This window comes from Parasteatoda tepidariorum, chromosome 6 (assembly GCF_982258835.1).
Source record: "Parasteatoda tepidariorum strain Cologne lab strain chromosome 6, Ptep-v5.0, whole genome shotgun sequence".
Classification (NCBI taxonomy): Eukaryota; Metazoa; Arthropoda; class Arachnida; order Araneae; family Theridiidae; genus Parasteatoda; species Parasteatoda tepidariorum.
In genome coordinates this window covers 26,900,556-26,972,644 of record NC_141760.1, presented here as the reverse complement: position 1 = coordinate 26,972,644, position 72,089 = coordinate 26,900,556, and the positions used below count along the sequence as shown (strand labels likewise).

The 72,089-nt window shown below is 29.3% G+C and overlaps 2 protein-coding genes and 1 non-coding gene across 6 annotated transcripts; 2 read left to right on the top strand and 1 right to left on the bottom strand.

Moving 5' to 3' along the window:
* Positions 1 to 15,631: 15,631 nt before the first annotated feature.
* TRNAH-GUG (transfer RNA histidin (anticodon GUG)) lies at positions 15,632 to 15,703 on the bottom strand. Its single transcript has one exon. It is a non-coding gene; the product is annotated as a tRNA-His (tRNA).
* A 5,834-nt stretch (positions 15,704 to 21,537) lies between these two features.
* On the top strand, positions 21,538 to 22,968 carry LOC147807717 (acid-sensing ion channel 4-A-like). The gene has a single exon (XM_087166772.1). It carries the CDS (start codon positions 21,538 to 21,540, stop codon positions 22,966 to 22,968), a length of 1,431 nt encoding a protein of 476 aa, XP_087022898.1.
* A 3,924-nt stretch (positions 22,969 to 26,892) lies between these two features.
* On the top strand, positions 26,893 to 51,131 carry LOC110283505 (very long chain fatty acid elongase 4). 4 transcript variants are annotated; one of them, XM_087165573.1, is made up of 8 exons: positions 26,893 to 27,036; positions 34,659 to 34,742; positions 37,294 to 37,484; positions 42,273 to 42,344; positions 44,003 to 44,064; positions 47,579 to 47,687; positions 48,670 to 48,806; positions 50,941 to 51,131. In XM_087165573.1, the coding sequence occupies exons 2-5, from the start codon at positions 34,691 to 34,693 to the stop codon at positions 44,036 to 44,038; spliced, it is 351 nt and encodes a 116-aa protein (XP_087021699.1). In that variant the 5' UTR covers positions 26,893 to 27,036; positions 34,659 to 34,690; the 3' UTR covers positions 44,039 to 44,064; positions 47,579 to 47,687; positions 48,670 to 48,806; positions 50,941 to 51,131. The 4 variants fall into 4 exon arrangements, with proteins under 4 accessions (XP_087021699.1, XP_042911554.2, XP_087021698.1 ...); XM_043055620.3 differs by having other exon boundaries at positions 26,933 to 27,036; XM_087165572.1 differs by having other exon boundaries at positions 26,933 to 27,036; positions 34,659 to 34,781.
* Positions 51,132 to 72,089: the final 20,958 nt, after the last annotated feature.

Genomic DNA, 72,089 nt, shown 5'->3' with positions numbered 1-72,089 from the left:
TGATGCATTGTGACTTAGAAGACAGGAAGAATGTCTGTTGTTTAGACTTTATACAAAATCAATTCTCTGAAAAAAAGTTTGTGTGTGGGTGTCCTCTATCATGTTGTTCGACATTGTTTGATAAGCTTATATCAAGTGCTGTTTGGCCTTCAAAAAATGAATGTTTTATTAACAAAACTAATGTGACTAATGTGAAATACTTGAGGGAAAACTTTGCTCTTTTGAAAATGTATTATTCTAGTTTGATACGAAATATTTACACTCAATTGCACCAGTATGAAATTTCTGAGCTAGTTAGTTATTTTGGAGGGGAAATGTCCCGGTGGCTAGGAATTTCATTATATGCTTTGATTTCGTGCTTCTTACATTAAACTGAAGCTATTGTTCCGAAATTATTTTGTTGTAAATAAAAGTACGAAATATTAGAGACGATAGAATGCGACGCATTTTTTTAAATAAAAGGTAGACTAAATAATAAATAATTATGATCATAATTCTGTTTTTTTTTTTTTTTTTTTTTTTTTTTTTATAGTGAAAAGTCTAGATCTTTCATAAGATTACAAATATCCGGTTTTCTGAATGTTGTTTTCGAATTTTTTGCACGATCCTTTTTTGATTTTACACTATTATTATTTCTCTATTTCCTTACATTTCTCTTAATTAGCATTTTTTGAAGATGAATCTTCATGCTTCCCCTTTTTATGCTATTTTAGATGTCATACGTACTAGTGCCTAAATTTTGAAAATTTTAGCTACTTTGTTGTGAAAAAATGGTTCTGGTTTATATAAAAAGTCCACATGTAGATATCCTTTTAATAAAATATAGTATGAAAAATTGCATTGTATTTTATTCGTTAAACGGAGAATTAAAAAAAATTTATATTAAGCAAATGCAAATCATTGAATTCAATCATTGAATTATTTTCCTATGTATTTCTAATAACATTCTTTAATCATTTCTCAGTGAATTTTTAAAAAAAAATTTTGATTACACTTTACTACTTTTGATATTAAAAGCAAAAACTTATCAAAAGTTTTTATAAGCTTTCATTTTAGTCAACTAAATTAATTTTAAAATTCTAATCAATGCAGGACTTAAACATTGTTTATTAAACTTAAATATCGCAAAACGTAGTTGTCTTTTCGGAAGTCGAAATATTCTTAAATGCTCAATAAATATTCATTACTACTTATATTTAAGAAAAAAGTATGCATTGCCTAAAATGTTTGATCTGAAAAATTAATAGTTTTTTTAAAAAAATAATTAAATCGTGAGATTAAGTAATATTTAAATGTAAGAAATTTTATTTAAACATTACGAATGCACAAAACTAGGAAAAACTTCAGAATTTCCAAAAAGAAAGAAAGTTCTTCAAATAAATATAATTAGTCATTATTTTGACTTGTGTTTTGAAAATTTATGGGGCTCTATAATTTTACATTTTCTTAAATAAATTAAGCTCTGAATACGAATGATTATCTGACTATTGAATTCCTTGTTATTTTCGAAAAAAATATATCATAATAAATGGCATTTGAATCCATTATCTAAATTTAATTAAAGCAATTTATTACACAGTATAAAACGCAAAAGATATATTTTATTGTCTGAAATTTCAAAAAGAATATTCTGTATAACCAAAGTGTTTCTTATGATTTTCATCGATTTCTTTTAGTTTTTTGAAAAATGTTTCATATTCTATAAAAGACACGCAATAAAATAGGTAATGAAGAGAGAAATTTCATTAAAATAATGTTTTTGGTTTTATTGATTTGAAGTTGAATATTTTTAATTGAAAAACGTACAATACAGAAAGAGACAGATAATTTAATGATTTTTTATTTATTTATAATCATTTTTCTGAAAATTTAATGGAATAATTGTTTGCGCGCAAACTATTTCGATTGTATAGTAAAACTATTATAAAATCATATAAAGTTAATTATCAAACACTATTTATAGACCAAAAGGCACGACTGATATTGTTTACAGATGTGTGCTGTATTTTAGGTTTGTCGCAAGCTGAATGTTGCAATGCATCAACTTACAAACTAAAGTTTGTAAAATAATCATAATTTTAATATTACAATGTCTTCTTGATATCTTTGAAGGTATTTGATTTAAAGCATTCTCAGAAATAAGTAAAATTCTCTTTTTTGACAATTCACCAATTCTTGAGTTATATTTCATTCATTTTGAGAATCATTTCGCCACGAAATCACGGGATTTGTCACGAAAGGGAACTCTTAAATATATGACAAAAATGTTTCCTCAACTCGAAACCTCATTGTACTGCATGGTGGGTGATTGTTAACTAGAAAGATGAAGCTCACGTAAAGACTAGACTATTGAAAATAAAGTGACGTACCTAGCAACCAATATGCATGGTGGTCATAGAGTTGCTTTGAATCATGCGGTTCACGGGTTCAAATCACACTTCGGACATGGGCGCAATTTATCTATCTGCCCTCCTGGTGATGTTTAGGCGACATTGATCCCACTGCATGGTGCCCATGGTAAAGTGACCAGAAGGCCTGTATGGTGACCACGGTAAAGTGTATTGGGAAAATTAGTGAAATAATTTAATTTAAAATTAATGAAAAACTGCCATTTTACTTAATAGTAAATACGAGATAACATATTTCCCATATTTCTCCAAGAGCTTTGTTATTTACTTTAGAAGTAAAAATCTGGGACTTTATTTCACAATACGAGTTATTTAAGTTGATAACAACTGTGAAAAAAATAATAACTGTGCAGCGTAACCATAAACCAATCGCATTTCTTTTAGTGTAAGTGATTTATTTAAAAGTGAATAAAAACACTCTTTAAATAATTCGAAATCAGGAATTTAAGGATTATTGTGCGATAAACATATTTCAAAAGTCCTTAAGAGTTGAGTGGCTTGTTAAAATTTGTTAGCAACAACTAATAACTTAAAAAACACGAGGTACTATTTTTTTTAACCACATCTGCTCAATAAACATTTCTCCAGACTCTTTGAAATTATCATATTCTATGAAAAATACATACGTATTATAATTTTGATTTGAAAATAATATACAGTATTGAATTTCGTAATAATTGAGAACTAAGCACTTCTATTAATTTTGACTAAGATGCAGTTAAAAGCAACATTTTTAAATTTATGTAAGAACGTGAGGTGCAAGTAATCTGGATAATAACTTGGAAATTAAATAAATCTAATAATTCTTTTAACCACATATCAAAAACGACATTTTTAGACTATTTTTTTTAACCACATCTGCTCAATAAACATTTCTCCAGACTCTTTGAAATTATCATATTCTATGAAAAATACATACGTATTATAATTTTGATTTGAAAATAATATACAGTATTGAATTTCGTAATAATTGAGAACTAATCACTTCTATTAATTTTGACTAAGATACAGTTAAAAGCAACATTTTTAAATTTATGTAAGAACGTGAGGTGCAAGTAATCTGGATAATAACTTGGAAATTAAATAAATCTAATAATTCTTTTAACCACATATCAAAAACGACATTTTTAGACTATTTTTTTTAACCACATCTGCTCAATAAACATTTCTCCAGACTCTTTGAAATTATCATATTCTATGAAAAATACATACGTATTATAATTTTGATTTGAAAATAATATACAGTATTGAATTTCGTAATAATTGAGAACTAAGCACTTCTATTAATTTTGACTAAGAAACAGTTAAAAGCAACATTTTTAAATTTATGTAAGAACGTGAGGTGCAAGTAATCTGGATAATAACTTGGAAATTAAATAAATCTAATAATTCTTTTAACCACATATCAAAAACGACATTTTTAGACAATAGTGAAAACTGGTAGTCATTATTCCTATATAATATCAATTAATGTTTTCCTATTTACTGGCTGAAAACTAGGTTTATTACCCTTTTTAATTTAATATAATATTAAGTTACTAGAAGAGTTTGTTTCAATAAAGATATTGCCAGAATTCCTATATTTTGTGGATCGGAAGAGAATGTTTACGAACCTGTTTTGAAAAAGTTTGAGTGGTATTGGATACACGAAAAATTACTTCGAGATAATAGAAAGGATGAGAATAATTCGTTTTTTAAATATGGTTTGTTGCCACATTCAAATGAATGTAGTAAAGTAAAGCTTGATGAATTCAAACGGAGTTCTGATTCATCAGATTCTAGTTATTTTTATTACGCTGAAGATGTAATGTTGGCAAGTTTTTGGGACCAAGACGAATCGATGAAATCTGTTTATGATTTGATTGATATATTTCGAATAACTCCTCTAGAAAACAATCCACTCAATTTAAGCACCATAACCACTTTACGGAAAAATTTAAACTTTAAAGAAGGTTTGAAATTGCATTTGAATGTGTTAATGGTATTTAAAATCTTAAAAGATGCTGAATACTCCCTAAAAAAGACATAGAATGATCTGAAATTGGCAAAGCAAAGTAGTTAATATGATTTTAAAAATTATATTCTTTTTAAAAGATTCAAGGTGTCAAAAAACAATAGAATATGTAAAGTTGGAACTTAAATTCTTGCATTTCATTAAATAAAAATTAAATTTTGTAGTTGATCAGTTGAACTAAACTTATATTCAATGATTTTTTACTTATAGTTAGACTAAATATGAGTTTTTCTAAATGAATTAGTGAATATTTCTTAGAAGTGATCACAGTTGGAATTTACTCATGTTTTAAGACATTTTATGAAATGCTACGAAACAACTATTCTTTACCTGTATTTTTAGTGTAACTACTACATACAAACTAACAATACCTCATGAGGAACATTCATATCCTAATTATTTTCATAAATTGTTCTTCATTCGTCATGAATTATATCAGTGGTTCCCATTTTTTTCGGCAACGGAACCCTGAACGATCAAACTTCTTTTGGTGGAACCCCAACTTTATAAAAAAAAGTATATATATGAAGATAATTGTGAACTTTTTCAATAATAGTATTTTAATGTAAAATTTAATTCATTAAAAAAAAGAATAAATTTTTCTCCATAGTTTTATCACTGATAATATTAAATTAGATTTTATGTCCTACAGCTACATTCGCAGTCCTCGAACTTTGTCTTGGCTAGAACTGAATTTGTTTTTAATGTATATACATAAACTGAAAAGGAATAAAATGAACCGCATTATGGTATTCTTTGAAACAAATGCCAAAAATAACTGCTATAAACATTGAAAATGATTATCAGGGAAACAAATTTCTTCTTGGCAAATTATTATAATTACTAAGAGGTTTCACCCCCTGCTCGCTTGCGCTCGCCAACCCCCGGAACTGCTTTCGCAGTTCATTTCGGATTGCTTCGCAATCCAATGCTCGCTTTGCTCGCACATTGGATACGTTCTTAACGTCTAGCTTTTGTGTACTTTTTTTAATACTGAAGTTCCGAAAACTTTTCTCTGTAGAAAATTCTAAACCTGTACATTTCAATATTAATTTGAAATTGCAAACAGTTCATATTTTTTTCTTTATCACACTATTCTAAATTTCAGTCGTTGAGTAAAGTAACTGTTGTAAGTTTTGTTTTAAAGTCTTTCCCACCAGAGGGCTAAAGCCATGTGTTGTAAAACAATATGAAATAGCAGTCTGCCACTGAACGCCGGATGTAAAGCATCGACTTTGATGAAGATAATTTTTTATTTTTATTTCTCTGAAGGGCGCCACCCTAATAATATGGAATTTGCAAAATAAATTTATATATTTTTGATTGTTGATTAAGCCCATCATTTTGGGTTTTCATCAGTGTTCTATAAACTATAAGTTTTTTATTTTATCACAAAAATATAAAAGGTATAAAAAACAAAGAAAAGAGTAAAAAAATGAGTATAGTCATAGAAAAAGTTAAAATTATAATATAGTATTTGTCAGTTAAAATAAAACTTTTTGTTTAAGTCATTGCTAACAATTCAAATTTCTCCGAGGCAATTCTAAAGTGTAAATTAAGATAGTATTGGCAAGTTGAAACACGATATTTTTAGTTTTGATGTCGACAATACAATTCAATTTTTCACTAAAACGATTGTTTCCGTTGTTAAATTCAATGTCAACAATTCAAATTTTTCTGAGGCAACTCTTAACCTCTAAATATTATTTTTTTTTATGTACACATTTCTAAATGTCAGTATTCAACCACAAAACAACTTAAAGTTCTCAAATTTAGCATGAAGTTGTAAAATGTAATGAAAGAGGGTCATAGCAATAATGAAAGTAGAAGTAAAGTTAGTACTGTAAAATTAAAACAATATTTTTGATCAATGAGCCAAGTTCTTCAAGAAGCAATAGTAGAAGTAGGTTGTTTATTTAAAACTTTTTATAGATTTTCTTTAAAAACACAATTGTTAATTTGGGCATTTGGCGATACAACACTTATAGAATTGAAGGATTTGTTACGTCAAGCACTCAAATATCATAATTTTGATCTAGTTGCGCTTCTATGTCATTTTGATTTATGTTGCTAAATTAACTTTCAAAAAATTCTATGGCTGGCAACAGCATTTTTATTTTTTAAGTTTTTTTTATTTTATTTCCAAAGAGCTGCATTATCGGTCGTGCCGATGAGCAGACCTAGCGCGTTCACCAGAGCTGGTATCCACTCTTTCAGGATCACCACAATGGGTGAGATACCGTTGGTCATTTTAATTTGGACGTCTAGTTTCTGCCACATTAGATGGCAGCACCAAGACTCTATTTGGATGCTAAAGTGCACTAGGAATTTTAATTTTGCCGGAAATACCAAGAGTCAATAAGGCACTACAGGGATCATTTACATGCCGCATAATCATACGACATGGCCGCTGAGGATTTTCTGTTATTTTTTAAGTTGTTTATTTTTATTTCTTTTAGAATTCGTTATTTTTTTAGCGAAATGTTTTTTAACCTAACAGAATTCTTGGTTAGACTATATTTGAGGGTGCCCCATGATTCTCGCCAAGTTGTGATTGCGGCTGATCACCAAGCTGAGTGATGTTGAAACCCAATCGTGATTCTGATTGGTTTAGATTTTAGCGTTATTTTTAAATGTTCAACGGTATATGTAATTTCAGAGGTCCGCTAGTTCTACGTTCGACACCGGCTGGTAAGGTTACTTTTGCTTCTGGTCCTAAAAATGACAACAATAAATAAGATAAATCTTAAGTTTCTGCACGATTTGAATAACAATTGAAAAAAAGCAGCGATTGACTGGTGTATGAATAAAGGTTTAATTAGTAATAGATATAAATGTCCTGATTGTGGGAGTTGTTTTTGTCGTTTTCTTTCTGTGCTTACCACTTTAATTTTTGTTTCGATTCAAAATGCATTTTATTTGGTTTATTGATTCTGCTTATATTGGGCTCATTGCAATTTTATAAAGTTTCGGTCGATGTTTTGTTGAAATTTTCCAATGTTTTATTGAAATATCATTATGTTTTGGCCGCCATTCCTGTTGCCACAGTGTTCCATGCAAACAGGAATGGCGCCAAACATAAGTCGCCAATTTTGCCAAGGGGCACCCTCAAGTATATTTTTTCCGAATTCTTTGCCGACTGTTATCTCTATAAATGAAGAAAATAAAGTAAATATTCAAGTGTTGTGAAAAGAATCTTATTTAGTTGTACAAAGTACTTCAGCTAAAATTTAGGAGCCACGTAAGAGAATTATATAAATTAGATCAGAAACACATCATTAAAAGACAGAATGTTTTGGTGTTTTCAAAACGTAAACAAAACGAAGCAAACGTTACCACCGGCGGAAAAGAAATACAGCCAAAATTTGGGAGCCATGTAAGAGAATTATATATATTAGATCAGAAACACATCATTAAAAGACAGAATGTTTTGGTGTTTTCAAAACGTAAACAAAACGAAGCAAACGTTACCCCCGGTGGAAAAGAAATACAGCCAAAATTTGGGAGCCATGTAAGAGAATTATATATATTAGATCAGAAACACATCATTAAAAGACAGAATGTTTTGGTGTTTTCAAAACGTAAACAAAACGAAGCAAACGTTACCACCGGCGGAAAAGAAATACAGCCAAAATTTGGGAGCCATGTAAGAGAATTATATATATTAGATCAGAAACACATCATTAAAAGACAGAATGTTTTGGTGTTTTCAAAACGTAAACAAAACGAAGCAAACGTTACCACCGGCGGAAAAGAAATACAGCCAAAATTTGGGAGCCATGTAAGAGAATTATATATATTAGATCAGAAACACATCATTAAAAGACAGAATGTTTTGGTGTTTTCAAAACGTAAACAAAACGAAGCAAACGTTACCACCGGCGGAAAAGAAATACAGCCAAAATTTGGGAGCCATGTAAGAGAATTATATATATTAGATCAGAAACACATCATTAAAAGACAGAATGTTTTGGTGTTTTCAAAACGTAAACAAAACGAAGCAAACGTTACCACCGGCGGAAAAGAAATACAGCCAAAATTTGGGAGCCATGTAAGAGAATTATATATATTAGATCAGAAACACATCATTAAAAGACAGAATGTTTTGGTGTTTTCAAAACGTAAACAAAACGAAGCACACGTTACCACCGGCGGAAAAGAAATACAGCCAAAATTTGGGAGCCATGTAAGAGAATTATATATACTAGATCAGAAACACATCATTAAAAGACAGAATGTTTTGGTGTTTTCAAAACGTAAACAAAACGAAGCAAACGTTACCACCGGCGGAAAAGAAATACAGCCAAAATTTGGGAGCCATGTAAGAGAATTATATATACTAGATCAGAAACACATCATTAAAAGACAGAATGTTTTGGTGTTTTCAAAACGTAAACAAAACGAAGCAAACGTTACCACCGGCGGAAAAGAAATACAGCCAAAATTTGGGAGCCATGTAAGAGAATTATATATATTAGATCAGAAACACATCATTAAAAGACAGAATGTTTTGGTGTTTTCGAAACGTAAACAAAACGAAGCAAACGTTACCACCGGCGGAAAAGAAATACAGCCAAAATTTGGGAGCCATGTAAGAGAATTATATATATTAGATCAGAAACACATCATTAAAAGACAGAATGTTTTGTTGTTTTCAAAACGTAAACAAAACGAAGCAAACGTTACCACCGGCGGAAAAGAAATACAGCCAAAATTTGGGAGCCATGTAAGAGAATTATATATATTAGATCAGAAACACATCATTAAAAGACAGAATGTTTTGGTGTTTTCAAAACGTAAACAAAACGAAGCAAACGTTACCACCGGCGGAAAAGAAATACAGCCAAAATGTGGGAGCCATGTAAGAGAATTATATATACTAGATCAGAAACACATCATTAAAAGACAGAATGTTTTGGTGTTTTCAAAACGTAAACAAAACGAAGCAAACGTTACCACCGGCGGAAAAGAAATACAGCCAAAATTTGGGAGCCATGTAAGAGAATTATATATACTAGATCAGAAACACATCATTAAAAGACAGAATGTTTTGGTGTTTTCAAAACGTAAACAAAACGAAGCAAACGTTACCACCGGCGGAAAAGAAATACAGCCAAAATTTGGGAGCCATGTAAGAGAATTATATATATTAGATCAGAAACACATCATTAAAAGACAGAATGTTTTGGTGTTTTCAAAACGTAAACAAAACGAAGCAAACGTTACCACCGGCGGAAAAGAAATACAGCCAAAATTTGGGAGCCATGTAAGAGAATTATATATATTAGATCAGAAACACATCATTAAAAGACAGAATGTTTTGGTGTTTTCAAAACGTAAACAAAACGAAGCAAACGTTACCACCGGCGGAAAAGAAATACAGCCAAAATTTGGGAGCCATGTAAGAGAATTATATATACTAGATCAGAAACACATCATTAAAAGACAGAATGTTTTGGTGTTTTCAAAACGTAAACAAAACGAAGCAAACGTTACCACCGGCGGAAAAGAAATACAGCCAAAATTTGGGAGCCATGTAAGAGAATTATATATATTAGATAATAATATTTTTTAAAAAGGCCATTTTTGTCCACACTAACTCCACTACTCGAGGCTTGTCGCCATGCTATGGGTCTAATGTGGGCAAACTTGATAACTTATTAAGTAAAAATTTATTTTAAACACAGTAAGGAATATTTGAAGTTAAAATAAAAATAAAATTTTTTAATCTAAACTTTATTATAGTTTAAATATTGATATAATATACCTATTAATTAAAATACTAATTTATAATAGAGCATTTCACTATAAGATAGACATTTCAAACGTAAATCAATAGATTGAAAAACTATTATTCAATTTGACTTGATAGCGTGGAACCAATTTTAAGTTGAATCAATTTTAATAGCCATAGTTTTAACATGATGATGAAATTGTTCGAATGAACAACAGACGGAGCTCGTAGCTTTGATATATTTCCTCCACTGAAGCAATGAAACCAACTTGTCAGAGAGAAGATGACACTGTTCGTACATATTTTGTTTTGTGTATGGCAAAAATTAATTCAGCAATTTTGAATTATACTCTTTCAACAAGCTTATTAAAGTATTTCCTTTCTCTTAAAACCTTAAAGTGGGAATTAATATGAAGGTTTCGTGTTAAATGTATTAAATGTAATGAAGCCGGTATTTGTTAAGGTATATCACTCTACACAAAACACTCTGATTTAGAAAATAAATAACATTAAATGATTTATATTTGTAACTAATTCATATTTCCTATGTTGGACTAGGGCCGGTATAGCCCGGTTGGTAGAGCGTTTTTCCCATTTTCAAGTTGTCGTGAGTTCGACTTCCGCCGGCCGAAGGCTCCCCGTGTAGTAAATGGTGACCGGTGCACATGAAATTAGTCGGGTCACAAAATCCTCCAAGTTCCTATAACAAATAAAACCTTTGGAGGAACTGAATTAGAGATGGATCGTTCTCTGATTCGGGTCTAACATTACGAGCTATGGATGAATGAATGGATGCGTGAATATGTCCGCCCTGTAAACGGGATGTGACATGTGTGTGGCTGAAGTCGTATTCTTGTCCATAGATGGCTCCACTGAAAAACAAGAAACGCTCCATGTGCCTTACATTCACTTGACTTTACCAAGCAGGCTGGCTGGCATTGGCAAGTGGCATTAGAAACAACAATAAATTGGAAGTTGAAAAGGGTCAATGTGTATACGTGCACACTAGCCCCACGAAGACACGTGTTTGCATAATGACAAATAATGGTTAATTAAAAGTATACAGAGCAAAATTTTATATCAAAATGGGTGGAAAAAAAACATATAATTTACAATATATCACCTTTTATTGAAATTCTGGAAATAAAATATGTTAATAAAAGAATAAAGAGAAAATTTAGAAGCTACTTTTTCTCCTAAAACCTTCTTTAACAAATTTCTACTAAATTATTCACAGTCTGATTATGCAACAGCACATGGAAGTGAACATCAATACTACCAATCTATGATACCTCATAGATGAAATTTGACAAAAAAATAAAAAAATTATTCAAGATGTACCCCATGTTCACACTAGCCCCCTTCTCTCCCAACAGCAAAGTAGAATAAAGAATATAAATATTAAAAGGAATGTAATTATAAATATCTCTAGAATATAATTATAAATATGTCTAAATAAGGGATCCAAAAATATTTTTTAAGAAAACAACACTTGACTTTTATTAATTTTATGCTGACGACAACCAAAGAAATAAAGAAATTGAAAGGAAAAACTGGATCCTACTATGTGATTTTTCAGGCAATGAAAACGGAGTGACAAAAATTGAAAACTGTGTGAGACCATTATGTTTTTATGTTATTTAGAGATAATTAAATGCATGGTTTTACTTTATTCCTATATTTATTTCGTTTGAATTCTTTGAAATTTTTCATGTAGATTGATTTTAAATACTATTATCTATGTTTTGAACAAAAAGCCAGAGCCTAGGTGTGAGTTCATTATTTTTATCATGCTTTAAATAAGAATGATTAAAAGTTTTCTGTCAATAAATCAATATTGAACAATATATTTAGTTCTATTTCAATATATATATATACTTAAAACTTTTTAAAGATTTCAGTTCAAAACAGAGCTAACCACATAATTCAACTAGAGAAAAAATTATTTTGATATTTATGCATTATAATTTGCAATAGAACTGATAGCATAGCATAAAAAATTTGTATTTCTATTGATATTGAATGCTTCAGAACGATAATAATATCCGCCCTTTTCCAGTTACCTTTGGTGAACTAGTTTTAGAATGGTTGTAGGTTTTATGCTCCAAACCTTTGGTGAACAAAAAAAGATGTCATGAGTTTATACGTGTTTACTGTGCATTTATAATTTCATGAATATAAACAGTGTATAAAAATAGTCAATAAAGTATTAGATTCTGGTGTCGGTCTTAGAAAATTGACCCTGAAACTATGATTTAGCAATTGAAATATCGGAAATTAAATATTTATAAAGGATTCTACTCCCAACAACCAGTTCACTAATATCCTAATTGACAAAATGTTCTAAAATTTTGAGTACAAGAGAAATAATATAAAAATGATGAATGATTATTTATAAAAAGAAGAATAAGGAAAAGCTTTCAATTTGTCAATAAATGAGAAATATTTAAAAATATGAGAAAAGGAGTTTAGCATTTTGTTTCATATTGATTTTTAGAAAACTTAATCCACAGTAAAAATATGTTGCGTTTTTCACAACAAAAATCAATTATAAAACATAAAATATTTTGATGAAAACTATTACGTGATAATAACTTTATAAAAAGAGCTGTTTTTCGTGTTAAGTTTATTGAATACCTAATCAATGAAAACATAAAACCAAGTATTATAATTTCATGAATATAAACAGTGTATAAAAATGGTCAATAAAGTATTAGATTCTGGTGTCGATCTTTAACCTTAGAAAATTGACCCTGAAACTATGATTTAGCAATTGAAATATCGGAAATTAAATATTTATAAAGGATTCCACTCCCAACAACCAGTTCAATAATATCCTAATTGACAAAATGTTCTAAAATTTTGAGTACAAGAGAAATAATGCAAAAATGATGAATGATTATTTATAAAAAGAAGAATAAAGAAAAGCTTTCAATTTGTCAATAAATGAGAAATATTTAAAAATATGAGAAAAGGAGTTTAGCATTTTGTTTCATATTGATTTTTAGAAAACTTAATCCATAGTAAAAATATGTTGCGTTTTTCACAACAAAAATCAATTATAAAACATAAAATATTTTGATGAAAACTATTACGTGATAATAACTTTATAAAAAGAGCTGTTTTTCGTGTTAAGTTTATTGAATACCTAATCAATGAAAACATAAAAGCATGTTAATCTTTTTCATAACAATCTACATTGTTTAAACTATTATATTTAAAGTAGTTCATTTTAAGAATTTTGGGAAATTAACATTTGTGATACACTTTTCTAATGCATTAGATTGCGGTGAGACACAATAACTTCTCCAAATTTAAATGGACAGCATTTTAAATTGATTTAGTTGCCACATTTTAAAATTTATTTTTATGAACTTAATTTTAAAAATGGTTGCTTATTTAAAAAGCAAATGTCTTAGAATATCGCATTTAAATTTTAAAAAAAAGGCTAAGGAAAAATATCTCATGTACAGTGCGCAAAATGAAAAACGGACCACCCTGAATAACTTTTGATCTAATGAACTCTTTCAACTTTTTATCTTCACGTTCTTGAACTCAATCTTAATGGCTTGAGAGGGTGACCTCAAATATGCTAAGTAATAAGTGCAGATGATATTTTAATTTACGAAATCAGACGCAAAAACGTAATTTCTCTGAATAAACACCTGTTTTTCGATGGATTCAGATTTCTGACCCCCAAAATATAGGGGTTAACCGCAATCTAGGAAATATGATCCCCAAAGTTTGATCAAGAGAGCTGTTCGAAGTTTGGATCCCTTAATGTTAATTTTACTTTTTGCGTATTTCCCCATATCACGAGAACTTTTAAAGTTATAAAAAGATAAATCTGCGCGAACAATAAACTTTAGCGTACTTTCATTATCTTTTATTATTTTATTAAATAAAAGTGGAATAAATCTTGAGTCGTAAGGTACAAAATTTTTTATGTCATTTTAAAGAATGAAATTTTACATGGCAGAATAAAAAATTATACGAAATTGGATGAATAGTTTTTGAGAAATCAAATTTTAAATATGCGACTTTTTCAAAATGCGATTTTTCAGGAACTATTCAACCGACATTTTGCTAAACTTTTATATTTTTCCATGTAAAATTACATACTTTAAGATGATGTAAAAAAAATTTTAAACCTTGCGTTCCAATATTTTTCAGCTATTATTTAATAAAATGATAAAAAAATAATAAATATTTATTAAAATTTAATTTCTGCATTTAATTATCTTTGGATAAACGAATTTTGGATAAACGTGTGCAAGTATTTTTCAATTGGCTTTAAAATTTCTCGAGATATGACTAAACACGCAGAAAGTAAACATAACATTAAGGGGTCCAAACTTTGGACGACTCTCCTGACCAAACTGTTGGAACCATATTTCCTAGATCGCGGCTACCTCATATATTTTGGGGTCAGGAACCCGAATCCGTCAAAGAGAGGGTATGTTTATTCAGAGAAAACACGTTTTTGTTCCTGATTTCGTAATTTGAAATATCGTCTGCTCTAATTAATTAGTATATTTGAGGTTACCCCTTCGTATCATTAAGACTGAGTCCTAGACCGTGAAGATCCAATCCATAAAATAGAAACTTATTGAGAGTCATTCGTTTTTTTATTTTGCGCACTGTACGACGAAGCATTTATATTTTAGATGTAGTTATAACTGGTCTGGTTTTTATTCTTTTTTTAAAATAAAATCATTGTTTTAAAATAATGTTCTTGTCTTATTTGAAGATTTGTTTGGTTTTAACACTTACCGTTACGTTCGACACGTGGTTAGTTACCAGGTAACAGTGTAAAGTTGATTTCAACGTCAGCAACAACCCCTTATCACAAAGCCCAGTAAGGTTTATAAACGATTAACAAATGAACCATGCAAGCTTGAAATAATTTTGAATTTAACTAAGCTAGCTTAGGTGCTATTAGGTTCACATTATACTTGTCTAAATAAATATGGTTCATAAATAAATACACTTCATAAATAAATATGGCACTTTCAGCTTTGCAATTGGACTTCTGTGGGGTGCAGAGTGACTCGTACGGTGTTTTTTTACAATAAGTTTTACAGTTAAAAAGAATTCGAAAATTATTCTTTTTTTTAAATATATTTCAGTATACTCCCAGCACAAAATTCTATACATCATCGTAATACCAAATTTCTCAGTTTTGTAGTTTTTGCGCAGCAAAATAAAACATAACATGAATTTTAACACCCAGAACAGCAGCACCGTTGGATACGGTTTTTCAGTATAGAAATAAATAAATAGTAAGAAACAAAACAAATGAAGGAGATTTTTGCACGATGTCTTAGGTATACACCTTGTATATATCCCTAAAAAAAAATTTTGATATTAAGTGGAGAAATATTAAAATACTGACATAAAAATATTAAGCTAATAAGTTCGAAACTTCATTAAATTTGGAGAATTTTAACCTGTATGGAATTGAGAAAAAAAAACTGCCGTGACCAGGATTCGAACCTGGGTTATTGCGGCCACAACGCAATGTACTAACCACTATACGATCACGGCGATGCAAGTGCTTCATTATAAAGTTTTTAAAACAGCATTAGTTACTTTTTAGACCCAATTACTGGAGCATAAAGGAAGTTTAGAAAGAAAAAAAAACTGATTGGCGAAATCTTTTTCCTATTATTTGATCAGCGTCTTAGATACGGATGATGGAACCTTGACTTTCTCTCTCCTTCGCTCCCTCTCTCCCTCCCTTTTTCTAAAAATTTTTTTTCTAAACAAACTAAAAAGTAATGTTTATAGAGAAATTTTTTATAAGTTAATCTGGAGACATTAAAGATGAAGTCTTCCAAACAATAATTTTTCAAATTTGTATTTATTTGCAGTTACTTAGATCTAAGAGAAACAGATTCTTATGATTGAAATTTTTTTAATTTGCAAAATTAATTATTGATAAATTTTGGAATATGAATGAAAAAAATATTTTTCAAACTCCTTTTTTTATTTTACATTTTAGTACTAATATGATTCTGATAATCAAACGGAATTTTTTAAAAACTTTTTTCATGATTAAAAACACCAAAATATGTTTCTACTTGTAATTAGAGTGTCAGAAAAAGAATGTATAAGATAGACACCGATGTCTAATTTACGTCAAAGGGTTAAGTCTACAGGTGATGTAAATTCTTCTATATCTACAAAACGTCTAATTGAACATCTTCTGTGTCTACGATTTTCTGAGATAACACCGTATTGGTTTTTTTTTAAGTCAATTTTGTATGCTTTGACTGAATACATATTGAAAAGAAGAAATGACAAAGAGTAAGAAACAAGCACTTTGTTTCTACGAGTACAATGCGCTAAAAAACATGTAATGAAAATAAATAAATAAATAAAAAAAAGCGGACCACCCTCAATAACTTTTGATCTAATGATCGGATCTTCACAATCTAGCGATCAATCTTAACGTTGCGTGAGGATGACTTCAAGTATGCGAATTAATATTATTAAATGCTAATTAATTTTAAGTTACGAAATCAGACACAAAAACTTACTTTCTTTAAAAAAAAAAATTTCCGACGGATTCTAAATTTCTGAAATCCTATACCTCCTAGTCTGATTACATAACTTAAAATATTGCTTTTACATATTAATTAGCATATTTGCTGTCACTCTCTCAAGCCATTAAGATTGAATCCTAGAAAGCGAAAATTTGATCATTAAATCAAAAGTTATTCAGGGTGGCCCATTTTTTTTGTGCTCTGTACATATAGATGTAACACGCTTTCGTTGTTATCACGTTAATATAGTCAATTTTTATCGCTTTTAACTAAAATATAATAGTACGCATATTACTCATGTGCTTTCCATTGCACATAATATATATTTATCGAATTTGAAATTATTGGTTAACATAAAATAATAACACCTATATAGTGAAAATGATACTAAAACACAGAATCTTTCTTTTTATAAGCCACAATTTCGTTAAAAATATTTTTTAAAGTAAAACTCTAACTTGTAACCGAAGTGGATAATTAATTTAGATGCTGATAAACTTTTAAATAAACCAGCTGAAAATTAAAAATTGAATGGGAAAAGAAGATAGCAAATATTTGCAAAGCGTAGTTTTACTTCAACTCTTGTTTTATCCTTCAAAATTTACTTTCTTTAATATTTTTAATATATTACTCCCCAAACATAGTTAGGGAAAATATATATATATTTTTTAACTATACAGCTAATACTTTTTCTGAGAAACAAGTTTTTCTAGATCATCTAGTTTTTCTTTGTACCCCTCCACTGAGCAACAGATGCCACATATTAATTTTGCATGCAGATACTTAAAACATTTTAACAGCTAATAAATTATAAATTTGTTCCATTGTGCTTTTGTTTTGATGAAAGGAAATGTAATGATTTCCATAACAACAAACCAACAAGACAAATAATTAAATACGATATCAGATTTCTCAAAAATGTGAAGTTTATATTGATACATTTAAAAGGCTAGTTTCAGTTAAATTTTCCGTTTTAGAAAAGTTTGAATACCAGACACATGAAACAATATGTTTTGTTTCAACCATTTTACAATATTTGTGCCACCATATTACGTGTCAAGATTTGTTTTTATTTATTCGTATAATTCTTTCAAATCTTATTTTGACAACATGGTATTGATTTAATGATTCTTGCCATTTTATGCATGAAATAAAAGGAACGTTTACAGCAAAATATATTTAAAAGTATTTAAAATATGAGAAATGTTGTAGTTGCACGAAATTTGTGAAAATTGTTATATCGTGATTTAGTTATTTTGTAAGTATTTTATGCTACTCTGGTTATGTCTATAGTATCTTTATTTATGTATAATTTATGAATATAGTATTTAATAATACCAATGAGAAAAATATTAAGAATATTTTTCCCATTGAGAAAATGAGTGTCGTTCTAGGTTTTTCATGTTAGCACACTTTCCGGCAAGATCAATTTCAACGCCATAATCATAAATAAAGAAATTACGAGAGTCGTAAAAATAAAGCTAACACGAGAATTAATATAAAAATGTAGTACAAGATTAAGTTAAAAAGGCAGGCCATAGTTTTGCAACCTCTTGGAGTTGATTGTTTTCTGCGCTGTGATTTTTCTTTTAAATTTCACAAGCGTGCACTTTTAATGTTTTCACATAAAATTAATTTAAAGTATTTTTATGTTCTTTTTATAATTAGCTTTTTCAAAACTACTGCCGTGGTGATAATTTTAATATGTATAAATATATATATATATATATATATATATATATATATATAAGGGCTAGATAATCCAAGAGACTTTGGCTAATTCTAATAAATAGGCGTCTTATTAAATTTATATAAGTATATAAGTTTATTTAACAGATTACATTGGATTTTTGCATATATCACAATGATGGGTTTCCATAGCAGGAATGTAGAGATTTAGCACAAATTTATCTAGCCATGAAAATATAAAAAGACATGTGTTTTCGAAGACTCCTGATATTTAAACAGCGATTCTGAAAAGTAATTCGTTATCTATTTCATAATTCACATCATACATCTTTTGAATAATGCTATACGAACAACTAAAAGTTGGAGTGAGTTTTCTAGTGTTAGGATATTTAAACTCTTCATACATGACTGTGTCACCAGGTGAAAAGCTTATATGGGTCATTCTCACGAAAACTGTCATTTTTCAGTTCATAAAATCCCAAAAAAGTAAAGTGAATAAAAAGCTCTGAAACTTTTTATATTAATAGAAACATGTAATGGCATTATAAAGAAAGTATATATCCTATAAATTATACTTAATATTTAAATTAATTAATTTTTAAATAATTAATTTATAATTAATTAATTAATAATTAATTAATTTATAATAATTAATAATTAATTTATTAATTTAATAAATTAATTTATTAATTTTTAAATTTATTTTTCAAATTAATTAATAAGTAAATTAATTATTTTCACTATTTAAAAAGTGAGGGAATGACACTAATAGTGAGGGAATGATATTTTATTTTAATACATGTTTTTATCTAAGTTACATCTACCTAAAGTTTGAAAATGATAACATACTAAGTATATCTAATATTTATTATAATTTAGTCTTATATATTTAATAGTTTTTACAGGTTTGGGAAATAAAATTGGCTTTCACGATTGAACAAAAAAAATTTATAATCTTGAATCATTCCCTCACTTCAGCGTCATTCCCTCACTTTATACACTAGTGAGAGAACGACGAATTCAATAAAATTTAAAAATAACAGTTAGGCCTAATTAATTTCTGAAGTCAATCACATACAATTATATTCATACAAGAAAGCAACATATAATTATCCACTTTCTCGATGAAGTTGTATTTTATTTTACTCTAAAAAATGACATGAGGGAATGACAAATGTAAAAAATTTTACCTGGTTTGATTCATTCAAATTTATTGCACAGCAAAGCTTCTTTAAGTTGAAGATGGAAACTTACTGCAATTTTGTTCTATGATGCCAGTTGTTACTTTCTGAAGTTTTTATTAAAATATTTTTATTCTAAGAAGATTGCAGGTGATAAGAACATTGTTGTGAGGGAATGACGCGAAACACTGGGGACAAAGTTTGAAATAGTGCTGTGTTAATATTTTTATCAGAAATTAAATTTAAAATTGATTTTCTGAATTCTATATTTCAGTATTCTGAAATAAAAAACACGAATTTGTAAGAAAAAAATTCATTGCAGAAACAATTCTTTTCTTTTTTTAAATCAGCAGTGGGGACAAGTGAGGGAATGACATATTGGTATATTTTAATTAAATAAAATAAATAAAAAATAAAAATTGATAATTTTTATTTTATTCTTTTGTTAGATTGCATTCTGAAGGACACTTTCCCTGAATTTTTTTTTCGTAAGCTGTAAAACAAACATAAAATATACTGGGGACATGAAAATGATTGTTTTTGTGAGAATGACCCATATATACAAATCTAGAATCGTCATGAACTTTATTTTTCTCGTCGTATCCTTTCGTATTTTGGACAGCAATTTTCCTAGATTCTCCGACAGGAGGATAAATATCGTCTTTTAAAGGATTTTCAAATGAAACTATGCCATTTAATAAGTAATACGGAAATCCCTTTCTTTCACGTAACCCATTTATTATTGATTTAGTGACAAATTAATATTAGTTGATTATTTCTTGTCCATTTCTAAGAATAAAAAGAGACTAGTGTTTAGAAAATAACATGTAAGCACAAATAATAATATTGAACATAAGTCACAATGTAACTGCTCGTTTCTTGTTTTATGATAAAAATGTTTGTGCATATCTTTAATTGAAAATATTTTTTTTACATTTTCAGAAAAGCATTATTTCATCCTCATTCTAAGAAAAACAAAACCTAGAGCTATTCATGAAAAACATTCTCGTAAAAAAGAAAGATTTTAAGAAAATGTCAAACAGTATGTGGGAATGAACACAAATAAAGCTATTATTATGTCTCAATGACTAATGAATGTGACAAAGAATAAAATCATCCCTTATGCTATGACCCGGAAGTTCATAATAAAACCACGAAAGTTCTAGAACATTCATGATGACGTCTTAAGTGAGGAGCAAAGATACTTTTAAAACATATATTTAAAAATAAAACCAACAGTCTCAAGTAAATTTTTAAAAGAATCTTCAAATTATGTTAGTTCAAAAAATGTTTGACATTGAATTTAAAATCCATAAGGTAGTTTAACTCTCGATTTTATTCCACAATTTTATAGCAATTGCATCACAGGCATGATTAAAAAAAAAGTATAAGAAGAAATTATTTATAAAAAATAGTTTCCAATCTGAACTAATTCAAGAACACGAGATAAAGAGTTTAAAATAATACAAAAGTATGACTTTGGTTCTTCTCATTCATTTTTTGTGGTGGCTGAATTAAAAAATTTTGAGACAAATTAATTCTGAACACACAAAAGGAAACTGAAATGCAGTTCTTGAAACTTTTTGAAGGAATCTTGAATCTGAACAAGTTCAATAACGCTAGAAATGAATTTCAATTATTAAAAATGTTCATTCTTTCTTACTAAGCCTTGTGACAACTAAATTTCAAAGCCTGTGAGGTAATTCAGTTGAAAGAAAGCCGGCTAATAAAAAGTAACAGAAACGCAGTTTCTAACAACATTTTGAAATATTTTCACTCCAAACTAGACCAAGATTGGGACACCTGTAATTTGAAACTATTAAAAATGCTTAATTCGGGTAATTAAACCTAATTGGAGTTGTTTTCCTACTAAGCCCTGTGCTAACCAATTTTTTAAAAAAAATATTGTTGTAATTCAGTTGAGACGAATCTGGAATAACAAAATATATAAAACGCACAAGATATGAAAGAAAATTCTAGACCAGATAGTTTCTTGAAAGAATCATCGATTTATGCCATAACCAGAATAGGCGACGCGGTTTCTAAAATTCATAAAATAGTTTGGCTCTTGATCTTTTTATTGAGCCTTGCAGCTTGTGTATACCAATCAAGAAAATTTCTCTTGATTTATTTGGCATATCCAGTAGATACATCATTTCAAGAAGAGCTGACTCAATCACTTGACTTTCCAGCCATAACCATTTGCAACCTTAATCGGATGAAAAAAAGATATGAATTATGCGTTAACACAGATATCGTGGAACGAAGATGCGTGCACAAAATATTGGGAGGAAAAGATCCCTCTGAAAGCAAAATAGGAATATCCGAAAGGCGTAGCACACTTTCATGCAAAACTTTACTAAATAAGGAAATGAATAATGGAACGCGGAAGAAACTGGAATTTTTGAGAAAGTACACAAGCATGAATGATGCAAATAGAGCTTTTGTTGGTCATCAGGCTACAGAAATGATCAAATTTTGTTCTTTCGGTAACCAACAATGTTCTGTAGATGACTTTAAATTATTTCAAAGTCTACGCTATGGTAATTGTTTCACGCTCAATGGAGCTTCTGGAAACGAGACAAATCCATTGAAATCTTCAGTTGGATGGACTAGTGGCTTAGATCTTCTTCTGGATTTGAATTTGATACAGTATTCGGAACACACCTCAAAACCAGGAGTGAGGGTATCCATACATGATGCATTTTCAGTACCTAATCCCGAAGAGAATGGTATAGATATCAGTTCTGGTTATGAGACAGTCATAGCACTGAAGCAGATAGTGTACACCCGTTTACCAGCGCCCTACCCCGACGAATGTAAGAACTACTCTCCGGACATTAAACAAAGAAATAAAGAAGAATGCATGAAAACGTGCCTTCAGAAGCTGAGCTTAAAGTTATGTGGCTGCATTGATCCAACGTTAATTTTTGTAGCTGGTTTGAGAAGTTGCAATATAACAGACGCAAAAGATGTATGTTGTTTGGATGATGCACAGGATCATGCTAGCAAATATGGATTTTCTTGTGATTGTCCCTTACCATGTTATACAGTTTCTTACCATACAGATCTATCGTGGTCTTTATTACCTTTGAAAATGAACTGTAATAATAAAACAAATACTCGTGAAGTAAGAAGACAATGTATACTCACTGAGGATTTTAAGAGAGAGTATAAGTTAAGAAGCAACTTCGTTCGACTGAAAGTGTTTTATTCAACTTTGAAGAGAGAAATTTATAGCCAACTACCGATGTTCGAAAACTCAGAAATTTTCAGTCATTTAGGTGGGGAATTAGCCTTGTGGTTAGGGCTTTCATTATTTGCTTTATTTGAAGCAATAGAGGCTGTAATTTATGCATGGAACTTAACAAAAACTTTCTTGTTTAAAAAATAAAAATATTTTAACTGTTTAAATAAAATGCCTTTTTGTTAAATCAGTTTGTTCATCACGTACTTCATCACTTTCATTGAAAATAATTTACAAAGTGTTGTACATTGAAAATAAATTGCAACGATTGCACTTTCGTTTTTCAAAACTTCATGACAGTAAATTGGTTAGGATTAAAAAATGGGACTCTTGCAGTAAATTTATGCGTCAAAGCATAATTTTTTCCTCTCAAAAATGCAGGTTTTACCTCAAAAGTGTTTAGACAGATTAGCAGTCAGTAAACGAAGTTAATTAATTAAAAATCACATCCCAAGTTTTCGAAGTCTTTTTATGAATAAAATAGCGATATCAAACCTGTTAAGTTGCCCACTTTTTTTAGTTAATTACCAGTCTAAAAATTTATAGAAGAGGATAAAGCCAATGTAAAACTGACCACCTGTCTATCTTGCATGTTGACCACTGAAAAAGTCAAATTTGCGTAGGAGAGTTATTGACTGCTGTTTAAAACTTTGCAAAATTTGACTAGAAAAGTAAACTTTCTCGAAAACTTTTATTTGTTGCTATCTCATATGATGAAATAATAATTTAAGCTGAACTAAACATCTCTGCAAGTTAAGCATTTGGAAAAATTACTACTGGCTTTCATAAAAAAAGCAAAGTAGTTTTCTAAAAGTAACAAAATGAATTTTTTAAATGCTGAAATAAATATAACTTTAAGCTTTCTAATTGCATATTATGTTCTAGTGTTTGAGCACTGATATTTCATAAAGCTATTTATAATAAATACTGGCATACATCAATAAGAGAAATATGTACATTTATTTTTTTATAACTAAGTAGTTTAATACAAATTTATATCAGAACTAATTCCAAAATTATGTTACAGTTACAAGTTAATCATTTTATTAAATAATCTTCTTGCTTTAGATGCATGGGATGCTAATGTTTTAAAGTCATGTTAAAAAAATATCAAATGTTTGCTTTCAATTGTAGTATATTTTATATAAATGATTTAAGTACTGATAAAAAAAACTATGAGTCATACAGCTCTATATGTTGACCACCTGTCAAAGTTTACTACTTAAGCAATGCACGTAAGTCGTTAACTTTCACACAGATTGCAATGTACGACAACTTCTAAAAATCTATATGGTTCGAAAAGTTCAGGCCATATATGTTTACTTAATTTCTTACGTATTTTACCATATCTCTTATGCTATTTACGCTAAGCAAAAGTTTCAAACACGCAATTATGAAATTAGTTTAACCAATTTCACAATTTCGTGTTACGTTAAAAAATTCGTTGCTATGTTAATTCTACATTAAAAAATGTTTTTTTCTATAATTACTTATTGTTTTATTATTCTTATTAGCATTAGTCAAAAGTGCACTACATTATAAATTATTTGAAAATTTTACACCGTTCTAAAATACACATTCACATTTTCACTGTTCTAAAAAGTTCCATGCACGCAATTATAAAATAAGTTTTTAAAAAAATAATTTTACGTAAAAAAATTTTTTCTTCCAAAAACTTGGGGAGAGTCGGGTAACCCCGCCCACTTAAGGAGTATTGCTTATATTTCCATATGATCTTGAGTAATAATCAATATTTTTGTATGTTTCTATTGCTTTATCATCTAATTAAATAAAACAAAGAGAATAAACCAAAAAAAGAATAGTTTAACTTTGAAAAATCGAAATTTAAAAAAACATGTTTTTCAGCTCTTTTCAAAATGTGTCGGGTAGCTCCACCCAGTTAGAAAAATTATGTTTTTTGACTGTTTTTTCAGGTGAAAATGAAAATTACCAATGTATTGACAATAGATAAGCCTCATTTATCATTTTTATCACAAAATTATTTTATTCATTACATATTTATATACTTTTAGTGAATTCTATCATTTAATAACAATCATTTAATAACAACAATATTTGCTGTTAAAAATGCATATAACATTCAAATTTGACGCAATACAATAATAATCTTTGTGCAAATTAAACTTAAGACTACTTACTTTAATGCTGTATGTATAGAGAAAATTATTTTTTTACTATCAAAATGAAGTTTAATCGAAACATTCAACCAATTTTTCTTAACTTCATGACTACTGTATTCAACATATTTTGAAAACTATTGCTTACCATGCTACCAGCTACGTAAATACTTGAAACTTTGAAAATAATATTTTTTTAATATAACAATTAATGTCCGATGTACCATTAACTTGAAAAAATATTCTATACATATGAAATTGACAGTGGGCGGGGGTACCCAACACTCTCTTACTTATTTTTTAATTATTCTTATTAATATTACTCGAAAGAGTGCAAGGTTGTAGGTTACTTGAAAATTTCACATCGTTCTAAAAAGTTCTGTATTATAAAATAAAATTTAACCAAAAATAATTCCATGCAAAAAAATATTTTTTTATAATTACATATTATTATTTTTTTATTAGTAGTAGTAGTCGAAAGAGTATTAGATTTCAAGTCATTTGAAAATTTTACACCGTTAAGTTTTACTCCGTTCTAAAAAGTTCCATGCACGTAATTATAAAGCTAGCTTAACCGAAAATTATTCAACGTAACAAATCTTTTTTGTCATTACGTATTATTATACTATTCTTTTCAGTATTAGTCGAAAGAGTACTGGATTATAAATTATTTGAAATTTTTACACCGTTAAAAATCAAAATCCAAAAATTTTCAACTACATCAATATCAAATTTCTCGAAAAAAAAGTGAATATTTAACAATCCAGCTTTTCTAAAAATTGACTCTCAGACGCTATTTGTTCGACCTAAATCACATTTCGTAGTTTTATTATCAAAAATATAAAAATTGACCCGTATTTTAAATAATATAGTTTTCAATAGGGGGGAGGAATTTCTAAAATTTCTAATTCAAACAGTTTATCACAATTATCAAATTCAATAATAAAAAATAATATTAAAAATTATATTTTACTTGAAATTGTTTAAGAATAAATAAGTTTCTAATTCAGCTGAAAAAGTTTTTTGATTATGTTAAAATGCGGGAAATACGAGAAAAAATTAAATGCAGCATTATGGTGTCCAAACTTTTAACAGCTCTTTGAACGAAAATATGGAATCCGTATTTTCCATATTGCGGCTACCTAATATATTGATGAGCGTCAAGAGTTCAAATCTTCTTCAAATCTTAGAGCCCAATTTTATATTTATCTGAAGAAGTACGTTTGTGTGTCTGAACTAGTAACTGTAACTTAAAATATTTTCTGTTCAATTAATTGGCGTATTTGAGATTAGACCTTTGAACCATTAATATGGCATTTCAATAACAGAAAATCCGATCGTTTGATCAAAAGTGATGCAGATCTTATATTTTATATTCTGAGTGCTATAAAAACAATATTTTGAGGGGAACGTTTAATTTGCGTTTGAAATTAGCAATTTTAAACTTCATTTTTTTATGAAGAATAAAGAACTTGAACATTAGTATGACTACGCAAAACAAAAAGCAAAATTCACGTAATTTTTAATGCATGCTTGCTAGATTGTGACGAGGCCCATTTATAGAAAAAAATCAAACTTTCTAGTTCGTCTGATATTTAAAAATGAAGCAAGTGTGTAACTATTCCGTTCTAATTTTGCCTTAATTACAAGATATTTTGCGTTCGAAGACTTTAAAATATCAAGGTTATTTTGCATTAAAATTCTTTCATGCATTAGTGAATCATTAGTAGGATTTTACAGCTTGATACAGACTTTGAAGGTAATCCCGATTTTTCATTGGTTGTCTGCATTTTCAAATATAAGTAGAATTATAGTGTTTTTTTTAATACCTTAGAAACACTGAGAACTAAAATAAGATTAAGTAGAGGTAAACGATGACGATTTTGGACACGAATGGATTGAAAATGTCTAGGATAAAAAGTAATCTGAAGTTACTTAAAATACTCGTGACCGTAGGATTATTATTCTCAATAATGCAAAAAATTCATATCAGGAACTTAGATGGAAATTTTCTTTTAAATAGCACCCAAGTATTATTACTTTCGTTTAAAGAAAATTGTGAAATAATAAACAGGAGGTAAGTAAATTATGTATGCTTTTATATTTTCTTGTTTATAATTACATATTGTTGTTTATTCTGTTGGTGATTTATTCATTCTTATGTTTTGAACAATCAGTTCGAAATATTAGTTCGAACAATCGATTTTTTTGATAACCCTGAATAACGTCGACCACTTATCATCCGTCGCATTGACGCGGTTCCAAAAAGGGACCGTTGTTAAGATGTTAAACTGTACAATTCCGTAAAGCCTTGATGGCAGCTTTTATTAGCATCTTAGTTTTGAAATATAAATTTTTACTTTTAAAATTATAGAGATTGAAAATGCTGCTCAACTACTAAATACTTTTATCGCAAACTTTAAAAAGTATCTTAATTTTAAAATGTAAACTTTTACTTTAAAATTGTTAGAATTAAAAATGCTGATTGCTGAAAAAATTTTATCAAAACTTTTTTTAAGTATCTCAATTTTGGAAACATAAACTCTTGCTTTAAAATTGTAGAGATTGAAATTACTGCTCTTTTTAGATAATCTTTAGTCACAGTCTTTCAAAGTATCTTAATTTTAACTATAGCTGTAAAGTTATAGGAATTGAAAGAGCTGTTCTCCTGTAAAAATCTTTGATCTTGATAACAATATCTTAATTTTCTTATCGATTAATATGTAGTTTAACTGATCACAAACCTATAATTTGTAAACTCAAAATTGAATATATGCATAGTATTGATGCAAGAAGTCAGTTAAGTCCTAAGTTAAATAACAAGCACAAATTTATCTATCCTAACTGTCACCTTTAAAACTTCCTCTGATACCCGGATCGCGCGCTTGATCCCGAAAAAAGAATTTTCGTAGGATTTTATATATTTTTTACAATGTGGTTTTCCTCTCCATGTAACACAAATGAGAGTTATTTCCATCAAAAAGTCCTCCACAAAGGCAATTTTCTCCCAATATTTAATCCAGGAGTTCCCTTGTCTTCACAATTGGTTTTAAAATTAGACGGCTACACATTCATAGTAGTAGATAGTTAATAGGTAGTTGCACATTGGTAGTTGTAAACTCAAAATTGGGTCGGCTGTTCAGTCGCGGTTATAAAATAAAATATATTTTATAATTAGCTGTGGTGGCTCAGGGGATAGAGCATTCGCCTTCTCATGAGGTGACACCGGGTTAGAATCCCAGCGATGACTGGTCTATACGAATTCAGCAGCCGGCTCGAACCAACACCTCCTAGAATAATGAAGGCCTCAGCACGGATCAAATTAGTAGTCCGATGTGACGAAGTTAACTGCGCAGTTGATGAAAAATAAGAAAGATGTCATTACGTTCGGGGTACTAAGCTGCGCAGTGGCTGAAATTACGAAATCTGTCATTACGTTTGGACTACTAAAGGATATTTATGGTAAACCGTGCAGAGGCCTACTCTTTTCTAGGAGGTGTTGCTGGAACCAACCACAGTTCTGACGCAAAATATTCTCAATAGTGGTCTAAACGAATCATCGGTTAGAGTCTCCTTGCCGTCAGACTAACCGTAAGAGCTTTTCGTGGTTTTAATCTCCATGTAAGGCAAATGCATGTTAGTTCCCTCAACAAAGTCCACCATGAAGACAATTTTCTCCCAATATTTAATCCAGGAGTTTATTTATCTTCTGGATAGGGTTCAAAATTACAAGGCTGCAGAGTTGAACATTTGCAGTCGCAAACCCAAAATTTGCTCGGTTGTTCAACGACGGTTATGAAATTGGAAAATATATTTTATAATATCATTGATTTGCTAGCTTGCAGCTCTAATCATTCAAAAATAATTCTTGTGAATTATTTATCTTGGGTTTCCTATGTTAGATTCAAAATCAGTGTTAATAATTTGGTTACTTACAGGAATAACGCCCAAGATAACCACGCCCATCCAAGCTCCATTCGAATACAGTTTAAATTTGAATTTAAAATTACAAGTATATTTATTATATTAATACTCTTTTCAATTAAGCCATGGAAAAATTATGGTTAAATTATTATGCTGTTGTTGTTAATTTACGTCACACTAGAGCTGCACAATGGGCAATTGGCGACGGTTTGGGAAACATCCCTGAGGGTGTTCCGAAGACATGTCATGACAATTTTGATCCTCTGCAGAGGGTATGGCACCCCCATTTCGGTAGCCCGACGACCTGCACGCAACGTCGAGCATTTTACGGTAGAACAGTTTAACGAGGACCAATACCGCACACCCTCGGTCCCTAAGCAGACTGATCCAAGTGGTCATCTACCCACACACTGACAGCAGCCAGTGGTGCTTGACATCTGTGATCTGCTGGGAACCGTGTCTTAACGATCAGTCCACTGCGGGGGGTTGGCGAGCGCCAGCGAGCAGGGGGCGAAGCCTCCTAGTTTATTTTATTTCATTTTATAATCGTCGGTGAACAACTGATGAGATTTTGGGTTAACGACTGCTAATGTTCAACTCCGTACCCTTGTAATTTTAAATCAAATCTAGAAGACAAGATAACTCTTGGAATAAATATTGGAAGAAATTTTGCCTTAGTGGAGGACTTTTCGATGCAACTAACAGCGTTAGATGGAAAGGAAAACCGCAAAAGCCTCCCACTGTTTCCCCGACTGTAATGGTACTCTAACCCATGATCCGTCTACCACTGACAAGGGAAACTAGGGAAGTGTAACTCGCCAATTTTGAAATAAACTAGTAGGATGTATGCCTTATGAGGAATAATTTTAGGGGGCAATATTCGTTTCGGCCCATAGAAGGCTCTGTGAGAGATAAAAAATAATTCAATGTATAGAAAAATCGGTATTTTATTACTTCAATGCAGACTTATTGTAATTGTGTCATACTTCAATTAATTTGTAATTAATTGGTTAATTAATTATTTGCAAAGTAATAAATTAATTAACAAATAAATTAATTATTCATTAATTATTAATTACTTACTTATTTAATTAATTATTAATTAATAAATTGGTTTGCAATTACATACACCAATTAATTTGGAAAATTTTTTGAAAAAAGAAATTTAAAAAATTTAATGTCAATTTTTTTTTTTAAATTAACCTAACAGATTTTTCTGAAAAACTACAGATATATAAAATTTCCGAAATCAATTTTGGCAATAAATATGCATTATATTGTACGTGAAGTACCACAAAATTAATTGGAGTATGAGATAATTACAATAACTAATAGTCTACATTGAAGTAATAAAATACCGATTTTTCTATATATTGAATTATTTTTTATCTCTCACAGAACCTTCTATGGGCCGGAACGAATGTTGCGCCCTAAAATTATTCCTCATAAGGCATACATCCCACTAGTTTACTTCAAAATTGGCGAGTCACACTTCCCTAGTTTTCCTTGTGAGTATATTTTACGTCAGCAAAATTGTCGGTGTGCCTGCATTAATTATTTTTTTAACATTATACATTTATTTTTTGACAATTATTGTATTCAATTAATTGTTGTGCGTCTGTAACCTACTTAAAAAAATTATAACAAATTCGAATGAATGCAGAATTATCACTGGTTTTAAGCGCAGCTGCCCTTCTGAAATGGTGTGTTTTGAGGTTGACTTGCAGTCTCTCCTCATCGGAAGACAGGCTATTCTTGTCAAAGATTATAACAAACTCTCCAGCATTGGTCAACAAAACAATGCATTAAAATACCTCAATAACTGGACTTTCTTCCGAAGACTGAATAAAAACATCCCGTTTAGTGAAAGTGCCGCTCATCTTCTCCTCATTGCTAATGTTAAGCCATATATTCCCTACAATGTTGCATGAATCCTTCTGAGGATTTTTCTGGTATCTTCTTTCACTACAATCTTCCTGTTTCTGTTAATAAAATAGATTTTCGGCCAGAACATTTTCGACTATTGTCCTTGAAGGTTATTAATAAAATCCCCAAACGGGTTATCAAAATTTATACTGATGGCAATAAAATTAGTAATCAGGCGGGAAGTAGAATCTTCATTGAAACTCCGGAAAATACAGATTCTCTATGTCAACGTAACCCTGTCTCCTGTTCTGTTTTCAGTAGTGAGCTTTTTGCAATAGATAAGGGTCTTGAAACTATTGTGAGAAAAAAACAATTGCAATAAATTTTGGATACTGACTGATAGCGGTAGCTTAATGCAACATCTTAATAACTGGACTCACTTTGAGGACATTACTAGTATCTTTATCATGCATAACTTAAATCTCATTTCCCTTCAGCGTAATACACGTATCCAATGGATTCCTTCCCACGTGAATTTACATGGAAATGACTTGGCAGATAGTCTTGCAAGAGCAAGATTTTGTCTCACTCCGCGTCTGCTTCAGAGCTAAGATATCTTGCGAACTTTTCTTAACGAAACAATTAAGAAGGATTAGTTGATACCTCCTACTCACAATTTGTATCGGAAAAGAAGGCAAGGCCTAGCTTTGACTTTTTTTTATAATAGGAAAATCTGTACCATCATCTCGCTCTTCGCCAGCGGCCACTTAAAGTGTTTACGTTTTTATGAGGATATAAAAACACACCCACTTTGCTCCAAGTGCCACCAATACCAGGCTTTACCTGAAAGCATGTTGGACTTTTTGGGACTCTTATGGGAGGAAATTCATTCATCTCCTCTTGTTGTATCCGATTTTTTTCAATGTCAACGGATTCTTAGATCTAGTCTGATGAGTCAGACCAGATGTGAGATTAACAACAATAACAGAACTGGAATAGATTTAGAATTGCTTTTAAACATGAACAATAAGAAAAATAATTTTACATCATTAATATAATGCATGCAATTCAATCGTAATATAATAATTTTTATTGAATGGAAGCAACAAAAAAAAACTCAACTAAGAGCCATAAATCGCAGAATAATTAATTATTCATGCTATAAATGTAACTGTACTGAAGTAAACAGAAATATGTCAGAAAAATTAAATTATGAATTGTATGTGTTAACTATTACAATCCACAATATTGCCATAGCAATATAGCCATTCTAAGCATACAGTATTGTGATATAGGCATTTTTTACTAAAGTATTGTCATACTATTACATGAATTAATAATCTAGAGAAGGGGTCTTGCTTAAAGATCAATTTGAAAAGCGCCTTCAACAATTTAATATCATCGATCCTTTGATAACCTTTTTTGTTAATCATTTTACCAACCAAATAAACGTAACAGTAATAGCAACATACATTTCAGAATTTCTTCAAGTAAAGCGAGAAGAAGTGGAGATAGAAATTGTGGAACTTCAGAATGACATTATCCTCAAAACTATTATATCAGATGAGAAATTCTGGAATATAGTTGAAGGAACAAATTCCATTCTTAAAAAGAGCAGCACATGAAATGAAGTCGTTTTTTCGTTCCATATTGACTGTATTTTATAAATAATTTTTATACTTCGTATGTTTTGAAAGCAATTTAGTAATCATTTATTTTGCACAAGAATATTAATATTAATTATATTCATATGTTAAATTTATTCTTTCAATTAAATTTTTTGTACATTATATGTAGTGTGTATTATTACCTTTGTCTATCAACTATAAATTTATCTTGAAAAAATAAATGGTGCCCGCCATTCGACAGATATTCTGGTATTTGCTCTTAGGTACGAAAGGGAGTATCTAGAGTATTGTCATGTCATTATGGGCATTATTTCTTAAATTCAAATTCATATCTAATAAATATTATTCCTTTTCTTAATGTTTAAAACAGCTAGTTATTTTTTTTTTTATTTTATTTTCACTCTATAAGCGAGTGTCAAGTTTTTCTTTCGATAATAGTTAACCTTATATTTTAGAAGTGTGTAACCAACTATTATAGAAGGTCACTATAGCGTATATAAAAAATCGATTTTAATCTTTTTTTCTTCAAGAGCTTTAACGATAGCGAAATACGTTATTGGGTTGCTTTTATTCTCTAACGAATTTTTGTTTTTTTTTCGTCTTTAGTAAAATTATTTAAATATAAACGTTAGGTATCGTGGGGTTAATCCGATTGGCTTGATTTTTGGCAAGGCTCCAAGAATTGATTTCACTCTAGATTGCGAAGCATCGGTTAATATAATAACTTTACTTCCTTCATTTTTGATTTTCAGTTGAGAAATTGGGGGTTGGGCTCTTATCTTTGATTTTTAGACTGACCAGTTGAAATGTTAAATCTTTGAATTTAAATATTTGAATGTGGATTATCACAGCATATTCATGTATAAGATAGCAAGACAAATGACGTAGTTATACGCCTCTTATGCATAAACTCAGAAGATTAAAAAAAATTGCTTTTTCTAATTTCTATCTGTAAGTTGAAATGGATTTTAGTTTAATTCTGATAACTACAATAAACTACAACTCATGACGTCACAGAACAATTGCGCAGCAGCACTTTGAGTTATACTTTCTACAACTTCAACAATTTCCTTGGTACATATCAATGTCTGTAGAAAGTACTGCGGAGGCTTGCAGGAAGGAAATTTTGAGTAAAGTGTTATGATGACGCCATAGAGCAGTGTTTCCCAAAGTGTGGTACTCGTACCCCAGGGGTACGGGAAAAGTTTAGCTGGGGTACGTGCTTTTATGCGAAATATCTTGCAACAAACAAAAATTTCAAAATTTTTTATTTAAAAACAAAGCTAGTCATGAAAATTTACGATTACGTATTTTTCTATTGGCTATTTTTTGCAGAGTTAACAGTTAATAATTAGTGGTATCAACAACCAGTTATGATTTTTAACTTTTGTGCAATTTTTTTAATAGTAAAATATACATTCATTTTTTTTATTAGTGGTGCACAGCGTTACAAAAAATTTAGAAAGGGTACACAAAGGTCATAAGTTTGAGAAACACTACCCTAGAGGTATGGGAACAGTTTAGAGGGGCTACGCGTTCTTCTGTGAAATATCTTGCAACAAAAGAAAATTTCAAAACGTTTTATTTAAAAACAAAGCTAGTCAAGAAAATTTATGATTGCGTATTTTTCTATTGACTATTTTTTGCAGAGTTAACAGTTAATAATTAGTGGTGTCAACAGCCAGTTGTGATTTTTAACTTATGTGCAATTTTTCACAGTAAAAATAAACATTCATTCATACATAAAATTCATTCATTCATTCGAATTAAACATACAAATACATTCATTTTTTAATTAGTGGTACACAGCGTTGCAAAAAATTTAGAAAGGGTACACAAAAGTCATAAGTTTGGGAAACACTGCCTAGAGGATCGTTCTCAAGTATTATCGTTCATGAAAAAATCACAAACATCAATGAATGCTTATTCAAGTGAGATTAAAAGTATCAAATCTAGTTTGTGTATAGAATATCAAAGACCTAATAGACTTTCATCGATCAGTCTTACATTGTCAACCAACTATTACATTGGTTCTGATGCTTCCAGTAATCGACATCCATGATGGCTCCTTAACTATTTATATAATTTAAAGATTCTTACTTCATTTTTGAGAAGTTTTACAGAATATTTAATAAAGACATCTAAAAGTATCTTTATTAGAATATTTAAATGTCAAAGTCAGTAAGGTCAGACTAATTATTGTCTAATTTTGTTGATGTTTGATAAAGAGCAACTAAACTTTAAAAATAGTGATATTTTTTCATTCATATATATATTGCAGGTTCCTAAAACACGCTGTTTTTAAGAAATTTTATGATTCAGAATATGTTCCTTACCGACATTTACAACTTCTTCAAAGCGGACGGTAAGAATTAACCAAGCGTTTCAATAAATTCAGTAAAAAGTAAAGTATATATTTTTGAATATTAGTATGTTTTGAATATATATTAGTTATTCAACAGAAACTTGTTTAAGTAACGCTTACTTATCTCTCTATAGACCGTTACATTTTTTCTTGAAAAGCAGAACAAAACATTAGAGGGTGCCAAATTAAATTTTAAAAAATCTCAGAATTGTGGGTTTAAAAATACATCATGTTCAGCTGTTTGTGTTTAGGAATTAGTATTTTTTTCTTAAGAGTCATTAGGTAAGATAACTTTTAATGGGAAAATATGATTCGTTAGCCTCTTTCTCTGCTTAAATTGTTTTCGCTGCAATTAAATAATTACTTATGTTAAAAATTACGGTATGAATTTTCACGGTAAAACAGATTTTACAGATGCTACACTTAAGGTGTCGGTACTTTTTAAAGCAATTTGAACAGGAATTTTTTATGATGCAGACAGCAAACATTTAGAAATATGAGATGTGAAAAAAATTATTCAATAGATAAATATGTTTGTTATCAAGAATACGATAAATGATCAATTTCTGCACATTGGTGGAGCCTTGGGTATAAATTCAACTTTGACAATGCCAAAATTATTTCTATCCCAGTCACATCAGCTCATCTTGATACCCTGGAATCTTGTTTCGTTTACGTAATTGCTGATTCCTTGTTAACGACATTAGTTCCTCACTTCCTCTCCTTAGCGCGGGGAAATACATTTTACCTTGATTTGCATTTCTCGGCCACAGTGGTTTTTTTGTTTTGTTTTATCATCTTTTTGCTTCACTGTAAGCCACTGCATTTTTCCTGAGTTTGTTTCTCACCTTTATTTACAAATGTATGTTTCATACTTCAAATTACTTTCGTTTCTTTTCATTCACGTGTGGCAAATTTTGAAATTTGGCGCCTATTTTTGAGCGCTTGAAACATGTCAACTTTTTTTTCCATCTGCATACTTTTGAATTTAATGTTAATTCTGTTTCTTGAGATTATTTATTCAGTAGTTTCCAAGTTTGGATAAATCTAAAGTCAACAGTTGATTTCTTTTAACATCATGAATATATGAGAAAACTACCCAAGACAGCCACAAAAGTTTGGTTATAATAGATGGAAATATTCGGAGTTTTGAACCGAAACGTCAAGTTATGTGGCAAACAGTTTAAAAACGTCCAAATATGTGGCAGTAACTAAGATAATTAAAACTCCATAGCTACCATCATCATCATCCCCTAACCATGACCAGGATCCATTTTTAGGGTGCTATCTTTTAAAAGCTATAAAAGGTACGCCGCTTAATTTTGAACCTGGTCAGACGACGTGGACACTACACGAGCTGGTACTCCTCTCACCAAACTTATCATAAGCAACGAGACGACTATCAGCCTCGACAGTTTTAACGTGCACCTTTCTGAATGTACACACAAATTTTTTCTCTCTTTTATTTTTACTCTCAGGATCGAACTAATTACCCCCAGCTCCCCAACCTATAGTGTGAGCAACGCCTTAGCCGTCTGCGATTCCGGAGCAACCTGTTATGGTGACTTAGAGTCACCCCTACACACTGATATTCAACTTATAAAAAGTAATAAGGAGATACTGACTCAAATTTTATGCAAATGGTCTGGTATAAATACAAAAAAGAGCAGTTTTGTGAATGAGCATCCGTCAATTATGATGAAATCCGTCAATTATGATGATGAGTCAATTATGACGAAAATATACTAAAAGTGCTAGATTTCCACCCAAGCCCAAAATGCTGTCTAACATACTAAACATTCCTGAAAAAACCCTCCTTACTTAAACTTTTCAACTGGACTGCAGTCAGTCCACTTCGAGAAACTAGCTAGTCATTCTAGATCACTGGGAGCTTATCTCATGATTAAGAGACAGTACGTCAGATGTCTATTTTGTTCTTGTAGTACCTAGTACAGCTCAGGGAACAGAGCACTCACTTCCAAATGACGTGAGTCGGTTTCGAATCCCTGCTATGGCTGGTCGATACGAATTCCGCACCCGGCTTTCGCTGAACACAGTACTGACCTTAAATATATCCTCAAAGACGGAACATGGGTTAGAGTCCCTTACAACAGGCTAACTGTAGGAGGTTTTCGTGTGAAAATCCTCTCCATGAAGAGAAATGCAGGTTAGTTCCATCAAACAGTCCTACACGGAAGCAAATTTCCCCCAATACTTGATCCAGGAATTCCCTTGTATTCTGGATTGTGTTCAAAATTACAAGACTGCGGAGTTGAACGCTGGCACTCTTAAAATCAAAATTGGGTCGGTTGTTCTACGACGGATTTAGTATAAAATACCTAGCACAAAAAAAAACTTAAAATAACCATTTAAACCAAAATTTTTTTTTCTATTAACTATTAAATTTATTTTAAAATGTAAAATACATGCAAAACTGTAATTTTCTTTATAAATTTTGCCACTTACACGTTTTACGCGAAATTATTAGATATATTTTTGTTATTATACAGATATTATGTTTGATTACACAGATATTATGTATTGTTTTTAGGAGATATATATGAAACTAAAGCACTTGCCAGAAATCCAAAAATTACAGTCTTTATAACATTTACATATATTCTACTAACAAAATGGTTGATACCATGGATACTGGAAAAACGGAAACCATTGGAGATCAAAAGAACCATATTGATATATAATTTTTTGGTCGGCTTATTGAATGGCATTTTGGCTTGCATGGTGAGAAAGGATTTTTTACCATAACTACTATTCTTTTAGCCTTTTGACGCAGATGGAACACCAGCTCCCTTTTTATATATTTTTTTCTGACGATCCTTGAAGTGAAAATATATTTTGGTATTTTTTAATCATAAAAAATTGTCTAATACTTGCTAAAAACAATCTGTTAGATTATTGATTTATATTTGCACTAAAATATAAAATATACAATAAGTAGTATGAAAATTGATTTTTTAAAAATTTATATTTTTAAAAAATCAATTTTCATACTACTTATTGTATATTTATTGTATATTATATAAAAAGATTTATATGTGGCTGGCTGGGTGGGGCAGTTGGTTTTTCGTCGGCCTTCTGAGCCCAAGTCTGAGGGTTCGATCCCCGGCCCAGACACCGGATTTTCGGGATGCTGAAAATCCTCAGCGGCCATGTCGTATGATTATGCGGCATGAGAAAGATTCCTGGATGCCTTATTGGCTCTTGGCATTTCCGGCAAAATTAAATTCCTAGTGCACTTTAGCATTCAGAGTCTCGGTGCTGCCACCTAGTGTGGCAGAAACTGGACGTCCAAATTAACATGACCAACAGTATCTCACCCATTGTGGTGGTCCTGAAAGAGTGGATACCACCTCTGGAGAACACACTAGGTCTGCTTATCGGCAAGACCGATTGTGCAGCTCATTGAACAGGTAAAGAATTTATATTTAAAAATTTATCAATAATTAATATTGTAAATTAAAGAAATTTTAATGATGAATTGTTCTGTCCCTTAGATTTAAATAATTGAAAATAAGCGCAAATTTGATAAATTCTTTTGAAGTGAGCCGTGTTTGGAAGATTTCACTACTACATCACTATGTGTGGGAAGGGAAAATTTTGGAAAATTGCTGAAAATTTTGCTTTTAAACAAGTTATTTTTTGATTTTCTTTATTTCAAATTAATAAATTCATTATTGATTTTATTACAGACTCAAAATATCTAACTACATTTATTTTCAAATGTGTTTTTTACTCTAATTTTTCAACAAAAAAAAACAAATTTAAATAGAATAAAGGGTTGTTTAATAGAAAACTATAGAACTACATGTTGAAAGGGAAGATTTTTGAAAGTAACTGAAAATTTCGCTCTTAAAAAAAATTTTTTTTATATTCTTTATTTCAAATTAATAAATTCATTATTGATCCTTTTACTGACTCAAAATATCTAGCTACATTAATTCTCAAATGTGTTTTTTACTCTAATTTTTCAAAAAATAATTAATTTAAATAGAATAAATGGCTGTTTAATAAAAAACAATAGAACTACGTGAGGAAAGGGAAGATTTTTGAAAATAACTGAAAATTTCGCTTTTAAAAAAGTTATTTTTTGATTTTCCTTATTTGAAATTAATAAATTCATTATTTATTTTATTACAGACTCAAAATATCCAACTACATTAATTTTCAAATTTGTCTTTTTCCCTAATATTTCTAAAAAAAAGTAATTTGAATAGAAGAAATGTATGTTTAATAGAAAACAATAATGCAATTAACTGAATTTTAAAAAGTCACTGAAGGCAAGAGAAACAGTAACATTACTAATGGGGTTAAGTTTTTATAAGACCTGATATATAATTATTATAAATACTGGGACTGCAGGGAATATTTTGTTTTGTTTCTCTTACAAATGTTTAGAATATATAATGTATACCACTAAATAAATATTTCCTTTAATTATTTAAAGTCTGTAAACGAAATACTATTAACAATTTATACAATTTTGTGATAATTTCTATTACAGTCAAAAGTCATGGAAATAAAACTTAATACTAATAATAAATAAACATTTTCAAGAATGAAATGTGTCCAGAGGTCACGGGAAAAAGAAATTTGTAGAGACCTGTTTATACGATTTTTCTTGAACCAGGATTGGTTGAAATTGATGGAAACCTGTTTTGCTTGGAGCTTAATCACGTTAATGATCATCCAAGCTCTCGGTTTTAAAGGCCTGTTTACACGGTCCAATTTCTTGAATCCGAGAAATTGGATGGATTTCTCTGTTCAAGAAATTGGATGATTCGTCGCCACTATCCAAGTTCTTGAATTTCACTAATTCGTTTAAAGAAAAACTTGCGCATGCGCATTGTTTATGTTCAACATTATAAAATAATACTTACATAAGTTTAAAATTACTAAATAAATTCAAATAAAATCAAAATAACACAAATAAACACCAACAGATCAATTTATTTGGACTAAAATATATGAAAACTGACAACAAAATGACATAATGCAGCCTGCTTGTTGACGTCACAAAATGTAAGACGCTGATTGGTTAAGGGAGAAAAAAACTTGGATGGGAAGAAGAACATGAACTATCGTCCAGACCAGACCAAGAACTATCGTCCAAGAAGTTGGATCAAGCCCTTAGATGATTGGTTACACGATCCAAGCTCAAAGCAAAACAAGCTTCCATCAATATCAATCAATCTCTGTCCAAGAAATTGGATCGTCTAAACAGGCCTTATGGCCTGTTTAAACGATCCAAGTTCTTAGACCAAGATCGATTGAAATCGATGGAAATTTATTCTGCTTGGATCGTGTAAGCTATCATCCAAGTTTTTGGTCCACGCATTTGGATGATAATAGATCATGTTCTATTTTCCCCCGAAGTTTTTCCGTCTCTGTCAAGTTTTTCCATTCCAATTTTTTCTACAATTTCATGACGTCAATAAACAGGCATCTGATTATGTCCTTTTGTTATCCGTTTTCATATATTTTAATCCAAATAAATTAAAATGTTAGGATCCTTTTTTGTGTTATTACGATTTTATTCGAATTTATTTTGTAAGTTTGAATTCAAGTAAATATGATTTTATAATGTTGAATACAAACAATGCACATGAGCAGGTTATTCATCCGACCAATCAGGCACATTCAAGAACTTGGATAGTGTCGTCGAATCATCCGATTTCTTGGAGAGAGAAATTCCTCCGAGTTCTTGGATCCAAGAACTTGGACCATATAAAATAGGCCTTAAGCCCTTGGATGATAGTAGAGCATGTTTTACTTTCCATCCAGATGTTTCCTTCCTTAACCAATCAGCTCCTAACTTTTTATGACGCCAACAAGCAGGCATCTGATTAAGTCATTTTGCTGTTCTTTTTCATATATTTTAAACCAAATAAATTAATCTGTTAGGATCGATTTGTTTTATTATGATTTTATTTGAATTTATTTTGTAATTTTGAATTCATGTAAATATGATTTTATGATGTTGAATATAAACAATGCGAATGTTCAAGTTTTTCATCCGACCAATCAGTGACATTCAAGAACTTGGACAGTGTCGACGAGTCATCTAATTTCTTGGAGAGAGAAATTCCTTCAAGTTCTCGAATTCAAGAACTAGACCATATAAACAGGTCTGAAACAAACGCCAGCCAATACCAGGGCCACCTAGAAAGGTAGCCCATTCTCCCACATATCCCTTCCCACACGTAGTGATGTCATTTTCGACCAATAATGTGACACTTTATGAGCAGAATTAATTTCAGATTTAAAGTCCTCAATGCCAAATTAGGCAAGATCAAGTGTTTGTATACATGTACTAAAAAAATTTGTCCCTAGTGTAATTTTGAAATATATATATATGAGCAATTCTACAAATAAGCGCAAACTAGGCGGCCAAAAAAAAATTATTTCTCTTTTGGCAGCCTAATTGACGTTTATTTGTAGAATCGCTCATATAGCGGGAGGGGCAAATAACCTAAATACAAGCGAGCACCTGTGTTCGATGTAATAAACAAGCATCAGCCACAAATTTTGCACTATTAGTTATCAGGTCAATCACTTTCAAATGTCAATCATTTTCTTCTCCAATTGTTGCAATTTAAGGAGATAGTTCAGCGAAACTATCTAACAGCGAACTATTCAGCGAAACTCTCTCTCTCTCTCTCTCTCTCTCTCTCTCTCTCTCTCTCTCTCTCTCTCTCTCTCTCTCTCTCTCTCTCTCTCTCTCTCTCTCTCTCTCTCCCTCTCTCTCTCTCTCTCTCTCTCTCTCTCTCTCTCTCTCTCTCTCTCTCTCTCTCTCTCTCTCTCTCCTCTCTCTCTCTCTCTCTCTCTCTCTCTCTCTCTCTCTCTCTCTCTCTCTCCCTCTCTCTCTCTCTCCCTCTCTCCCTCTCTCTCTCTCCCTCTCTCCCTCTCTCTCTCTCTCTCTCTCTCTCTCTCTCTCTCTCTCTCTCCCTCTCTCCCTCCCTCTCTCCCTCCCTCTCTCTCTCTCTCTCTCTCTCTCTCTCTCTTGCAATTTGCAATAACTTTCGAAACAAGAATTTCGAAAAAAAATTCTGTGTTTAACTAATAAACAAATATGGCACTTTCAATTTTTAAGTTGAATTCCTATGGCTTGTAGAGCAAGAGAAGCTCATATGGTGTTTTTTTTTCTACATGTTTAGCAGTAATAACTGTTATAAACTCTCTCGAACTAATAATAGAGTGTTACATATTTCTTTATTCATTGTACTTCCTGCTGTATTTTTCTAACAACCCATGCATTATCAATTTTATTAAATTTTATTGTTTTTGTTCAATAAAACAATATGTAGCGTTAAGTTGCATATTACTTTGGAGCACAAAGCTGCTAAGCCGATGGCTCTTTCGTCTTTTTAATATAGAGAAACTGTTTAGACTATTGCAATCATTATGAAATTCATGTTCATTAATTTCAATTTGCTTTATTATTGAAGTTAAGATTCCTTGTCAAATCAATCCTTTTGAGATAAGTGCTTTTATTTTTTTTTCTATTTGCAGGCAATAATTGCGACTGCCGAAAATTGGAAGAATAGATGTACAGTTGAAACAATTGCGAAACAGCAAATACACGTAATTTTTATCTTTCTATTGTATATTTTTATTCCTCTTTTATTATTTTTTTCTGCAATTAAATTGCATAGTTCATTTTCTGATATTATTACAATTTATTAAGTCGCCAAATGCGCACAAAATATTTTACTATTAATTAATAAAATAATAAAAAATTATAAAAATTTACTAGAAATTATTTTTTACTGGAATTATCTTTGGATAAACAAATTTTATAATTGAGTGCAAAAGTTTTTCATTTCGCTTAAAATGTTCTGGGGATATGGCGAAATACGCAAAAAGGGGTCCAAACTTTTCACCGTTCTCCTTATTCACTCAATCATGACCATATTTCCCAGATTAGGGCAACTCCCTATATTTTTGAGGTCAGTAATCCAAATCAGTCAAAAAAGCTGTGAGCCATTCAGAGAAAGTAAGTTTTTGTGTTTGATTTCGTAATTAATATCGTCTGCACAAATTAATTAGCATATTTATTAGTCTATATAACCCTCTCACCATTAAGATTGAGTCGTAGACCTGTGAAGGTCCAATCATTATATCAAAAGTTATGCAGAGTGCTCCGTTTATTTTTTGCGCTCTGTACATACATTGGTTAACAACATTTGTCAATGTGAGAACCATAATTCGTAACCTTATTAGTGTAACACCTTGATCAAAAAGTTCCCGGAATTTATTAAGAAAATTAAAAATGCAAGTTTATTCATCTAAATCTATATTGTCCCCTTCAAAGTAATCCCTATCGACTGCAACACACTTATACCAGCGCTTGATCCAATCCGCGAAACATTTTTTACATTCGGTTTTCGGTATGTCCATCAGTGCTTCCTGCGATTTTTACTTGATGAACACCATTACCATTTGATGAACGCCATTCACTTGCCTGATGTCTGGATTGCGTGTCGTACTCATAAACCCATGTCTCGTCTCCAGTAATGATTCTTTTGATGAATGTAGGATCGGATTCAGTCTCGCAAATCATGTCTTTTGCGACGTCAACATGGTCTCTTTTTTATGTGAAATTGAGGTCTTCTATTTGAGGGAGAAGCAAAAGCACCTACTTTGCTGCTACACGACGGAAATCCAAATTATTAACCAAATGTCTTGGACGGATCCATATGCAATGTTCAAGCCCTCCGCTATCTTTCTGATGGTTAATTTGCGGTTATTGACCAACATTTCTTTTACTTTATCAATGCTTTCGTCGGTTTTCAATGTCGATGATCTGCCACTGCGTTCATCATCTTCGATTGACTCACGACCACTTTTGAACCGCTCGTGCCTCTGGTAAACGACCGTTTTCTTTAAAAAAAATCGTTGCCGAAACACTTTCCCAACGTTCGCGCACTATTAAAACCGTTTTTTACGCAAAATTTCGAATCGGAACGAGAATCGGAACGATGGTAGTTCCACCACCCGGGGGTTATTCCGGGAACTTTTTGATCAAGGTGTATGTTGATTGTCAACACACGGTTATATAAGTGAAAAAGAATGATATTCAAGAAATATTTCTGATTTCTACCAAAGCATCTACGTGATTTTCGACACTAATCGAACAACGTCATCAGTTATAAAATTCGTCTTTTTTTTTTTACAATAATATTTATCGAAATAGTGCTATTGCTTTATATTCATTTCCATCCATTTCTTTTATTTAACAGAGAGGCTTGCACATAATGTGGTATATGTTTGGATGACTAAGTATTTGGAGTTGTTGGATACGGTAAAAAAAAACAAATATTATGCTATTTTGTTTGACTATTTACAATTTTATAATCATGAATGTTTTTACAAAAAAAAATTTTAATCGTCTTATTTCAGGTTACAATTTTTTTTAAGTTTTTCAAGAGATAAGAAGCAAAAATTAATTTCTAAAGTTATAATCTATAATTTTATTGTTAATCTGTGATATAATATTTAATAGCCAAGTATAAGGGTTTCGTATGACCTTTTGTTAATACTTGGAGCAAATATTGATTAACAAAATTGACAATGAATGATTTATTTTTTGATTGAAATATAACTGCAAGAGTAGTTTTGTAAAGAAAATACTATTCTAATGAATGAAATAGAATAATATGTCAAAGATATATAAAAATGCATGAAAATTATATAATTACTATTACAATGCTAAAAACTAATTGGATAACTGACACAATCAAATTACTGTTGCCTTTCGTTTGGTATGAGAGCACCGCATGTGTGAAAGTATATTATAGATCAGAACCCTGCTGATAGATGGAAGTACCACTTATGCGTTTGTGCATTTCCTAAATTTAGACATGGATCTGAAGGAGAAAGAAATTCTCCCCAGATATTTGTACCCATGATATTGCTCAGTGACCTATAACTTTCAATTCCACAGGTTTCAAGAGCACGTATTACATTACGAGCATTTATTCCATTGTGAGCAACCACGTCACTTCCGGACCGGAGTCCGATTCTCTAACCACTGGGCTACCACGGTTCTTAAGAAATTATTTTCTCACTAATGCCATTTTCAAATTCTATTGTTTATATTCTAAACAAATAATACAAACATTTTTCATTTACAAAATGATTCAAATGATTCAAACTGCTTACTGTTTCCAGGTTGTTTTTTTACACACTTATTTTTTCCCCTTTTTTTAAGTATCAATACTTGTTTTAATTCATGATACCTCGTGAAAAAATATTGGGGTGTACAAATTAGTTCGGTCCGTTTTTAAAAAATGACTCTGCTGTTTTGAATGTTATATAGTGACAGCTGGTTTCGGTGGTTTCAGAGAGGTTAAGCATCTGTCAATAATATTCAGTTTACATCACTTTGAGTTTCATACAAAAACCCTGTTTTTTACTTTGTTGAATATGTCAAATTTTGCGGTAATGAAGCCCCATTTGCGGGAAGTTTTATGTTTCTGCTTTAATTGAAAGAAAAGTGCAGCTGAAACGCATTGAATGCTTGTAGAAGTTTATCTTGACAATGCTCTAACTGATAAATCATGTAGGGAATGGTTTCGACGTTTCAAGAATGGTTAATGGGGAATAAAGAATGGTAAATGGTGAATGATAAAGGGGTGAATAGTTTTGTATACTATGAGCTGCTACAAACTAGTGATTCCATTACGGGCGATTGGTATAGACTACAATTGATTCATTTGAAGCCGTGCATTACGAGAAAAAAGAGTGGAATCGAGCAAAGACATGACAAAGTTATTTTTCTGCGTAATAACGGTTGGACTGATGTCTCAAAAGTCGTAAAAAACTATTTGGAAACGCTCAAATGGAATATTTTATCACACCCGCTGTATTCATTGGACATTGCTCCTTCTGATTACTGGTTGTTCCGACGGATGCAGCATGATTTTGCAGGTCACCAGTTCACTAACTTCGAAAATTGGCTCCTAACTTGGATCGCCTCAAAAAAAGAGACATTTTTTCGAGATGGAATTCGAAAATTACCTGAGAGGTGGGAAAAAGTAGTAGCCAGCAATAGACAATACTTTGATTAATCTGTTCATTCATTTTGTTCTGAAATAAATGACCATTTTTGACCACAAATAAACGGACTGAACTAATTTGTACTCCCAATAACTGAATTTCAAATGAAATAGATAACAAAAATGAGAAGGAGTGACGTCAGACAAATGAAAACAAGTCATTACAAGTCACCAAGTAACACTCCAAAGTCAGAATGTGAGGAGGAGCATGGCATATGCGAAGGTGAAGCAAGTAGACATAAACGATATATTGGCAAATATTGATATTTTTGGCTAATCATGGTAACGATATTAAATAGATTCTTATGATATATCAAAAATACAATAAATATCAATATTAACAGCTACAATAATATCGATACAATATTAATTTCAGAAAATAACTACATTGATAAATATCAGTATGCGATAAATATCGAAAAATATTAATAACGAAAAAACGAGAAAAGAACTTTTCCTTTACTACAGTGTTTTTACTGTTCAAGAACCTAGGTGCCGAGCTCTATTTTCCTTAGAACTATTTGGCATGTAACTATATAACAACTTATATGGAATTTTGGACTTATATTTTACTTATACAGAACTTATATGAAATTTATATTGTTTTATATGGAACTTATATGGAACTTACATGGAATTTTAATGAACTTATATAGAACTTATATGTAACTTATATGGATTTATATTGAACTTATATGTAACTTATATGGACTTATACGAAACTCATATAGAACATATATGCAGCTTACATACAACTATTAGCTATATAACAAGTGTATTGGTGGATATATCTATATGTAACTCCTTTCTTAAAATAATGATTTTATGAAAAGTAATCTTCTTTAAAGTCGGAGTCAAGCTTTCAAGAAAGTCTGGAGTCGGAGTTGGATTCGAGAATTTTAGCTACAAAGCTCTAATCAACTCAACGAAATCTGCACGAAACTGAAAGAAATACACTGAAATAATTAATAAAGCTAAATCATTTCATTTTTTTTTTCCTTTCAGGTAGGTTTATTATAAGAAACTTTATTATGTCTATCCAATAAAAGTAAATATTAACTATAATCAGTATCATTTGACATGATGCTGTTGCTCAAGGCTAACTCATGCTAGTCAAAAATTATATATCGATTATATTATCAATCGATCCATTTTCTTCTTGTCCCTTTCGGTGGACAGTAAAAAAGCACAGAGCTTACAGTAACGCCTATATTAGTACATTTAGTACCAATTAGAAACAGCACCAATTTTCCTAATACCAATAATATAATAATTACCAAAATTAATTAAGTTCATTGGCGTCAATAATAGTATGACGATAGTTTTTGCGGTTGGTATCGAATAAGTACCTTTTTTTTCATTAACATTGCTTTTTAAAACATAATTTATTTTTCTTTATTTCATTTACCGTTGATTTTAATTTGTTTAGTTTTAATAAAAACGCGTTTTAAAAGGAAAAATAAACATTTGCTTTCGGATAACTTTAGAAATGCTAACTCGATAGCTCAGATGTCTGCTACAATGATCACTGAGCTTGCAGAAAAACTTTAAAAACTTATTACTTATATAAAAACTATTAATATAACCTTCAAAATTAGAGTGCTTTGATTTTTCAAAGAGGTTCAGACCCAATTCCTTCAGATTACCGAGGTCCTATTGCAGTTCAATAAAGTACTTAACTTTAAACCTTTTTTCTTAGACAATTTTATTTTCTATTTATTCTATAATATTCATCATTGCGCATTCTATTCTTATTAGGTATTTTTTGTTCTTCGAAAGAAGAAGAATCAACTAACTTTCCTTCATTTGTTTCATCACTCAGCAAATGTTCTCTTATTTGGGCTTGGTTTTTACATGAGAATTACTGGTAAGAAAATAAATTAGATTGGAACCTCTTCTATATTTTTTTCTTCTGGCCCTCTAACTACAAGCAAAATATATTTTGGCATTTTTTAATTATAAAAACTGTCTAAAAGTTACTAAGAAAATGTGTTAGATTATTGTTATTATGTGTTAGATTCTATATTTGTACAAAAATATAAAATCCTAAAAAAAAAAAAGTTGAAAAGTTTCTACGTCTGTTCAGCGTTTGTGGGTTAACTACTTTTGTAAAAACCAAATCATACCCTACCTCCCTTTAATAAACCTAATCCTATCTCTCTTTGATAAAACGCATCTCTCTCTCTCTTGCGTTAATGGCTTAACGCTGTTTTTCGAAGTTCTTCCCCAAGGAAAATAAAAAAAATTGGCATTTTTATGAGCCCAAGTAATGCAGTGTGGGATTAAGTTTATAAATATTAAAAAACAAGACTACAAACGCTTTTTATTTTTCACAAAACTGTGGCTTTTCTCCATATTGACGTTTTGCGCCATTTTCAAAATAAGCGATGGCATTAGATAGGCTAAACTTGACATAAGAGTCATGATTAACTGTTGCAAACTTAGAGCAGTTATAAGAATAGCATATTATTCGCAAAAAAGCATCATTTCATATTACGATGGAGCTTTCGAAAACATAGTACATATATGTTACTCGGCGGATTTTTGGCCTTCGTTAATTCTTGGCAACATCGTAAAAACGTCACTTCGGTGTTGAGCGACAAGGCGCCATTTCAACGTAGGCGATATTTTTCTAAATCGCCCCAAGCATTGTAAGGAATACTAGAATTTTACCGCGTAAATTATCAATGCATTATTAAAGCTAAAGTATATTTATAAACTGTAATGTTACTTGCGCAAATTACTAGTCATAGTCAAAACCAATTGATTTTCTTTCCGCCCAACTTGTAGCTCTGTTTCAGTTTTGCATTAATTATTGCATGAGTCATTAATTATTTATTGCTTTTTAGATTTCGTATGCTTGTTTGGTACAGCAATAAATACATCCATTCATGTGGTAATGTATTCGTATTATGCACTAGCATCTATTGGACCACATATGCAAAAGTATTTATGGTGGAAAAAATATTTAACACTACTCCAAATAGTAAGCATTTACATTATTACCCTTTTTGTTTTTACTTATTTCAGTTTCAAACTTTTCTAAAAAAATCATTCGTTTTTTGTCCCCACAAATAAAAGATGTTCCTCAACTATCGCCCTTATTGTCTCGTTGTAGTTAAAAATTAAAACAGAAAACTAACGAGAGTATCTTAAAATAAAAGAATTTAAAAAGTACAATGGAAACTTCGTTGGAACATTAATTGACGTTGACCACACTTTGAAGTAATTTTTTGTAAATCGGCCATTGACTAAAATTTAGGATAGTAAAATTGGTTGCATAATGCTTTTCAGATTATTATTTCTTCACAAATGTGGGTTTTTAGTTTGTGAATGACATCTTGATTTAAATTTTTTCCATTGTTATAAACGTCCCTAAAACGTTAGATCACTGCTTGGGGCTACTGTGATGTATAGTGTGGGGGGAGGGGCTTTTTTTTTTTTTTTTTTTTTTAGCTAGAGATCCATCACCTGACTCTTTAAAGTAATACATTTCTTTTGAATGTTTGGCTGCTAACTAAAATTTATAAACATAATTAACTGTTTAATTCTTAAAATGTGCTGCTATTTAAGTCATATTTAAATAGAATTTTAAGGATATTAAACTTCAAAAACTGAGTAATTTAAGAATTCACGGGAAAAAATAAACTTCGTTAGGCAATAGACTAACAAAAAAATAAAAAAAATAAAAAATAAAAAGTTTGTTCCTCAGCTTAAAATGAAATTTAGCTTTTACTTTACACTTTATCATAAAAGTTTACGATGACTTTGTTTCAAGTTTTCTGCAAAATAATCTTAATAGATTTACTTGAGCCGTGGTGGCTCTAGGGATAGAGCACTCGCCTCCCAATGAAGACCTGGGTTCGAATCCCAGCGATGGCTAATTGATACGAATTCCGCACCCGGCTCACACCGACCACGTGCTGAAGTAAAATTTCCTTATTAGTAGATGGATCATAAGTTAGAGTCCCCTTGCCATGAGGCTAAACGTGGGAGGTTTTCGATGTTTTCCTCTCCATGTAACGCGAATGAGAATTAGTTCCATTGAAAAGTCCTCCACAAAGGCAAAATTTCTCCCAAGTTCTCAACTTCCTTATCATATCCAGGAGTTCTCTTGTCTTCTGGATTGGATTCAAAATTCCAAGACTATGGAATTGAACATTACTAGTCGTCAACTCAAATGTGAGTCTTCTGTTCAACGACGGTTATAAAATAAAAATATATTTACTCTTTATTTTTTCATTTCGCACTTACATATAACACTCGCTAAAGTTTATAATTTGTACTTATACTCTTTACTCATTGCTCTTCGGAGAATATGCCTTTTTTTATTTCAAAATCGTTTATATGAGGAACAGAATTTTGGACAATATAGCGACAAATTAAATTTTTTTCAAGCGTAAATCAAACTGTTGTTTAGTATTTTTTCGAGATATGTTCCTTACAATATACCCTAGATAAATATCCATTAGATAACTGCTTAATATAACCAAATACCTTATGACCAACGCAAAATTCTTGGTCTCATTCCCCCCAAAACGTTCTCTTCAACCTTCTGAAAGTGCGATTGGTCATTATATTTCCTCAAGCATTTCAGTTTCATTTGTTTGTTTTTACTCATTTATTTCTAAAAATAAATTTTTAATGTACATCTTGATTTCCTGGTGTTCAAAACACTAAGATTTTTAATATGCTTACACGGAGAAAACAAATGGTAATGTCATTTCTGGTAAGGAAAGAAGACACTAATTTACTAAATTTTATCATTATTAAAAATTATTTACTAACTATCACAATTAAAAATTATTTACTATTATCATTATTAAAAATTATTAAAAATTATTTACTAACTATCACTACTAAAAATTATTTACTATTATCATTATTAAAAATTATTAAAAATTATTTAATGAATATATTTTTAAAAATAAAATATGGTTTTAAGTATAAAACCATATTTTATTTTTAATTTTACCAAAGTATCAAAGTGCCTCGGTTAGAATTACCGAGCTTCTTGGAGTTTCCGCAAAAGCACGGTAAATTTTACAATATTCTGGTAGTTTTGAAAATGCTTTTCTTCACAATGTATTATCATTAACTATTTTTGTTTTTGTTTCTAGATACAGTTCGTTGTCATTCTATCATATTCTCTTTATGGATTTGTGACTGGTTGTGAAAATTTTGGAAGATTTAAAATAACTTTTTACATTTTTGTTACGCTAATTTTAGTTTTGTTTATTAATTTCTATACAAAATCGTATCATGCAAAAAATACTCCTTCTAATTATAAAGTATACTGATTATATGTGCGTCTAACTCAATGGTTAAATTGTATTTATTGTATTCCTTTTGAAATTTGTTCTAACCCACTTTGCTTTAACCAATTTTTTTTAACCCTCTTGTGTCATCTCTTTAAAATGATTTTTTTTCTTTTTGGTTGCACAGACATTTTATTATTAGGACTTATTTTCAGAAACAAGATAGTTCCTTACGCCATAACTACATCGATGATATAAAAATTTGTATATTAATTTGAAGTCAAAGTGGAGTGTTGTTAAGATTAAAGACTAGAAAGAGAAATATCCCCTTAATATAAACAAATATGAGCGGCAACTTTTTTTACACAGACGTTTTTGTATATCAAGACCACTAATTGTGAATGGGAAAAAATGATTTAAAGGATAATGTACGAGAATCCTTAAATACTGCATCTTTTCTTTTTACTAATTCTGTTTTATAGGTATAAATGGGTCAAAAGAGTGACAAAACTATCGTAGCATCATGCTTTAACACTCATTTAACCCATTTATACTTATAAAATAGATATCATATACAAATATAAATAGTTGCTGACAGAACTACTTTGTTTCAGACAAAAATAATCCTAATCACGTAAATGTTTTATTACTAGAATTACTGTTTGATTACTAAGGTAGTTCTGTCACTAAATATTTATACATTTGGATCCAATTTTATTTTTAAATGTAAATATGTATCTGAAGTAAGAGAATAGTGCTTTCATAGAGCAAGAAAAAGAACGATCTTTAGAGATTATTAAGAAAATAGATTGGTAGCAGAAAAAAAAATTTCCACCAATATAAACGAAAAAAACAAGTATTTTGTAAGCAAAACAAAAATGCTACCCCGGCCTGTGTAGGGGCAGGGAACTGTACTTGCATCAGAAAGGTCCTGGGTTCGTATCCCGGGCAAGGCATGGATGTTTCTTTCTCTCTGTGTGTGTTCTATGTCCTTTCTCCTTTGTGTGTGAATGTGACCCGCCCTATCTATTCGCCAAGCGCCCTATAAACGGGTTGTGGAATGGCGTGGCAGAAGTCGAATTCCTGGCCATAGATGGCGCCTCTGACAAAAAAATGCTACCCCTTTATTCTTATGAGTATTTTTATTTGAGCCGGTCACAGCACAAATTGATTAAATAGCCCATTTTGAAATATCTTAAATTTAAAATAATTTTTATTTTTCAATAAAGATATGGATCTGAAGTCAAAGAATAGTGCTTTTATAAAACTAGAGAAAGTTAGATCTACTTAAAAGAAATATAAAAGAAATACATAGGTAATAGGAAAAATATCCACCAATTTTAAAAAAGTGAATATAAGCAAAAAAATACTACTCCTTTATTCTTATGAATATTTGTATATGAGCCGTTCACGGCACAAATTGATAAAATCACCTATTTAGAAATATCTTCGATTTAAGTTAGCCTCCTAACATTCTGATTTTTTTTTGTAGCTTTTTTTATTTAAGATAAATCTTACAAAGTTTAATAAATAACACCTCTAAGCAACTAAAATTTTTGTTAACAATTAATATTTCTAGGAGTCTTCGCCCCCCTGATCGCTTTGCTTTTCGACTCTGCTAATTGCTTCGCATTCCTCGTTGTTTATTTCTTCTTTAACGTAAATATTTCCCACAAAACAAATAAACATTTCGGTTTCAAAATATACAATTATTGCAGCTTTGTGTAAGAACATTTTGTTAATAACGAAATAGAGGATTCCTTAAATTTAAAAAAAATAATAATCTTTACTCGAAAAAAAAAAACTAATCTAAGAGTTCCGATTGTGATACACAATAAGATGAAATAAATTCAAAGTCACCGACCTGGTGGCCGAGCGGTCAGCGTGCCTGACTGCGGAGCCGCTGATCGCAGGTTCGAATCCTGCTCAATGCATGAGTGTTTCTTTCTTTCTGTGTGTGATTATGTGAATGTGACCCGCCCTACAAACTGGTTTGTGGTTGCGTGACGTGGGCGACGCTGCTCCACCGCCGTAACTTCGCCACAAGTGCCCACTGGGTAACGAGAAGAGAGTAGGCCAATACATCCGAAGTGCCCGCCATTAAAAAAAATATTCAAAGTAATTTTGCTTGTTGAAAAGACTTTTCGCAATTCAAATAGGGAGAGGATTTTATTCCTAAGGTTTTTTTTCCAAAAGAAATTCTACTATGAATGTCAATATTTATATCTGACTGCATGCTCTCTCTCTCTCTCTCTCTCTCTCTCTCTCTCTCTCTCTCTCTCTCTCTCTCTCTCTCTCTCTCTCTCTCTCTCTCTCTCTCTCTCTCACTCTCTCACTCTCACTCTCACTCTCACTCTCTCTCTCTCCTTTTGATTGGTGTCCACTCAAGCGCGAGATTATAATTAAATCTTTTATTTTTTTCTCATGAAAATTTATTTTTATCTCATGAGTTAAAAATAAATTTTCTTCAACAATGGATACATAGTCAATATTAAAAGCAAAAAAACATATTAAAAAACCCGCGAAAATACACTTAAATTTACACTAATCTTCGAACAAATAGGAATTTCAAAAAACAATTTCGTTACAACTGTTATAAAAAACTGTCTCATCAGCACGTCAAATTTCCAACTTCCAACAGTGTAGTTTTATTTCAGCTGACGGAATATTGATCAATTCAATGATAATTTTATTTTTACTACATACTTACAGTTAGTATTTTCCGAACTAATTGTCAAATATGATTTTTTTTTTTTTTTTTTGTCGAACTTTCCTTCAACACTCCCTCGTAATTTCATGCCTTAAAGTCTTATAGATTTTAAACATAAATGCAAATTATAATATAGAGTAAAAAAATTTTGAAAATATTCGTTAAAAAAGCACTTTAAATTGCAATAACTTTTGAACAAATAGAAATTTCGAAAAAAGTTTTTCTTTAGAACTACAATACAAAATGGTCTTATCACCATGTCAAATTTCAACTCTGTAGTTTCAATTCAATGGACAGATTATTGAATTTTTTTTCTGTTGTACTCAGTATAATTTTTTCTTACACACCTTTGTATTTTGAAATTTTTATCTTTCATATAATATGAAATAATTAAAATTTTTTCATGTAATTATTGTAATTACTTCGGGTAATTATTGGAGAATTATTAGTTGTTACAAGTTATTATTAAATGATTGCAGGTCGTAACCCAACTCTGGATATTTTCATAATCTTTAAACATTTCATAATCTCTAAACATTTGTTCCAGTCAGAAACAAGGGTCTTTGAGAAGATGTGCTCAGCCTAAAATTTTAATTTCAAAAAGGTTTAGTGCTGACTTTAATTAAATATTTATGACAGAGAAATCACGCCAAAAATGTCAGCGTCTATGGAAACCTCTAAGCATGCAGATTTCCTGAAAATCAACGCATCTCAAATTTTAACTCTTATTCTTACTAGTAAACTAATAATCTTTGAATAATCTTCAAATTATCTTTTTTTTGTTCTTGTTAATTCAATTTTTTTTATTTAAAAGAAATGGATTTTATTAGAGATTTTTGATAAAATGAATTATTATAAGAATTGTTTATCGCACGTCACTGGATTAATTAAATATTTACGATTGAGAAATCACTCCAAAAATGTCAGCGTCTATGGAAACCTCTAAGCATGCAGGTTTCCTGAAAATCAACGCATCTCAAATTTTAACTCTTATTCTTACTAGTAAACTAATAATCTTTGAATAATCTTCAAATTATCTTTTTTTTTGTTCTTGTTAATTCAATTTTTTTTATTTAAAAGAAATGGATTTTATTAGAGATTTTTGATAAAATGAATTATTATAAGGATTGTTTATCGCACGTCACTGGATTAATTAAATATTTATGATTGAGAAATCACTCCAAAAATGTCAGCGTCTGTGGAAACCTCTAAGCATGCAGGTTTCCTGAAAATCAACGCGTCTCAAATTATAACTCTTTACCCGAAATTTTTCTTTTTTGAAAAAAAAGAAAAAATATCAGTCTTATCAATTTTATCGCAATGACGTTGATTTTTTCCCATTTAAAAAATATGTCTGAGTCTTATTAGTAAGCTTCGAATTGAGTCTGAGTCTTATTAATAAACTAATAATCTTTGTATTGAGTCTGAGTCTTATTAGTAAACAAATAATCTTCAAATTATCTTTTTTTTTGTTCTTGATAATTCCATTTTTTTATTAAAAAGAAATGGATTTTATATGAGATTTTTGATAAAATGAATTATTATAAGGATTGTTTATCGCACGTCACTGGATTAATTAAATATTTATGATTGAGAAATCACTCCAAAAATGTCAGCGTCTGTGGAAACCTCTAAGCATGCAGGTTTCCTGAAAATCAACGCATCTCAAATTTTAACTCTTATTCTTACTAGTAAACTAATAATCTTTGAATAATCTTCAAATTATCTTTTTTTTGTTCTTGATAATTCAATTTTTTTTATTTAAAAGAAATGGATTTTATTAGAGATTTTTGATAAAATGAATTATTATAAGGATTGTTTATCGCACGTCACTGGATTAATTAAATATTTACGATTGAGAAATCACTCCAAAAATGTCAGCGTCTATGGAAACCTCTAAGCATGGAGGTTTCCTGAAAATCAACGCATCTCAAATTTTAACTCTTATTCTTACTAGTAAACTAATAATCTTTGAATAATCTTCAAATTATCTTTTTTTTGTTCTTGTTAATTCAATTTTTTTTATTTAAAAGAAATGGATTTTATTAGAGATTTTTGATAAAATGAATTATTATAAGGATTGTTTATCGCACGTCACTGGATTAATTAAATATTTACGATTGAGAAATCACTCCAAAAATGTCAGCGTCTATGGAAACCTCTAAGCATGGAGGTTTCCTGAAAATCAACGCATCTCAAATTTTAACTCTTATTCTTACTAGTAAACTAATAATCTTTGAATAATCTTCAAATTATCTTTTTTTTGTTCTTGTTAATTCAATTTTTTTTATTTAAAAGAAATGGATTTTATTAGAGATTTTTGATAAAATGAATTATTATAAGAATTGTTTATCGCACGTCACTGGATTAATTAAATATTTACGATTGAGAAATCACTCCAAAAATGTCAGCGTCTATGGAAACCTCTAAGCATGCAGGTTTCCTGAAAATCAACGCATCTCAAATTTTAACTCTTATTCTTACTAGTAAACTAATAATCTTTGAATAATCTTCAAATTATCTTTTTTTTTGTTCTTGTTAATTCAATTTTTTTTATTTAAAAGAAATGGATTTTATTAGAGATTTTTGATAAAATGAATTATTATAAGGATTGTTTATCGCACGTCACTGGATTAATTAAATATTTATGATTGAGAAATCACTCCAAAAATGTCAGCGTCTGTGGAAACCTCTAAGCATGCAGGTTTCCTGAAAATCAACGCGTCTCAAATTATAACTCTTTACCCGAAATTTTTCTTTTTTGAAAAAAAAGAAAAAATATCAGTCTTATCAATTTTATCGCAATGACGTTGATTTTTTCCCATTTAAAAAATATGTCTGAGTCTTATTAGTAAGCTTCGAATTGAGTCTGAGTCTTAGTAATAAACTAATAATCTTTGTATTGAGTCTGAGTCTTATTAGTAAACAAATAATCTTCAAATTATCTTTTTTTTTGTTCTTGATAATTCCATTTTTTTATTAAAAAGAAATGGATTTTATATGAGATTTTTGATAAAATGAATTATTATAAGGATTGTTTATCGCACGTCACTGGATTAATTAAATATTTATGATTGAGAAATCACTCCAAAAATGTCAGCGTCTGTGGAAACCTCTAAGCATGCAGGTTTCCTGAAAATCAACGCATCTCAAATTTTAACTCTTATTCTTACTAGTAAACTAATAATCTTTGAATAATCTTCAAATTATCTTTTTTTTGTTCTTGATAATTCAATTTTTTTTATTTAAAAGAAATGGATTTTATTAGAGATTTTTGATAAAATGAATTATTATAAGGATTGTTTATCGCACGTCACTGGATTAATTAAATATTTACGATTGAGAAATCACTCCAAAAATGTCAGCGTCTATGGAAACCTCTAAGCATGGAGATTTCCTGAAAATCAACGCATCTCAAATTTTAACTCTTATTCTTACTAGTAAACTAATAATCTTTGAATAATCTTCAAATTATCTTTTTTTTTTGTTCTTGTTAATTCAATTTTTTTTATTTAAAAGAAATGGATTTTATTAGAGATTTTTGATAAAATGAATTATTATAAGGATTGTTTATCGCACGTCACTGGATTAATTAAATATTTATGATTGAGAAATCACTCCAAAAATGTCAGCGTCTGTGGAAACCTCTAAGCATGCAGGTTTCCTGAAAATCAACGCATCTCAAATTTTAACTCTTATTCTTACTAGTAAACTAATAATCTTTGAATAATCTTCAAATTATCTTTTTTTTGTTCTTGTTAATACAATTTTTTTTATTTAAAAGAAATGGATTTTATTAGAGATTTTTGATAAAATGAATTATTATAAGGATTGTTTATCGCACGTCACTGGATTAATTAAATATTTATGATTGAGAAATCACTCCAAAAATGTCAGCGTCTGTGGAAACCTCTAAGCATGCAGGTTTCCTGAAAATCAACGCGTCTCAAATTATAACTCTTTACCCGAAATTTTTCTTTTTTGAAAAAAAAGAAAAAATATCAGTCTTATCAATTTTATCGCAAGGACGTTGATTTTTTCCCATTTAAAAAATATGTCTGAGTCTTATTAGTAAGCTTCGAATTGAGTCTGAGTCTTATTAATAAACTAATAATCTTTGTATTGAGTCTGAGTCTTATTAGTAAACAAATAATCTTCAAATTATCTTTTTTTTTGTTCTTGATAATTCCATTTTTTTTATTAAAAAGAAATGGATTTTATATGAGATTTTTGATAAAATGAATTATTATAAGGATTGTTTATCGCACGTCACTGGATAAATTAAATATTTATGATTGAGAAATCACTCCAAAAATGTCAGCGTCTGTGGAAACCTCTAAGCATGGAGGTTTCCTGAAAATCAACGCATCTCAAATTTTAACTCTTATTCTTACTAGTAAACTAATAATCTTTGAATAATCTTCAAATTATCTTTTTTTTGTTCTTGTTAATTCAATTTTTTTTATTTAAAAGAAGTGGATTTTATTAGAGATTTTTGATAAAATGAATTATTATAAGGATTGTTTATCGCACGTCACTGGATTAATTAAATATTTACGATTGAGAAATCACTCCAAAAATGTCAGCGTCTACGGAAACCTCTAAGCATGGAGGTTTCCTGAAAATCAACGCATCTCAAATTTTAACTCTTATTCTTACTAGTAAACTAATAATCTTTGATTAATCTTCAAATTATCTTTTTTTTGTTCTTGTTAATTCAATTTTTTTTATTTAAAAGAAATGGATTTCATTAGAGATTTTTGATAAAATGAATTATTATAAGGATTGTTTATCGCACGTCACTGGATTAATTAAATATTTACGATTGAGAAATCACTCCAAAAATGTCAGCGTCTATGGAAACCTCTAAGCATGCAGGTTTCCTGAAAATCAACGCATCTCAAATTTTAACTCTTATTCTTACTAGTAAACTAATAATCTTTGAATAATCTTCAAATTATCTTTTTTTTGTTCTTGTTAATACAATTTTTTTTATTTAAAAGAAATGGATTTTATTAGAGATTTTTGATAAAATGAATTATTATAAGGATTGTTTATCGCACGTCACTGGATTAATTAAATATTTATGATTGAGAAATCACTCCAAAAATGTCAGCGTCTGTGGAAACCTCTAAGCATGCAGGTTTCCTGAAAATCAACGCGTCTCAAATTATAACTCTTTACCCGAAATTTTTCTTTTTTGAAAAAAAAGAAAAAATATCAGTCTTATCAATTTTATCGCAAGGACGTTGATTTTTTCCCATTTAAAAAATATGTCTGAGTCTTATTAGTAAGCTTCGAATTGAGTCTGAGTCTTATTAATAAACTAATAATCTTTGTATTGAGTCTGAGTCTTATTAGTAAACAAATAATCTTCAAATTATCTTTTTTTTTGTTCTTGATAATTCCATTTTTTTTATTAAAAAGAAATGGATTTTATATGAGATTTTTGATAAAATGAATTATTATAAGGATTGTTTATCGCACGTCACTGGATTAATTAAATATTTATGATTGAGAAATCACTCCAAAAATGTCAGCGTCTGTGGAAACCTCTAAGCATGCAGGTTTCCTGAAAATCAACGCATCTCAAATTTTAATTCTTATTCTTACTAGTAAACTAATAATCTTTGAATAATCTTCAAATTATCTTTTTTTTGTTCTTGATAATTCCATTTTTTTTATTAAAAAGAAATGGATTTTATATGAGATTTTTGATAAAATGAATTATTATAAGGATTGTTTATCGCACGTCACTGGATTAATTAAATATTTATGATTGAGAAATCACTCCAAAAATGTCAGCGTCTGTGGAAACCTCTAAGCATGCAGGTTTCCTGAAAATCAACGCATCTCAAATTTTAATTCTTATTCTTACTAGTAAACTAATAATCTTTGAATAATCTTCAAATTATCTTTTTTTTTGTTCTTGATAATTCAATTTTTTTTATTTAAAAGAAATGGATTTTATTAGAGATTTTTGATAAAATGAATTATTATAAGGATTGTTTATCGCACGTCACTGGATTAATTAAATATTTACGATTGAGAAATCACTCCAAAAATGTCAGCGTCTGTGGAAGCCTCTAAGCATGGAGGTTTCCTGAAAATCAACGCATCTCAAATTTTAACTCTTATTCTTACTAGTAAACTAAGAATCTTTGAATAATCTTCAAATTATCTTTTTTTTGTTCTTGTTAATTCAATTTTTTTTATTTAAAAGAAGTGGATTTTATTAGAGATTTTTGATAAAAATGAATTATTATAAGGATTGTTTATCGCACGTCACTGGATTAATTAAATATTTACGATTGAGAAATCACTCCAAAAATGTCAGCGTCTATGGAAACCTCTAAGCATGGAGGTTTCCTGAAAATCAACGCATCTCAAATTTTAACTCTTATTCTTACTAGTAAACTAATAATCTTTGAATAATCTTCAAATTATCTTTTTTTTGTTCTTGTTAATTCAATTTTTTTTATTTAAAAGAAATGGATTTTATTAGAGATTTTTGATAAAATGAATTATTATAAGGATTGTTTATCGCACGTCACTGGATTAATCAAATATTTACGATTGAGAAATCACTCCAAAAATGTCAGCGTCTATGGAAACCTCTAAGCATGCAGGTTTCCTGAAAATCAACGCATCTCAAATTTTAACTCTTATTCTTACTAGTAAACTAATAATCTTTGAATAATCTTCAAATTATCTTTCTTTTGTTCTTGTTAATTCAATTTTTTTTATTTAAAAGAAATGGATTTTATTAGAGATTTTTGATAAAATGAATTATTATAAGGATTGTTTATCGCACGTCACTGGATTAATCAAATATTTACGATTGAGAAATCACTCCAAAAATGTCAGCGTCTATGGAAACCTCTAAGCATGCAGGTTTCCTGAAAATCAACGCATCTCAAATTTTAACTCTTATTCTTACTAGTAAACTAATAATCTTTGAATAATCTTCAAATTATCTTTTTTTTGTTCTTGTTAATTCAATTTTTTTTATTTAAAAGAAATGGATTTTATTAGAGATTTTTGATAAAATGAATTATTATAAGGATTGTTTATCGCACGTCACTGGATTAATTAAATATTTACGATTGAGAAATCACTCCAAAAATGTCAGCGTCTATGGAAACCTCTAAGCATGGAGGTTTCCTGAAAATCAACGCATCTCAAATTTTAACTCTTATTCTTACTAGTAAACTAATAATCTTTGATTAATCTTCAAATTATCTTTTTTTTGTTCTTGTTAATTCAATTTTTTTTATTTAAAAGAAATGGATTTTATTAGAGATTTTTGATAAAATGAATTATTATAAGGATTGTTTATCGCACGTCACTGGATTAATTAAATATTTACGATTGAGAAATCACTCCAAAAATGTCAGCGTCTATGGAAACCTCTAAGCATGGAGGTTTCCTGAAAATCAACGCATCTCAAATTTTAACTCTTATTCTTACTAGTAAACTAATAATCTTTGATTAATCTTCAAATTATCTTTTTTTTGTTCTTGTTAATTCAATTTTTTTTATTTAAAAGAAATGGATTTTATTAGAGATTTTTGATAAAATGAATTATTATAAGGATTGTTTATCGCACGTCACTGGATTAATTAAATATTTACGATTGAGAAATCACTCCAAAAATGTCAGCGTCTATGGAAACCTCTAAGCATGGAGGTTTCCTGAAAATCAACGCATCTCAAATTTTAACTCTTATTCTTACTAGTAAACTAATAATCTTTGAATAATCTTCAAATTATCTTTTTTTTGTTCTTGTTAATTCAATTTTTTTTATTTAAAAGAAATGGATTTTATTAGAGATTTTTGATAAAATGAATTATTATAAGGATTGTTTATCGCACGTCACTGGATTAATCAAATATTTACGATTGAGAAATCACTCCAAAAATGTCAGCGTCTATGGAAACCTCTAAGCATGCAGGTTTCCTGAAAATCAACGCATCTCAAATTTTAACTCTTATTCTTACTAGTAAACTAATAATCTTTGAATAATCTTCAAATTATCTTTTTTTTGTTCTTGTTAATTCAATTTTTTTTATTTAAAAGAAATGGATTTTATTAGAGATTTTTGATAAAATGAATTATTATAAGGATTGTTTATCGCACGTCACTGGATTAATTAAATATTTATGATTGAGAAATCACTCCAAAAATGTCAGCGTCTGTGGAAACCTCTAAGCATGCAGGTTTCCTGAAAATCAACGCGTCTCAAATTATAACTCTTTACCCGAAATTTTTCTTTTTTGAAAAAAAAGAAAAAATATCAGTCTTATCAATTTTATCGCAATGACGTTGATTTTTTCCCATTTAAAAAATATGTCTGAGTCTTATTAGTAAGCTTCGAATTGAGTCTGAGTCTTATTAATAAACTAATAATCTTTGTATTGAGTCTGAGTCTTATTAGTAAACAAATAATCTTCAAATTATCTTTTTTTTTGTTCTTGATAATTCCATTTTTTTATTAAAAAGAAATGGATTTTATATGAGATTTTTGATAAAATGAATTATTATAAGGATTGTTTATCGCACGTCACTGGATTAATTAAATATTTATGATTGAGAAATCACTCCAAAAATGTCAGCGTCTGTGGAAACCTCTAAGCATGCAGGTTTCCTGAAAATCAACGCATCTCAAATTTTAACTCTTATTCTTACTAGTAAACTAATAATCTTTGAATAATCTTCAAATTATCTTTTTTTTGTTCTTGATAATTCAATTTTTTTTATTTAAAAGAAATGGATTTTATTAGAGATTTTTGATAAAATGAATTATTATAAGGATTGTTTATCGCACGTCACTGGATTAATTAAATATTTACGATTGAGAAATCACTCCAAAAATGTCAGCGTCTATGGAAACCTCTAAGCATGGAGGTTTCCTGAAAATCAACGCATCTCAAATTTTAACTCTTATTCTTACTAGTAAACTAATAATCTTTGAATAATCTTCAAATTATCTTTTTTTTGTTCTTGTTAATTCAATTTTTTTTATTTAAAAGAAATGGATTTTATTAGAGATTTTTGATAAAATGAATTATTATAAGGATTGTTTATCGCACGTCACTGGATTAATTAAATATTTACGATTGAGAAATCACTCCAAAAATGTCAGCGTCTATGGAAACCTCTAAGCATGGAGGTTTCCTGAAAATCAACGCATCTCAAATTTTAACTCTTATTCTTACTAGTAAACTAATAATCTTTGAATAATCTTCAAATTATCTTTTTTTTGTTCTTGTTAATTCAATTTTTTTTATTTAAAAGAAATGGATTTTATTAGAGATTTTTGATAAAATGAATTATTATAAGAATTGTTTATCGCACGTCACTGGATTAATTAAATATTTACGATTGAGAAATCACTCCAAAAATGTCAGCGTCTATGGAAACCTCTAAGCATGCAGGTTTCCTGAAAATCAACGCATCTCAAATTTTAACTCTTATTCTTACTAGTAAACTAATAATCTTTGAATAATCTTCAAATTATCTTTTTTTTTGTTCTTGTTAATTCAATTTTTTTTATTTAAAAGAAATGGATTTTATTAGAGATTTTTGATAAAATGAATTATTATAAGGATTGTTTATCGCACGTCACTGGATTAATTAAATATTTATGATTGAGAAATCACTCCAAAAATGTCAGCGTCTGTGGAAACCTCTAAGCATGCAGGTTTCCTGAAAATCAACGCGTCTCAAATTATAACTCTTTACCCGAAATTTTTCTTTTTTGAAAAAAAAGAAAAAATATCAGTCTTATCAATTTTATCGCAATGACGTTGATTTTTTCCCATTTAAAAAATATGTCTGAGTCTTATTAGTAAGCTTCGAATTGAGTCTGAGTCTTAGTAATAAACTAATAATCTTTGTATTGAGTCTGAGTCTTATTAGTAAACAAATAATCTTCAAATTATCTTTTTTTTTGTTCTTGATAATTCCATTTTTTTATTAAAAAGAAATGGATTTTATATGAGATTTTTGATAAAATGAATTATTATAAGGATTGTTTATCGCACGTCACTGGATTAATTAAATATTTATGATTGAGAAATCACTCCAAAAATGTCAGCGTCTGTGGAAACCTCTAAGCATGCAGGTTTCCTGAAAATCAACGCATCTCAAATTTTAACTCTTATTCTTACTAGTAAACTAATAATCTTTGAATAATCTTCAAATTATCTTTTTTTTGTTCTTGATAATTCAATTTTTTTTATTTAAAAGAAATGGATTTTATTAGAGATTTTTGATAAAATGAATTATTATAAGGATTGTTTATCGCACGTCACTGGATTAATTAAATATTTACGATTGAGAAATCACTCCAAAAATGTCAGCGTCTATGGAAACCTCTAAGCATGGAGATTTCCTGAAAATCAACGCATCTCAAATTTTAACTCTTATTCTTACTAGTAAACTAATAATCTTTGAATAATCTTCAAATTATCTTTTTTTTTGTTCTTGTTAATTCAATTTTTTTTATTTAAAAGAAATGGATTTTATTAGAGATTTTTGATAAAATGAATTATTATAAGGATTGTTTATCGCACGTCACTGGATTAATTAAATATTTATGATTGAGAAATCACTCCAAAAATGTCAGCGTCTGTGGAAACCTCTAAGCATGCAGGTTTCCTGAAAATCAACGCATCTCAAATTTTAACTCTTATTCTTACTAGTAAACTAATAATCTTTGAATAATCTTCAAATTATCTTTTTTTTGTTCTTGTTAATACAATTTTTTTTATTTAAAAGAAATGGATTTTATTAGAGATTTTTGATAAAATGAATTATTATAAGGATTGTTTATCGCACGTCACTGGATTAATTAAATATTTATGATTGAGAAATCACTCCAAAAATGTCAGCGTCTGTGGAAACCTCTAAGCATGCAGGTTTCCTGAAAATCAACGCGTCTCAAATTATAACTCTTTACCCGAAATTTTTCTTTTTTGAAAAAAAAGAAAAAATATCAGTCTTATCAATTTTATCGCAAGGACGTTGATTTTTTCCCATTTAAAAAATATGTCTGAGTCTTATTAGTAAGCTTCGAATTGAGTCTGAGTCTTATTAATAAACTAATAATCTTTGTATTGAGTCTGAGTCTTATTAGTAAACAAATAATCTTCAAATTATCTTTTTTTTTGTTCTTGATAATTCCATTTTTTTTATTAAAAAGAAATGGATTTTATATGAGATTTTTGATAAAATGAATTATTATAAGGATTGTTTATCGCACGTCACTGGATAAATTAAATATTTATGATTGAGAAATCACTCCAAAAATGTCAGCGTCTGTGGAAACCTCTAAGCATGGAGGTTTCCTGAAAATCAACGCATCTCAAATTTTAACTCTTATTCTTACTAGTAAACTAATAATCTTTGAATAATCTTCAAATTATCTTTTTTTTGTTCTTGTTAATTCAATTTTTTTTATTTAAAAGAAGTGGATTTTATTAGAGATTTTTGATAAAATGAATTATTATAAGGATTGTTTATCGCACGTCACTGGATTAATTAAATATTTACGATTGAGAAATCACTCCAAAAATGTCAGCGTCTACGGAAACCTCTAAGCATGGAGGTTTCCTGAAAATCAACGCATCTCAAATTTTAACTCTTATTCTTACTAGTAAACTAATAATCTTTGATTAATCTTCAAATTATCTTTTTTTTGTTCTTGTTAATTCAATTTTTTTTATTTAAAAGAAATGGATTTCATTAGAGATTTTTGATAAAATGAATTATTATAAGGATTGTTTATCGCACGTCACTGGATTAATTAAATATTTACGATTGAGAAATCACTCCAAAAATGTCAGCGTCTATGGAAACCTCTAAGCATGCAGGTTTCCTGAAAATCAACGCATCTCAAATTTTAACTCTTATTCTTACTAGTAAACTAATAATCTTTGAATAATCTTCAAATTATCTTTTTTTTGTTCTTGTTAATACAATTTTTTTTATTTAAAAGAAATGGATTTTATTAGAGATTTTTGATAAAATGAATTATTATAAGGATTGTTTATCGCACGTCACTGGATTAATTAAATATTTATGATTGAGAAATCACTCCAAAAATGTCAGCGTCTGTGGAAACCTCTAAGCATGCAGGTTTCCTGAAAATCAACGCGTCTCAAATTATAACTCTTTACCCGAAATTTTTCTTTTTTGAAAAAAAAGAAAAAATATCAGTCTTATCAATTTTATCGCAAGGACGTTGATTTTTTCCCATTTAAAAAATATGTCTGAGTCTTATTAGTAAGCTTCGAATTGAGTCTGAGTCTTATTAATAAACTAATAATCTTTGTATTGAGTCTGAGTCTTATTAGTAAACAAATAATCTTCAAATTATCTTTTTTTTTGTTCTTGATAATTCCATTTTTTTTATTAAAAAGAAATGGATTTTATATGAGATTTTTGATAAAATGAATTATTATAAGGATTGTTTATCGCACGTCACTGGATTAATTAAATATTTATGATTGAGAAATCACTCCAAAAATGTCAGCGTCTGTGGAAACCTCTAAGCATGCAGGTTTCCTGAAAATCAACGCATCTCAAATTTTAATTCTTATTCTTACTAGTAAACTAATAATCTTTGAATAATCTTCAAATTATCTTTTTTTTGTTCTTGATAATTCCATTTTTTTATTAAAAAGAAATGGATTTTATATGAGATTTTTGATAAAATGAATTATTATAAGGATTGTTTATCGCACGTCACTGGATTAATTAAATATTTATGATTGAGAAATCACTCCAAAAATGTCAGCGTCTGTGGAAACCTCTAAGCATGCAGGTTTCCTGAAAATCAACGCATCTCAAATTTTAATTCTTATTCTTACTAGTAAACTAATAATCTTTGAATAATCTTCAAATTATCTTTTTTTTTGTTCTTGATAATTCAATTTTTTTTATTTAAAAGAAATGGATTTTATTAGAGATTTTTGATAAAATGAATTATTATAAGGATTGTTTATCGCACGTCACTGGATTAATTAAATATTTACGATTGAGAAATCACTCCAAAAATGTCAGCGTCTGTGGAAGCCTCTAAGCATGGAGGTTTCCTGAAAATCAACGCATCTCAAATTTTAACTCTTATTCTTACTAGTAAACTAAGAATCTTTGAATAATCTTCAAATTATCTTTTTTTTGTTCTTGTTAATTCAATTTTTTTTATTTAAAAGAAGTGGATTTTATTAGAGATTTTTGATAAAAATGAATTATTATAAGGATTGTTTATCGCACGTCACTGGATTAATTAAATATTTACGATTGAGAAATCACTCCAAAAATGTCAGCGTCTATGGAAACCTCTAAGCATGGAGGTTTCCTGAAAATCAACGCATCTCAAATTTTAACTCTTATTCTTACTAGTAAACTAATAATCTTTGAATAATCTTCAAATTATCTTTTTTTTGTTCTTGTTAATTCAATTTTTTTTATTTAAAAGAAATGGATTTTATTAGAGATTTTTGATAAAATGAATTATTATAAGGATTGTTTATCGCACGTCACTGGATTAATCAAATATTTACGATTGAGAAATCACTCCAAAAATGTCAGCGTCTATGGAAACCTCTAAGCATGCAGGTTTCCTGAAAATCAACGCATCTCAAATTTTAACTCTTATTCTTACTAGTAAACTAATAATCTTTGAATAATCTTCAAATTATCTTTCTTTTGTTCTTGTTAATTCAATTTTTTTTATTTAAAAGAAATGGATTTTATTAGAGATTTTTGATAAAATGAATTATTATAAGGATTGTTTATCGCACGTCACTGGATTAATCAAATATTTACGATTGAGAAATCACTCCAAAAATGTCAGCGTCTATGGAAACCTCTAAGCATGCAGGTTTCCTGAAAATCAACGCATCTCAAATTTTAACTCTTATTCTTACTAGTAAACTAATAATCTTTGAATAATCTTCAAATTATCTTTTTTTTGTTCTTGTTAATTCAATTTTTTTTATTTAAAAGAAATGGATTTTATTAGAGATTTTTGATAAAATGAATTATTATAAGGATTGTTTATCGCACGTCACTGGATTAATTAAATATTTACGATTGAGAAATCACTCCAAAAATGTCAGCGTCTATGGAAACCTCTAAGCATGGAGGTTTCCTGAAAATCAACGCATCTCAAATTTTAACTCTTATTCTTACTAGTAAACTAATAATCTTTGATTAATCTTCAAATTATCTTTTTTTTGTTCTTGTTAATTCAATTTTTTTTATTTAAAAGAAATGGATTTTATTAGAGATTTTTGATAAAATGAATTATTATAAGGATTGTTTATCGCACGTCACTGGATTAATTAAATATTTACGATTGAGAAATCACTCCAAAAATGTCAGCGTCTATGGAAACCTCTAAGCATGGAGGTTTCCTGAAAATCAACGCATCTCAAATTTTAACTCTTATTCTTACTAGTAAACTAATAATCTTTGATTAATCTTCAAATTATCTTTTTTTTGTTCTTGTTAATTCAATTTTTTTTATTTAAAAGAAATGGATTTTATTAGAGATTTTTGATAAAATGAATTATTATAAGGATTGTTTATCGCACGTCACTGGATTAATTAAATATTTACGATTGAGAAATCACTCCAAAAATGTCAGCGTCTATGGAAACCTCTAAGCATGGAGGTTTCCTGAAAATCAACGCATCTCAAATTTTAACTCTTATTCTTACTAGTAAACTAATAATCTTTGAATAATCTTCAAATTATCTTTTTTTTGTTCTTGTTAATTCAATTTTTTTTATTTAAAAGAAATGGATTTTATTAGAGATTTTTGATAAAATGAATTATTATAAGGATTGTTTATCGCACGTCACTGGATTAATCAAATATTTACGATTGAGAAATCACTCCAAAAATGTCAGCGTCTATGGAAACCTCTAAGCATGCAGGTTTCCTGAAAATCAACGCATCTCAAATTTTAACTCTTATTCTTACTAGTAAACTAATAATCTTTGAATAATCTTCAAATTATCTTTTTTTTGTTCTTGTTAATTCAATTTTTTTTATTTAAAAGAAATGGATTTTATTAGAGATTTTTGATAAAATGAATTATTATAAGGATTGTTTATCGCACGTCACTGGATTAATTAAATATTTACGATTGAGAAATCAATCCAAAAATGTCAGCGTCTATGAAAACCTCTAAGCATGCAGGTTTCCTGAAAATCAACGCATCTCAAATTTTAACTCTTATTCTTACTAGTAAACTAATAATCTTTGAATAATCTTCAAATTATCTTTTTTTTGTTCTTGTTAATTCAATTTTTTTTATTTAAAAGAAATGGATTTTATTAGAGATTTTTGATAAAATGAATTATTATAAGGATTGTTTATCGCACGTCACTGGATTAATTAAATATTTACGATTGAGAAATCACTCCAAAAATGTCAGCGTCTATGGAAACCTCTAAGCATGGAGGTTTCCTGAAAATCAACGCATCTCAAATTTTAACTCTTATTCTTACTAGTAACCTAATAATCTTTGATTAATCTTCAAATTATCTTTTTTTTGTTCTTGTTAATTCAATTTTTTTTATTTAAAAGAAATGGATTTTATTAGAGATTTTTGATAAAATGAATTATTATAAGGATTGTTTATCGCACGTCACTGGATTAATTAAATATTTACGATTGAGAAATCACTCCAAAAATGTCAGCGTCTATGGAAACCTCTAAGCATGAAGGTTTCCTGAAAATCAACGCATCTCAAATTTTAACTCTTATTCTTACTAGTAAACTAATAATCTTTAATTAATCTTCAAATTATCTTTTTTTTGTTCTTGTTAATTCAATTTTTTTTATTTAAAAGAAATGGATTTTATTAGAGATTTTTGATAAAATGAATTATTATAAGGATTGTTTATCGCACGTCACTGGATTAATTAAATATTTACGATTGAGAAATCACTCCAAAAATGTCAGCGTCTATGGAAACCTCTAAGCATGCAGGTTTCCTGAAAATCAACGCATCTCAAATTTTAACTCTTATTCTTACTAGTAAACTAATAATCTTTGAATAATCTTCAAATTATCTTTTTTTTGTTCTTGTTAATACAATTTTTTTTATTTAAAAGAAATGGATTTTATTAGAGATTTTTGATAAAATGAATTATTATAAGGATTGTTTATCGCACGTCACTGGATTAATTAAATATTTATGATTGAGAAATCACTCCAAAAATGTCAGCGTCTGTGGAAACCTCTAAGCATGCAGGTTTCCTGAAAATCAACGCGTCTCAAATTATAACTCTTTACCCGAAATTTTTCTTTTTTGAAAAAAAAGAAAAAATATCAGTCTTATCAATTTTATCGCAAGGACGTTGATTTTTTCCCATTTAAAAAATATGTCTGAGTCTTATTAGTAAGCTTCGAATTGAGTCTGAGTCTTATTAATAAACTAATAATCTTTGTATTGAGTCTGAGTCTTATTAGTAAACAAATAATCTTCAAATTATCTTTTTTTTTGTTCTTGATAATTCCATTTTTTTATTAAAAAGAAATGGATTTTATATGAGATTTTTGATAAAATGAATTATTATAAGGATTGTTTATCGCACGTCACTGGATTAATTAAATATTTATGATTGAGAAATCACTCCAAAAATGTCAGCGTCTATGGAAACCTCTAAGCATGCAGGTTTCCTGAAAATCAACGCATCTCAAATTTTAACTCTTATTCTTACTAGTAAACTAATAATCTTTGATTAATCTTCAAATTATCTTTTTTTTGTTCTTGTTAATTCAATTTTTTTTATTTAAAAGAAATGGATTTTATTAGAGATTTTTGATAAAATGAATTATTATAAGGATTGTTTATCGCACGTCACTGGATTAATTAAATATTTACGATTGAGAAATCACTCCAAAAATGTCAGCGTCTATGGAAACCTCTAAGCATGCAGGTTTCCTGAAAATCAACGCATCTCAAATTTTAACTCTTATTCTTACTAGTAAACTAATAATCTTTGAATAATCTTCAAATTATCTTTTTTTTGTTCTTGTTAATACAATTTTTTTTATTTAAAAGAAATGGATTTTATTAGAGATTTTTGATAAAATGAATTATTATGAGGATTGTTTATCGCACGTCACTGGATTAATTAAATATTTATGATTGAGAAATCACTCCAAAAATGTCAGTGTCTGTGGAAACCTCTAAGCATGCAGGTTTCCAGAAAATCAACGAGTCTCAAATTATAACTCTTTACCCGAAATTTTTCTTTTTTGAAAAAAAAGAAAAAATATCAGTCTTATCAATTTTATCGCAAGGACGTTGATTTTTTCCCATTTAAAAAATATGTCTGAGTCTTATTAGTAAGCTTCGAATTGAGTCTGAGTCTTATTAATAAACTAATAATCTTTGTATTGAGTCTGAGTCTTATTAGTAAACAAATAATCTTCAAATTATCTTTTTTTTTGTTCTTGATAATTCCATTTTTTTTATTAAAAAGAAATGGATTTTATATGAGATTTCTGATAAAATGAATTATTACAAGGATTGTTTATCGCACGTCACTGGATTAATTAAATATTTATGATTGAGAAATCACTCCAAAAATGTCAGCGTCTGTGGAAACCTCTAAGCATGCAGGTTTCCTGAAAATCAACGCATCTCAAATTTTAACTCTTATTCTTACTAGTAAACTAATAATCTTTGAATAATCTTCAAATTATCTTTTTTTTTGTTCTTGATAATTCAATTTTTTTTATTTAAAAGAAATGGATTTTATTAGAGATTTTTGATAAAATGAATTATTATAAGGATTGTTTATCGCACGTCACTGGATTAATTAAATATTTACGATTGAGAAATCACTCCAAAAATGTCAGCGTCTATGGAAACCTCTAAGCATGGAGGTTTCCTGAAAATCAACGCATCTCAAATTTTAACTCTTATTCTTACTAGTAAACTAATAATCTTTGAATAATCTTCAAATTATCTTTTTTTTGTTCTTGTTAATTCAATTTTTTTTATTTAAAAGAAATGGATTTTATTAGAGATTTTTGATAAAATGAATTATTATAAGGATTGTTTATCGCACGTCACTGGATTAATTAAATATTTACGATTGAGAAATCACTCCAAAAATGTCAGCGTCTATGGAAACCTCTAAGCATGCAGGTTTCCTGAAAATCAACGCATCTCAAATTTTAACTCTTATTCTTACTAGTAAACTAATAATCTTTGATTAATCTTCAAATTATCTTTTTTTTGTTCTTGTTAATTCAATTTTTTTTA

Coding starts and splice junctions, on each gene's coding strand:
- LOC147807717 (XM_087166772.1), top strand. CDS start 21,538: ATGAAAGAAAATTCTAGACCAGATAGTTTCTTGAAAGAATCATCGATT.
- LOC110283505 (XM_043055620.3), top strand. CDS start 44,035: ATGACTAAGTATTTGGAGTTGTTGGATACG. Junction 44,065..47,578: donor ATTTGGAGTTGTTGGATACG/GTAAAAAAAAAC, acceptor TATTCTTATTAG/GTATTTTTTGTTCTTCGAAA. Junction 47,688..48,669: donor TTTTTACATGAGAATTACTG/GTAAGAAAATAA, acceptor ATTGCTTTTTAG/ATTTCGTATGCTTGTTTGGT.